At 36.5% G+C, this 72089-nt stretch overlaps 1 protein-coding gene and 1 long non-coding RNA gene across 2 annotated transcripts; one reads left to right on the top strand and one right to left on the bottom strand.

Moving 5' to 3' along the window:
• Positions 1-39622: 39622 nt before the first annotated feature.
• Positions 39623-40045, top strand: LOC131856791 (uncharacterized). Its single transcript, XM_059208716.1, has one exon. The coding sequence runs from the start codon at positions 39623-39625 to the stop codon at positions 40043-40045; it is 423 nt and encodes a 140-aa protein (XP_059064699.1).
• A 3414-nt stretch (positions 40046-43459) lies between these two features.
• On the bottom strand, positions 43460-47569 carry LOC131041882 (uncharacterized). Its single transcript, XR_009105087.2, has 3 exons — positions 45684-47569; positions 45132-45205; positions 43460-43624 (listed from the first exon to the last, which is right to left on the bottom strand). It is a non-coding gene; the product is annotated as an uncharacterized LOC131041882 (long non-coding RNA).
• Between the last annotated feature and the right edge of the window lie 24520 nt (positions 47570-72089).

Below are 72089 nucleotides of genomic sequence, written 5' to 3'. Positions count from 1 at the left end.
ATATATGTATGTATGCATATGGCTATGTGGAGGTTTTTTTTTGTTTGTTGATGTGTTTTTTAGTAGATTTAGGGAAAGCAAGAATATATATATATAGCTATGTGTATATAGTAAAGGGGGCATGAATATGTGGAAGTACATGTGGTGATGCATAGCGTTAAAGTGGAAAAAGGAAATGCATAGGTATGGAGAGATTCCACATATAGAGCACAGTGTATTGGTAATTGTGTATTCATTTCCATCGATGGGCGGATATGTTTTCTAAAAGGGGAAGGGAAGAACAACAATAAATGAATGCAGATCAGAAAAAGATGGGAAAATGTATAAATGTACAAGTTCACCAGAGGGTTTGTAGGAGTGGTTTCCAAGGCATGAGTAGAGTGAGGTGTTGAAGGCATAGGAGGATTGTGTTGTAGTAGGTAGAAGTGTTGTTTTTTGTTTGTTCGGTGAAACATAAAAAGCATGTTAGATCAATCAAGAGAAATTAATAAACATAACGCACTGTAGGAGCCAAAAAAAGAGTTTAAATAAAAACACCATAATTTCTTTTTGAGCTGAATCAATTCAGTTTGACAAAAAAGGTGGATGTATGTACGCAATAGATATAGGGTTAAGATTTACAAACAGGTAGAAGACAACAAGTGGATGAATACATTTGAAGAAGAAAACAACTATGAACATGCATAGATAGCAATGTAGATGCACATGAAGAAACATCAAATATACAGAGCTATATATATATGTACACAGATAGAGTGGGAAACATTTTCATGATGGGGAAATAGACAATAAATGAAAGTTAAAAAAATGAGCACAGGAAAATATATGAAGGAATAAGCTGACTGTAGTTTCTGTAGAAGCCGGTTGTGTGGGCTCAACTGATTGGGAGGCAGAAGCCATGGCTGAATTTGCACTGCAAGGCCGACGAATGGATTTCTTTTTATGTTTTGTCAAATAGAAAGTGTATGCAAGAACAGAAAGACAAATCAATAGGTACAATGCACTTGAAGGGAAAAGGAATCACTGCCAAAATAAAAGTTGAATGGTACAAGAATTAGCCTAATCAGTTTGGGCTGTCAACACAGATGGGCACATGGATGTAGAAGGAACGAGTTGCAAAAAGACAAACAAACAGGAGGGAAAGGCATACCGATACAAGCACAGTGTTTTTTTTTTTTGCATGGGTTTAGAATGCATAGATGTACTTATAGTAACATATATATATATATATATATATATATATATATATATATATATATATATATATATATATATATATATATATATATATATATATATATATATATATAGAACATATCCATGTATACATACATGGGCATTTGTTTGTTTGTTTGGTTGAAGAATTAGTGGACGTGTGGGTGCAAGCATGCAATGTGTTTGTTTGTTTACCAATGCGGACGATAACTACATAGCATGGACAATTGTGTTATAGGCCACAACTTTTGAAGTTCCTTCTACAGACATGTGGAACAAATTAAAAGGACAAGAGGCTATGAGATCTCGAGGGGCCAAAGCCCAAAGAAATGAAGCTAGGTGTTGAAAGGCGCAGTTGGAGATTGCATAGAACGGATCGAGGGAGAACAATTCACATAAAGGTGCAAAGAGGGCAACCAACAATGAGGAACCGCAAAACAATATAGACAACCAAAAGGTTGATAAGAATTGCATCTCTATAAACCCAACAAGTGGAAGGTGGAGATAGGCAAGTTTTTTCTTTTTTTTTGTGCAAACTTCAATAAAAAGCGCCAAAACATGGCAGGGGCACAGGCAATGAAGGAAACATAGCAGGAGGCAAGCATGGCATGATGGAGCGAACAAGGGAAGGTAGTTATAATGATTGGCTTGTTCTAGATTGGTACAGGGCAAACAAAGGGATCATACACTAGGAACTACAAGAGAGCGTCAACAAGTAGTAGCACAATATGAAAACACAGATAGCGAGAGAGGGCAGGTTGGAAAACACGGGTTTGAAATCGCAGCAACAGATTTGATATAGGCAGCAAGGGAAAGGCCAAAAGGATTGCAGGACATACACTTTAATGTGTTGGTTGTATGCAGATATAGGTACAAAGAGCTATATAACAATAAAAATAGAATAGTGCAAACTCAAGGAGTAAATGTCCATCAAGGTCAACATTTCTGCAATCACTATTTTAATAGCAAACATAAAATATATTGCAGAAAGGGCAAAAGATGAGAGGAAATAAATAGTGATAACTAGTGCAATGGATAGATAGATTGTGTGAAGCGGGCATTTGTGGGAATGTGCATATAAAGACATGTGGAAACTGTCTCCGTGTCTCTCTCTATATATAAATATATAGTTTGAACATGCAGAGCATACATGAATTACACACCTACTAAAGGGTTATATGCAAATATTTTTTTGCCTTTTGTATTGGGTAGATGTAGGCACAGGGAGAGACAAGTATATAACAAAATCAACACAACAGCCCAAACCGGAGGAGGAAATGGCCATCAAGATCAATATTTCGGCAACCATTATTTTTACAGCAAATTGAAAATATTGTTCACAAAGGGAAAAAGAAGATAGGAAACAAATAGTCATAACCAATGGAATGGATAGAGAGGGTGTGTGAAGCAGGGGCCTATGGAAATGTGCATATTAATACATGTACAAACTATATATATATATATATATATATATATATATATATATATATATATATATATATATATATATATATATATATATATATATATATATATATATATATATATATAGTTTGCACATGCACAGTATGCATGAATTTTATGTGGCTCGAAGGGAATAGAAAATATATTTCACAAAGGGCAAAAGGAGAGAGGAAACAAACAGTTATAACCACCGCAATAGATAGATAGATTACGTGAAGGAGGGACCTGTGGAAACATGCATATATATGCATGTACAAACTACACACACACACACACACACACACACACACACACACACACACACACACACACACACACATATATATATATATATATATATATATATATATATATATATACGGTTTGCACATGTACATCATGCATGAATTTCATGTGAGTTGAAGGGTCACAACAGTCCAAATTGGAGGAGCAAATGCTCATCAAGGTAAATATTTCTGTAACCATGATTGCAACAGCAAACAGAAAATATATGTCACAAAGGGCAAAAGGAAAGTGGAAGCAAACAATCACAACGAATCCAATGGTTTTGTGGAACAAGAAACCCAGTTGCAGGCAGAGTGTGATTTCCTGATAAAGAAAATTCTATCCGCAGCCCAATTTTTCAATTTTTTGTTTTAAACCCAGAATACAAAGACTGCACGCCAATTTTTCAATTTTTTGTTTTAAACCCAGAAGACAAAGATTGCACGAGGCACAACAATTCGAACAGAATTCTGAAAAGCAGATGGATATTATAGTAAAAAAAAACATTCGGGTCCACAAAAAATCCCCAAATGTCAGTCTATGAAGATTTAACTTTTCTATTATGCAAACACCGGAAATAATAAACATGCCATCAATGGTATTAATATCCTTTGCGTTCGCTGTATGTCAAGGCCACAAAAGTGGAATTCTTACACACACACACACACACACACACACACACACACACACACACTATATATATATATATATATATATATATATATATATATATATATATATATATATAGTCTGTACATGCACAGTTGACGCGAGTTGGAGGATTGGATTGAAATATCTGGTTGTTTCTAACATAAAATATTGTGAGAGATGCCTTCCAAGGCGGAGGATCAAGTTTGAGGGCTCTGTTTATGGAGAGTTGGAATTCATTCCAATGTTAGCGGATGCAGAGAATGCACCACATAGAAAGCATTGCCTATATTAAGACATCACCGAGGCACATCGATCTATATTGGATTGGCTGATATGCATGTTACAATAGGTGACTATAATACCGACACCACTAGTAGGATCGCCTGATATGCATGTTACAATGAGTGACTATAATACCGAGACCACCCCATTCTAGCAATCATATCAGGGCTCTATATGAGCATCCGATTTTCATAGTTCCATTCGATTTGTTGTACTATCATGATAGGGTTCCTCTCAACTAGGATTTGGCATTAAAGACATTTTAGATCCAACAGGTAAAACCTCTGAGTGGAAATGTCCATGTGAAATTGCATTTTCTTTGGTTCAAGTATATTTTGAAGCAAGAAGCGATTTGTGGAAAAATCCTGAAGGGGCAAAGCTTTTTTGTATTCCTTCTCCCTATTTTGCGAATTGGGTATCAACCTATGTACAGAAATCACAAAGAAGTTTTGAAAATAGAATCGAATATGTTGCAAAAGAAACACATAGCTAGATAAGATGCAACAAATTTACCTGTCGAAAGGCATTTTTTTTGCTCCCTGAATTGGAGAAGGAACAAAAGCAGACAATGCTTTTGTCAAACAAGAAGCTCAGTTGTAGGGCCAACGCCCAGTTGTAGGCAGAACATGAGCTTCTTACAAACAAAACCCTATCCGCAGGCAAAGAAAACCCTATCCGTAGGACAAATTTGCAATTTTTTGTTATAAACTGAGGATACAAAGTTTGCATGAGGCACAACAAACCGAATAGAACTATGAAAAGCAGATAGGAGCAAGAGAATTTACCCGTACGAAGGTTTTTTTTTTTGGCCAAATTTTCAAATTCTATTTTAAATTGAGAATACGAAGAGTGTATGGGGCACAACAAATGGTACAAAACCACGAAAACTAGATGCACATCACACAAAAACCTTGTAAGCTTGCTCTGATCACTGCATAACCTTCTCCCAACAAAAGCTCTGCTCAAAAGAACATTCGCTTCCACAAACAAATTACCAAATGTCAGCCAATGCACAATTAAGTTTTCTATTATGACAAACACCAAAAATACCAAAGACACCATTAATGCCATTAACACCCTCTGCGTCCGTCGTAAGCCAACACAACACAAGCGGTACATCCTCTGCGTCCGTTGTTTACCAACACAACACAAGCGCCATTAACGTCCTCTGCATCCGCCGTATACGAACACAACTTGTGTTGTTGACCAAAGAAAATGGCAATCGAAAAATGTCATCGATGAAAACGGCGGTTGGAAAATTTCATCGACGGGAATTTACTGGGATACTGACACTTTTTCGGTAAACAAAACCCCATACAAAAAGCCTATCGGCTTAATTAAAGTTCCAAGTTATCTTTTTTTTTTAATCTATTTGTTAAAGTGATTAAAATTTTGTCGCTGCATATAATAGGATTTCCAATACGAAAGACATTAACACCAATGTTTTCTTTAAAATGTAATATCTAATAAATTTCTTTTGAGCTATTGAACTGTATCGATCAAACAAAAGGACCACCATTTTTTTTTATTGGACCTACAAAAGGGCCACTTCGACATAACTAGCTAACTTTAGAGCAATCATATTATATTGCATGTATTTCCTATCAGTCAGGTGTGGGCGTCCCCACATGATGGACTTTTGAATTTGTCTTTACAAGTACAAATGAAGTATATTTTTCCAATGCCTATAATAAAATAAAATAAATAAACATTCTGGGATATTTCTGAACCATTTAACATTAAATATAGGAACGGCAACGTAGTACGAGGTTGGTCAATTTTGAAGAAATTTCATTATTTTAATTATCCAATCATTTTGGTGACTCTTTAATTGTTTTTGATATTAGAAGCAACCAAAAAACAAAGGGGTTGACCCATATCGACTCTTTAATTGTTATTGTTTTTCTTTTCTTTTCTTTTCTTTTGTCTTCCTGACTTGCGCTATGCCCAGGCATTCCCTCGCACTGCCGTGATTTTCAAAATTTAATAATCACACATTCTGCAATTACTTGTTTTGAATGAAATATTGATATAGATATTTTTTAAATTTTACAATTAATAGAAAAATAGTTTTGTTTTCTATAATGTTTATTATATGCACCATAATCAACTTATTAAAATTTAAAATTCTTATATGAGATAAGACCTTTTATTTATATTTAAATATAAAATGTTGTTCTATTTGTTTTAGGAAAAAAGCAAAACAAAAAAGTTACTTTATTTATAGTAATATAAAAGTTTACATATTTGTAGATGAAAAGGAGATCGCATGCAAGGCAGTGGGAGGGACACCTTCCTCAGATGCAAGCTAGTCTTGTTGAGGGCAAACAATTGTCATGTCTTCCTATCCTTGGCCTTGTGTACCTTGTCATATGTACCATCTCCAACCTTCACCAGCTTCTCATAAACAACATTTCTATCAAATATGCTCAGTTAAGAATGAAAACTCCTATGAATAATCCCTACAGAATATCCACAAAGCTCAAAACAACATATTGAGTGTGGAGTCATATTTAGATCCCTGCAAAAGATGAGATTAGTGCACAATAAAACTTTTATCTTTATCCAAATCTATTTTTCTTTTAAGTTCCATAAAACAATATGAGATGAGGTTTGATATTTGGATTTTCCCTTCAGCAAGTTGGTGACCAATGCTCGTCAATTCATCAACCACTGAGTTACCTTACCAATAGTAGTGATTAAGATGATAGTATTCCAAGTTACCCAAAATCATGAACACTTGTTTGAGTATGTTGTTAAGGGACCAATTTGAGGAATGAAAGTTCTTGCAGGCATTGATAGTGTTCAGAGAATCACCCTCAATCAATTTTTTTCTAAAACCTAAATTTTTAACCAGGCTCCACATTTTTTATCCATTTGGTGGGTTTGACATGGTGAAAACCTTTTGGGGGTTGTTGAATCCATGTATTTAGCCTGGAGTATTTGGGCCCACTTAGCTAAGGGCTTGTCATACATGTTCCATGCAAGCTTAGCACCTAAGGCTAAGTTTCTAGCTACTAGATTGTGCATTCTTGCTCCTCCAAAATATTTTCCTTCACACATCTTTTCCCATGATATCAAAGGAATTTTCCCTTTGCTTTTATGCTCTATGTTACTTTGCCACAAGCTTTTTCTAATGTTATAATCCAAGCTAACTTTAATTGAAAAGGACATGCATTATGTACTTAGGCAATGCAATGAGAACCAAAGTTAGCTTTCCAGCCAAGGTTAACCATCTACCTTTCCAAGAATTAACTCTATACCGAATTTATGTTAGAATTTTGGTCCAAAATTCAGATTTCATGGGGCAAGCAAAGAGAGGGATGCCTAGATATTGATTAGGTAGGCAATCTTGCTTGAAATGAAGAATTTTTACAATTCAAATAGCAAGAGATAGTGATGTATTCAGAAAAAAAATAAGAGAATTGTTTGAATTGATTTTTTAATCCAAAACAACATAATAATCAGACATAACTTTTTGAGGGTCGTGGCCTATGTGATCAAAGATTTGTAACCAGACAATAGGGTATCATCAGCAAAGAGCAAATGAGAAATATTTTTTGTGGAATTTGGAATATCTATACCAAGCCATTTGGAATGAGAATGATAGATTGATATGGTTTTTCTAAGAGATTCTTCCATTAAGATGAAAAGAAAAGGTGAGAGTGGATCTCCTTGTCTTACACCTTGTGAAGATTTGAAAATGAAATTAGGAAATCAGGAAAAGGCATCAAAGCATAAATTAAGCCTACCACAAAAGCCTAAATGCTATGAAACTATTCTTAATACAATCAATAGAGTTATGAAGACAAGACAATTAAAATAAACGCAAACCATCACAAATAAATGTCTCCTCCATGATTCTCCATAGTTCTTCTTTGTCCTCCAAATAGCTTGTTTTGTGGATCTCACCTATGAGTGCAATAAGCAAGAAAGTAAGATTGCAAGATGATTTTGATAGCGCGATGATACTAGAAAATATAGTTGATTATGATGAAAAATGCATCCAATTTATAAAAAAATTAGAGAGAGGACAACAATTAGCAAGAAATCAATATTAGAGGCAACTTGATTCAAAAATGGGAAAAATCAAATTTAGAAAGAAATGCCATGACACACTTTCTCATGCAAGAGGATAAGACTAGATATCAAATCTAGTGTTAGGATAAGATGCCATATCCAAACTAATGACGAATAAGGAAACAAGTTGGAAATTAATTTAGAAAATTAGGAAATTAGGTGGAAAATAGGAATTAGGAAATTAGGAAATTAGGTGGAAATAATGAATTAGGAAATTAGTAAATTAGAAATGATGAAAATAGGAAAATATTAGGTGGAATTAATTAATAAATATTCGTTCATTAATTAATTCACAAAGAAGAAGATTTAATTAGCCAATTAAATGAAATATTTAATTGTGACAAGGGGACCTAGGATAAAATAAATAAATTTATTTAACCTAGAGGAAAAATGACAAATAGGATTAAATGATTTAATCATAGAACCCTAGGAGATGAATTAGAAATGTAAGGATGATAATTAGGTCATGACAAAAGATAATTGATATAGGGTCGATTTGATCAATGATTTAATGATGAAAAATGGATAATTGATAAAGTGTTAATGTTGAATGATAAAATTGATAGACGCCGATTGATGAGGACCAATGACTAATTGATCCAAATTGACGAAAAATGATGATTGATTGATATCGATGACAAATCAATCAAAGATTTATAAAAGGTTGACTTGATGAAGGTTGAATGACCAAAGACCAATGACAAATCGGTCACAAATTGATAAGAGATCAATAAACTGATGATTGAGTGTGCGACATAGAAGAAATGTTAATAGAATGTGAAAACCCTAAAATAAGGTCATGCAGACATGTTAAAGTATGACACACAAGCGTTGACCATTTTTAGATGCCTATATTTTGCCCCTCTTTGAGACAATGCGATTATGAGCGCTGTTTCAAAGAATAATCCAGAAATATGCCCCAAACAATGACAACATATATGGATGCCCCTTCAAGGAATTGGCTGAAAATTCCAGAAAAGAGGCCAATTTATCGAAAATAATACCAGGACTAGACCAAGATGACTACAATGACTGACAAAAGAAATGTTAGTTAGAGAAAATTAGATGGAGAAGAGTTAGTGGTGAAGAAAAATCTTGCTTTCACAAATGCACAAAAAGTAGGGGAGAACCTTTATTTTGATATTGCAAAATGGATGTAGCGCATTATGGCATTAAAGGCCAAAGCGATAATGCAATCCCTTTGCGTAACACAGAGACATTGCAAACAAGGAATGAGTAAAAAATTGCCTAAGACAATACGTATTTAAAGGTCGAGGTATGTGTGGCGTTCATAAAGCGAGCGTACTTATCATAGACACCAAAGATATACGTGCCCCAAAAATTTATGAAACACTCCTCAAATAGAAAAGACAAAACAAAAACGATCATGAACCATGCCAACCACTCTAAATCACTTTGTGACATAGGAATATGATCAAAGATAAATCAATGAAAGATAAGACTCACAAATCCAAACAAGTCAAATAAACATTCTGATCTTCATTGCCAAAAGGTGATAATGTTGTGTTTAAAGGACAATGATGTTGTTCAGTTTCAAGGAATGCAATACCTCGTCTAAGACAGGACACAGTCTGGTTTTGAGTATACTACACCCTGCATAAGGCCCATGATAATGTTGACAAAGGACCAATAATGTTGATATTATTGATTGATACGACAAGTTTGATCAGTTTGAATGCTTGGTTGGTTGTGTAGACGTATAAATCTGACCACTTTCCTAAATAAATATTTAATATTTATTTAACCCCTTTCCTCCTATTAATTAAATTCTATTTAATTAATTTCTTCACATTCATAGATATTTAATTAAATAAATTACTTTATTTATTTAATTAAATTCACCTAAACCTTTTCTAGTCTTTAATTAAATAAATCACTTTATTTAATTAAATCTCCTTTCTCCCTTTTTTATTAAATTTACATTTAATTAAATTGATCCTTGCAAATAAATAAATCTAATTTATTTATTAAAATCCCCCACTTGTATTTATGCAAGTTGCATCTATTTTTGTTGAAATAAATCAATTTTATTTTAATTAAAATCCTTCTCCTCCATTTACTTGCATTTTCTTACATCTCCCACTTGCCTCCTAAGCATTTTTCTAGAACCCATCTAATCTTAATCAATTAGCCTTAATCCCTCTTATTCTATCATTTCCCAAAGTTTGAGGAGGTCACTTCTCAAAGTCTTCTAAATGCATTAAAGGCTTTATTTCTTCAACAAGCTAACTTGTTGAGTTCCCCCAAATTTGGAAGGACTCTTACAAATTTGTCCCCAAAGTCTTCCTAACCATTAATGGTTAACTCAACCTTGTTGCATGGTTAGAGACTTTCTCTCTATCTCAACCCTTAGCTAACCCAAGGGTCTCATCAAGCATTCATGGCTTTGACCTCGGTTATCCCTTTAACCCTTGCACAAGAGTTTACCCCTTGGGTAAAAAATTTGTCCATTAGATAACCCTAACCTAACCTTAACCCTTACCTCCTAGGATAACCTTCATGTCTTCTCAGGCATTTCATGCTTCTTGCATATCCTCTCAAGCAACCCTTTGTTGACAATAGTCACCATTTCATTGGTGATAATTGTAAACATGGATTGGTTAACATTAAATCATGACCCTTGTTAAGATTATTCAATCTTAACCATCCATTGCCCTATTTTCCCTATAAATAGAGCTCTCATTCCTCATTTTCTTATCAATCCAAGTTTCATGCATCTACATTATAGTCTAATTTACTAAGCATTTTAGAATCTCTTTGTTAGAATATCATCATAGCATTTAGAAGTATTTTTCATATCATAAGATATTCGTGCTAGGATAGTATATCATGCTAGGATAATTTTCTAATATTTTATCATATCATCATCTTCATACTAGCTTAATCATCATAGTTTTAAACATCATATATATCTTAGAATGCATTCATGCATCTACATTATAGTCTAATTTACTAAGCATTTTTAGAATCTCTTTGTTAGAATATCATCATAGCATTTAGAAGTATTTTTCATATCATAAGATATTCATGCTAGGATAGTATATCATGCTAGGATAATTTTCTAATATTTTATCATATCATCATCTTCATACTAGCTTAATCATCATAGTTTTAAACATCATATATATCTTAGAATGCATTCATGCATATAAATCAAATATCACTCATTTTTGGAGTTGTCATTCCTAAGTCATTTGCTCAATGATCTGAGAGAAAAACATTGACTTTAGGGATCCTGTGAGATAGAGAACATTGGGACACCCCTTGGGAAGTTGAACTAGTTCATTAGTTTATATACTTGCACCATGAGTCTCATTGGTGTGTGGGTCTTTTAGATTCGATTTATTCGTTTTCATCGCCACATTTTCCCGCATACATTTATGGCACCCACCATGGGGATCATCCCCAAAAGTAACATCATTTTTTTCTGCAAGAGAAGGATCGCTAATATGCTGGAATACCTTTTTAGTGCATCTGGAGTATACTTTAGCGCATCTATGGCAAATTGTAGTGCATTCATCACACTGTTTGGTGTGTAGGACCTATTTTTTAGTGCTTCTGAACTTCCTTTTAGCACATAACCTTCTCTTCTTCTTTTTTCGCATAGAAGTATCAACGTAACACATTTGGGCACCAGAGTAGCATGTATGAGTCATCTTTTAGCACTTTTATACCATTCTATAGCGCATTTGTGAAGAAGTTTAGCGCATAACTCTGACAGATAAAAACAAAGTTTGTAACAGAGTTAGAAAAATTAGGCTTGTGTAAAGCCCACCTAAAGTTTTGATTTTTCACTAACTTCCTTTTATTGCAGGTTACTAATCATTTCTTGCAAGTTGGAGGAGTTAGATTTAGGAATTTTGATTTCTTTCTAGCTTTTGAAGTTGGATTAAAAAGAACTCATTTCCCTTTGGTTAAAAAAAATCTCATTTTATTTTGGACTTAAAAAATCAAATTTTCTCTTGGGCTTAAAAAGAACGTCATTGCAAGGTAAAAAGAACAACAAATCAAACACATTTACTTTCTTACAAGATTAGGGAAAACACTTCATTTTGGGCTCTAAAAAGAACCACAAATTTTCATTTTCTTGCAAAGGTTTAAAAAATCAATTTTTTCCATTTATTTTGCAAAGCAATTTCCATTTCAAGTAAACGTGCTTTACTTTTTGTTGACCAGGATTTCAATTTCCTAGTTAGACAACATATTTCTTTGTGGGGTAAAAATAACACCATGCTTGTTGGAGCAACATCTCCAAATAGATCTTAGCTAATCATTGCCTTGAAAGTTAAAAAAAACATTGTTTGCCTTATCTCAAAAGTGGAAGGTATATGCTCTCCCCTTAATTGGGTGACCAAAAAACCAAACCACTCTTTCATGCTTTCTTTTACTTCAAGCACTTAAATCCTTTAGAAGGCCTACCCTCTCAAGTTGCCCTTAGGGCGCCATTAATGGCTAGTGAGAGGGGAATGACCTAAGTGGGAAACAAATTTATCACCAAGTGTTCCAACCCACTTCAAATGTGGAGGTTGATGAAAGTCCCCTTCAACGGTTTTGCTTAGTGATTAGTCTTCCCCCACTATCTTTAATATACGTAAAGTCTTTATTCTAAAGGTTGGGAAGCCTCCTAAGGGAGTTTATCACTGAAGACTGAACGAAACCCTGATTATGAACCTTAGCATTAGAAAATTTGTGCCGAGTCAGTTGCCAAACATTGGCAGTATCATAGTGCAAGGGTGGGGAAGAATCCACCCCCAAGATCACTCACCATATATCTCCCAAGATAACTACTCAATTGTGAAGAAATTCAGTTTGGGTTAATTTCTAGCAAAAGGCAAAAAAATGGGCGCCCCTTAGGGGGTGACAAGGCTGTTTGAGCTGACAGAGTATTGAGACTAGTGGGCTATGATATTATCAATGACCCTTGACTAAATATTCTGCTTGATCTATCTTTTTGTAATCCAAACCAATGAAAACATCAGGGATTTGAAAACATCCTCAAAGGAACATACACTATTTGTTTAACATAGACAAGTTGTTATCTCTTCTATTTGCTATGTTTTCAAATCATTATCAGAAAATCATCCATCAAGTCACAAAAGTTATGTTTCAACATCAGAGCAAAAACACCAAAAATAGAGAAATCAAGACAGTTAGCGCGTAGGGGCAACAACCTAGCGCATCTCAACCATCTAGTAGTGCATTTCAACCAACAAATAGCGCTCTTATCACTCACATTAGCGCATAATCATTATCTTACTAGTGAGAATTCAGATAACCCTTGTCAACATCATTGTAGCGCATACAAGCATCATCCTAGCGCGTTCAAAGTATATTATAGCACTTTCATACCAAACATTACTGCATTATAGGGACATATTAGCCCATACCTATCCAACAATTTTATTATCAAACAGACTGAAATAGCACTTTGAGAACATCCTTTAGCGCATCAGGTCTCTGTCTTAGCGCATGGTCAAAATTAGTGAAAAATAGAGAGCAAACCAGTCACTTTAGAAATTTTTTATCAACAGTTTTAGATACCCTTTTGGGTCCTTTGATAAATCCAGTAATGAAACTTCAAAAAGGAAACCATAAGTAAGAAAATTCCAAAGCCAATAAAGAAATCTTAGAAAGAGTTTTTCAAATCTTCAACTAGCTTGAGATCAGATTTCATCCAACAAAATTAAGGAGTATCAGAACAACGATCAGAGTTCCATCATCCAATGAATCCTATAAAAAACAATACCTAGTTAGGTCCTCAAGTTGTCAAATTAAGTTTCTACATCAGAAAACTTGACTCATATCATTTCACAGACTTTATCGTGGAGACAAATCAAACTAAACCTCTACTTGATAAAGTAAACTTGAGTTTTCAAACGAAGTATCCATATCCAACATCAACATCAATATCAACATTTGATCATTTGTGTATGACCAATCCTCATATTTTGAGAAGAAGAAGTCTTTATCAAAAGACTAAGTTGAAGAAGAGATGACCTAGTTCTAAGACACTTATCAAAAGGAATGAATTTCTCTATATCAACCATCAACTCTTTGCATCACATCGTGCATTCTTGCATCATATGTGGTTGTATATCCAAGGAAAAAAAAATGAATTTGACAAAGAACCTTTGAGAAGTAGGGCTTACATTCGGAAAGCGACATTCAACCAATGTCTTAATAGTGGAGGAAGGATTAACCCCTCTTTATTTCCGAAGTTCCTTATCACTTATAACGAAGCTCAGCCTAAGCCACCCACTCCATCAAGAGCCCCAATAGAAGAAGAAGAATTCACCATAGTAGAGATATATTAATGCCCGCTATCACTTGATCTCAGAAAAACAGGAAGAAGAAATCACAACCAGAATCAAATATGAGTCATAGACTATCCAATCCTTTGATGAATATACAAATATGGGAGAAACAAAGATCACCGATGAACTTCTCCAAGAATGTCACGAAAACACAGCTTTCCAAAAACTTATAGAAAGACTTATAGAAATAGATAAGCAAAAATATCTACTCACGCTAACTAGCAAAGGAGTCAATATTCCTGAGGATTTCGACACATAAAATTTAAGGAATATAGACGAATGAATTTCAAGAATAAGATCAATAAACTATGCTTATCAAGAACAATGAAGAGAAGCAGAGGCACATGATCAAGAAAACATATGCAACCAAGACCACACCAATGAACAAGACAACACTCATGAACAAGACCATGTCCACAATCGGGACAATCTTAATGAATGAGGGGAAGCTCCCCATCGAAGGACAAATTCACCCCTGGCTACTCTTACACAACAACTCCAAACACTTGAAAGACAAATGCAAGACATGCAACAAGGAACCACGGTACGATATTCCTTGGATGAAATCTGTCCTTATCCTTTTGATAGGAGATTGAACATGGTACCTTTTCCCCCAAATTCAGATATACCAAAGTATGACAAATACAATGGTAAGAGTGATCTTTGTGATCACGTTCGGGAATTTTGTACCATGAGCTTAGAGTTTTCTCACGATGACACATACTTAATAAGATTATTCCCAAGAAGTTTGGGAGGGCAAACAATGAAGTGGTTGTCTAAACTTACACCTCCCATCAGATCCTTTGATGAGTTGGTAAACAAATTCATAATACAATACTCCTATAACATCCAACACAAAATAAATATACATTAAAGAGAGTTAGTATATCTTATAATTGTTTTTTTGAATTCAAGGTACTATTCTATTTTAACATGTTACAAAATTTATACCTCAGGCGTCAAAGCTACAACTACAACAACTACAGGAGGAATATCAGATGGTGTATTAACACCTGTTGTTGCATCTTGAAATGCATATTGTTTTTATCAATTTAAATTGATCCATAAATGAAAATTCATTTACATTTACAAGTTTTAAGTGATTGATAAATAAAATGTTATCAATTCAAATCAACACAATTGTGTCTGTTTGTGACCACCAAACACCATATACATCAAATCATCAGTCAGTGCCACATCCTTTGTAGTGGTAGTCTGATATCTACTCCCGCAAATTGTGCATAGATGGGATGTGGAACCATCTGCATTGGCCTCGACGTCCATCCCAGAGCATATACCTGAATAATTGGGACACACATGTTGAATGGGCTTACCAAGGCCAAATGGATCAACTACTGCATCATTGTCCAATGCAAGAGGGAGTGATAATTATGTGCCATGTTGAATGATGACATCGATCAATGCAGTGGTTGCCTAAAGAGTATATAATTCCATCTACTCTTTCAAGGCTACTGGGATAGTGACATGGACCACAGGTTTTGGTGGTAGGGGGATGTGACTTTGGGGGTTTAATACCCTTCGAGCTCCAGGTTTATCTTGAGAAGAGCCACCACCTCTACCCTAGAACTCTCTCATATCAAAATAGCTTGCCTGCTCATTGAGGATAAACTCACAATTTAGTTTCTTCAAAAATATAATGGAACCTCAAAATTATTACAAGGTGGTTGGTCAAACACCATACACCACCTATACCAAAAAGAATTTTTCATTGCCAAATGGCTACACCAGTGTATAAGAAACCTCTTTGAATTAAGAGGTAAGGTCTCACCCATTTTGGGATCAATAAAAAGAGCACATATTTGTGTTTTAGTTATGTTTTTTTTTTCACTTCATTATATGACAACCCACTACCATAAAAAGAACGACATTGATCCCTATAGCTTCCCCATTTTGTAATTTGATTGGAAAAAATTCATTGGCACTACTAGCCAATGATTTTAGGGTTGTGGCAAGGGATGCATAGTGCTCATGCTTGGATGCCTTCAGTCTATTCACTAGTCTAGTTATTTTGGTAGTGTTTTGTGTTAACTGGTTTATCAAATCCTCATGTGTAGCTTGTGAATGGTCTACTAGAGGAGCTGGAGGGTTTGTATCTTGAGGGTTTGGTTGCGGGTTCTCATGTGGGCTTTTCCCTAAATTTTCAGGAGGCATGTCTTGTTGGGGGGTAGTATTTTCAGAATCTGATATGCATTCATAACAAAAAATTAAAAAAATAATAAAAAACAATGAATTTACATTGTAATTGCGAATATAATTTATCAAATGCATAAAATAGATGAAAAAGTTTGATCTCATACCTCTTTCCATTGTTGGTGTGTTTGATTTTGAGAACCCCATTCACGTATTTTGTTTTTGAAAACCCTCAAAGTGCTTTTCTTGCGGTCGCTAGTGAAAATGACCCGGTCGACCACAGTAAAAAAAATTAATTGACAATAAAATGCATACGAGGTTTGGAAAACTAAACCGCATACACATTTAGTATAAGAAAAACCTCATAAGAGGTTTTGCTTCATTTAGGCTTGGCAAAACGAGCCTAAACACGTATGGGGTTTTTAGAATTTGATATAACCGTGCACATTTTATGTTTTTCCAACTTTTTTGGGGGGGTGTGTCCACTTTTTTGCACACCATCTTGGTGCACACACCCTAGGGTTCAATTTGGAAGTTCATAGTCGAGGTTTGATATCATTTAATTTTAGAGTTAGAGTTGAAATTGATGTAGAGTTGGGGTAGAAATAATTTGGTCTACTATTGAATTAAGTTTAGGGTTAGGGTTCAATTTGGGTTTAGGTTTAGTGTTAAATTTAGGGTTTAATAAAATTTAGGGTTAGAGTTCACATTGGTTTGAAGTTAGCATTAATTTTATTTTGTTTTGGTATTAGGGTTAGGGTACAATTTTTTCTACAAGTACTGTAAGGGTTGGATTTTACTTAGGGTTAGTATTCTACAATTTGGTTTTGTGTTAGGCTTAATGTTTCATATGGCTTATGACTTGGATTCATTTTGGGTTAGGGTTAGGGTTCACTTTGATCTAGTGTTAAGATTAGGGTCTATTTCGGTTTAGGGTAAGGGTTGAATTTGGTATAATGCTAGAGTTCGATTTGTTTTACAATTCAATTATTTTATAGTTGGGATTTAATTTGTCTTAGTGTTAGTGTTTAATATGATTTAAGATATAACTTTCAATTTGGATTAGATTATGGTTAAATTTGGTTCTAACTTTGGGTTATAGTATAATTTGGTTTAGAGTTAAGGTTCAATTAGGATTACAATTAGTGTTCAATCTAGTTTATGTTTTTGATAATAAAAGTAGCCAAAAATGAGGGGGCTGACCCATAGGTACAATTAAGAGAACAGTGGCAGGGCCATTGTTCGCACATTAACAATAAAGTAGCAGCCTTTTACCTCTATCAAAAATGAAAACCATAATACGAGAGTTTATTAGCAAATAAAAAAACCCAGTCAGAGTATAGTTCATAAGCCACGCAGGGCTATAACCAGCAAAATATAAACATAAGCCAAAACTGGGCTTATCCAACCCGCAACTACACAACATAGACAAAAAACACCACCACATGCAGACTGTTAATTCTTTTTCCCTTGGCTCTCCTTAGGGAGCAACTTTCGAGCCTATTCCTTTGTGAGGAACTTGAACAGACCTTTGTAGTCGTCCTCCTCTTTGCCTTTCCCTTTGGCAGTGGTATCCTACAACAGGCACAAAGTCATCGCCGAGCATCTCATGACATTCAGCATGAACTTGGACACATCGTGCATCTTGGACTCTGTCGCCTCCAGTCTGCTGGTAATCACTAGTACAGTATCAGAGAGAGCCTCTATCTTTTTTTCAAGCTCAGTCAGGTTGGGCTCTTCTTCCTTCACGCTACTGGCCTCTTCAACAACTAGCATTTTTTCAATCCTAAAAGTTGGGGAAGGGAAATTGGCTGGCTCTGGATTCATAGAGGAGACGGAGCTTTCAGAAACCTGGGTGGAGCTCACAGAATGGGGGGTCTGTTTGTGCTGGTTCAAGGGTGCTTTATCATACAGAATGGAGTTGCCTGTGTCGTGCAAGGAAGAGGGGTCTCATAGGGGTTTCTCTGAGGGTTTGGTGGCCAATCTACTCGAGTGGCGGGGGGTGTTGGCTTCTTCGGTAATGTCCAAGTCTGAGTCAATCTCCTTGATTTTGACTCTTTTAGGAGTCCTCACCTCCTCTGAGGAATGATTCTTGGATTTCTTGTTGGAGGATCCAAATTCTGGGTACCGAGGGCTTGAGTCAATATTGGCCGGGGGTTGGGTCGAGGGGCTGACATTGTGCACAGAAATGGAATGGAGCAGGCAAAGGGTGAGGTGAAAGTTATATAGGCAGAGCATGAGGCCCTGATGCAGGATCAGAAACTCCTTCCCTTTCTTCTTAGCTTTAGCTATATCCTTAATGTCAGCATCCATCGAATGCAAAAGAAAGAACGGAATGGAAATAAGGTCTTTGTTCCTCAAATGGTTCAGGAACGGGAGATGGTAGTAGTAAAAAATGCCATACCTTCCCTCTAGAGTAAAATATTTCATCACAATGTAGCAGACTTTGTCCCACGGGTGGGGAAGCTCCTCCCTATTGAAACCTCCAGCCCTCTCGATAGGGTTCTCTCCATGGCAGAAAAATTGGTTGAGGTTGGTAGAATCCGCGATTCGGCTCTTCTTTTTCCATTTTCTGCCCTCCATTGATAGGCCTATCGCCTGAGCAATAACTTCTTCATTGATTTCGAAAGAGATTCCCCCATGGTCACCCTTCTATCCTCCCAGGAAGTCATGAATTGTTTGGAGAGCCTCTCATCGTTGCCCTTCATATTTTCCATGAATTTGTCAATACCACCTTCGGTGTACACAAACCAGGCAGTCGGCTTGGTTTTGAACTTGTCCACTTTGTTGGGTTCTAGTCTGAGCCTATCCCCCCCCCCATTCTTGAGTCCTCCAGATTCACAGTTTGAAAAACCAGAACACAAAGCCGAAGCGAATGTGAGACAGAATGGTTGAGAACGATGTGCCGGACTTGAAGTGAACGGTCATAATAATTAGAATGATTGTTACCCTTTACGATTCTGTAGATATCGATATCCAAAAATCTACTCAGAGCGTGTGAGCCTTTACTCGAGCCAATGTGAGTTGACAGATTCCCAATGCCGCCTTTGCCATCGCCAGTTGGCTCCGTCCAGGCAATAATTAGGGGGTAATCATTTTTTATGTCTGTACTTTCATCATGAATCCATCCCATGTGGTAGTGATGACTTAGCCTTCCCTTTGTACGTGGCCATCTAGGGTGGAAATTGGAGGGATCTCTGCACCAATTTAAAAAATACAAGAAGGTTTCCTTCCTCATTGAGTGGAGGGGGTTGTCCTTTCCTTGGAAAAGGCCTTTTCCTTTTCCAAGATTTCATTAATGGTGATTGGCAGCAGATTGGAGTCCCTCCAGCATCGTAAGCCATTCTGCAGTCTTCCTTCAGCTACCATGGAATCGGTGGCTCTGTTTCCTTCTCTGAATATGTGGCATATAGTGAAGTCCTCCATTTTGAACAAAAATTACCTGATGTCCCTCATAATAGGTTCCACTCTCCATCCTGTTGAAGTGTTTCCTTTGATAGAATCGATAATGATTTGAGAATCTCCTTCAATTTCGAGATGCTTTATTCCTATGGAGTTAGCCATTTTTAGACCCCAAAGGAGGGCCATTCCTTCAGCTTGAGTGACCGTATTATCCCTTAGGTTGCCAGCATAGGCTGCAACCATGTTCCCAAGATGATCCCTTATGACTCCACCACCAGCCTGACAGTTGCGTTGCGCAGAGCCATCAAAATTCAGTTTGAACCAGTGAAGTCTGGGGGTTGACCATCTAGTCATCCATCTCTTAATCTTGGTGGTGTTGTTGACATGGTCAAAGCTAGGGGGAGCTTCCAACAAACAATGATATTCTTGTCCACCTCATCAGGAGGATAGGGGGGGATTTTCCATTTTGTGACTTCTAAATTCTCTGTAATCATCTTAAAGCAGATGTGAGGCATAGAGTCCGGGGGGGTCTCAGTGTCTCTGAAAATTATGTTATTTCTTTCTTTCCATAAGGCCCAACAAATGTGCGGTGGGATTTGTTTCCAGAGTTGAATGATGAGGGGATGATGGGAGGGGGGGGTCCAATCGAAAGCAAAGTTTTTTATATTCTTCTGAAAGACCTAGCAAAGACCGCATTTCTGAAGAGTGATAGACCAAATGTGAGTTGCAAAGGGACAAAGTACAAAAAGGTGGTCAATAGATTCCTCATTAGCTTTGCACAAGTTGCATCTATTGGGGAGATGGAATCCCCTTTTTTTTAGATTATCAAGCGTAAGGGTTTTACCATGCATGAGGGCCCACCACAGAAAATTAATTTAGGGATTAGTTGAGGGTTCCAGATTTTCTTCCAACATTCCGCATCCATAGGGTGCTTGATGAGTTGATTGTAAGCAGATTTGACCAAGAAATAGCCCGATTGTGTCTCTTTCCAGATAAAAGTATCTTCAATCGGGGCCAGGGGGTTCTGGTTTTCTACATTCGTTCCAAGATAGAGTTCCAGAAAGTGGGGGTAACTTCCCTAATAGTGAGGGGGAGACCTAGGTAGGTCCCCAAGAGAGCTGCCACTTTGCATCCAAGGATGGAGAGAATTTTGAGTTGGAGGTCCTTTGGAGTGTTGAAGAAGTAGAGATTACTCTTCTCATAGTTGATGCATTGTCTCGACACCTTGGCGTAGTCCGCCAGAAGGATCTTCCATCCTTTAGCCTCCATGACAGAAGACCTACCAAAGAGGAAAGTGTTGTCAATGAATTATTGAATATTAGAGGGGGGGAGCGTGGAGGCAGCTTTGAATCCTTGGAGCCTACCATTGGTGACTAGGTGCGTCACATTTCTGCTTAAGACTTCAACAATCATGATAAATAGGTAAGGGGATAGGGGATCACCCTACCTGTTACCTTTCTTAGCTTTGAAGCATCCCCTAGGAGTCCCATTAATCAGAATAGAGAATTAAACCATGGTCACACATTCTTGAATCATATTCATTATTTTTTAGTTAAATCCCAGTTTTAGAAGCACTTTGAAAAGAAACTCCCAATTAACCTTGTCATAAGCTTTTGATATATCAAGTTTAAAGGCCATACCTAGTAGTTTGCTCCTATCCATGGAGTGGATTATCTCATGAGTTGCAATGGCAGCATCCAAAATTTGGCGTCCCGGGACGAAGTCTTTCTGAGACGGACTGATAAAGGTTTCCAGAAAGGGTTTAATCCTATTCACAAGGACCTTGGAGAGTATCTTATAGATGGTATTGTAGAGGCTTATGGGTCGATACTCCTTCAAGCAACTTGGTGTAGTGGTCTTGGGGATGAGGACAATGAAGGTGTTGTTGATCTTTTTCAGCAGTCTCCCTGTTTTGAAGAAGTCTTGAACAACTTTGGTGACATCATAACTGACAATGTCCCAAAAGTCCTGGAAGAATGCCGGGGGGAAACCATCCGGTCCCGGTGTCTTGTAGGCTCCCATAGCAAAGACAACCCTATGGACTTCATCAGTAGAGATGGGCGCCAAGAGTTGCCGGTTATCGTCCTTATTGATGGTCATTGGTAGCTTACTAACCAGGTAGTCCTAGAGCGGAGAAACCCTTCCACCTTCCGCATACAATCTGGTGAAAAAGTCCACTGCCTTCTGTCCAAGCAGAGAGTCCTCCGAGATCTCCTGGCCAGTGTCATCCTTAATGTTTTTGATGTATTTCCTCTTCTTGTGGATTGAAGCCAATCTGTGGAAGAAGGCAGAATTTATGTCCCCTTCTTTCAACCATTGGATCCTAGATCTTTGCTTCTAGTACACTTCTTCCCTAGAGAGGGTATCTTTCTAGCTCTTGCGGCTATTTTCCTCTTCCTTCAAGATGGGGTCCGGGGGGTTACCAATAGCTATAATATTTTGGAGTTGTTCTAGTCTAGCTCCCAAGTCCTTCTTTCTCTTGAAGATATCTCTGAAAGTGGTCTTATTCCACCCTTTGACTTCCCTGCTGATTAACTTTAATTTCTCCATAATTCTGAACATGGCAGTCCCTTGGATCAAGGTGGTCCACCAGCGTCGAACGAAATCCCTGAAGTCTAGGTGGGAGGCCCACATGATCTCATAGCAAAAGGGGGGGACCCTGGTAGGGTCTATCTTTCCAATGGAGAAGAAGGGGGTTGTGGTTAGACGCAGTCCTTGGGAGGGTTTTCAGGTAAGAGCTATTTCCCATGTCCCAATTGGTGGAAATCAGGAATCTATCTAGCCTGACTTGAATAAGATGTTTGCCTTTCCTATTATTCGACCAGGTGAAGGGGGCACCCTACAGATCAATATCCAAAAGGCTTGTAGCTTTAATGAAACTAGCTAGGTCGCCCATGTTGTCAGAGAAATCTTCTAATCCACCGCATTTTTTCAAACGGGTAGAGGGGGGAGTTGAAGTCTCCCGCAAGCAAAAACTTGTCCTTCTGGTTAGTCATAATGATTTTAGACATTTCCTCCCATAGGATCCGTCTTCCCGATCTTGAGTTGGGAGCATAGATATTGAACATCTGCCAGCATTGTTCCCCATAATGAAGGGAAACCGCTAGGAAATTTTGGGAGCTAGCGAGAAACTTGCCTTTCATTTTAGTGGGGTCCCAGAGGGTAGCAATACCCCCAGAAGCACCCAAGGCCTCAACATACAGGTAATCCGCTCCAGGCCAAAGTTTACCAGCAATCGTAGCAAAAGTTTGAAAGGGCATCTTTACTTCTTGAATGAGGCAAATGTCAATTTTCATCTAAAAAATGAGTTGTTTTATGGCAAACTACTTATGGGGGTTGTTCAGACCCCTTATGTTCCAAGAGAGGAACTTCATTTCTTGCTTTTGTTAAGTCCGTCCAAGGTCAGTTGTCTTCCCTTTGCAATGTCCCTTGCCATAACCTTGTGCCTCAGGACTCTTTCTGAGGGTCTTCCTACTCTGTTTTCGTTACCCCCCACATCTGCTTTCTTGGCCTTGACTTTCTTCTTTTGGGTTATCCATTCTTCATTATCCATCTGGGGGGGGGGGGGGGGGGGCGAGGGAGACACTTTCAGCGGAGTTACCAAGGAGTTTCCAGGGTGCTCATCTCTATCCCCTGATACCGAGGAGAGAGGGGTTGAAGAGGTGGGTAAGCTATTTTCAGTCAAAAGAGGCTTGGCCAAGGTCGAGTTGAGGGCTATCTCCTGCGGGATCTCCCCCTCTTCTAGGGGAACGTTTGAGTTTTTTACTGGGTCTGCTGGGGATTTTAAGATCTCAAGAATCTTGTCTGCGTTTGGGTAATCTTCAGAAATTTCATTCACAGTAGTCAGCTCAAGGGGAGCTGAGGATGATGGATCACTAGGGTTGATGGGTTCAGCCTAGATAGATTTATTTTTGAGCTTGGTTTCCACAACCATGGGGGCTTTACAATCAGTATATGAATGCCCCTGGTTATTGCATTTCTGACAATACAAGGTGGCATTTTCATACACAATAGCCTGGGACCATTTTCCCCATTTTGATTTTAGGGAGATAAAGTTTGGGAGAGCCTTGTTAATAGTGACATTGACACAAAAACAAGCATACACCAACCTGGATTTGTTGAGAGTGATCGAGTCCGTTGCAACAAAGCTGCCAAATGAGTTTCCAATCCAGCGGAAGATTTATTCATCCCAAAATTCTAGAGGGAGTTGAGAAAGCCTGACCCAGACTGGAGCCATGCGGTTTAGTTCTGCGGAGGGGTCAAAACCAGACTTCTATTTAGCCATGGTTAGGAAATGGTTTCCATAAGCCCAAGACCCCGACATAACATAGATCAGATCCTCGTCAGTGTTGAACTTGAATAGAAAGAGTCCCCCCGACATTGCTGAAACCTCCAGGCTTCCTTTAAGTTTCCAACGAGATTTTGCCCATTGCCTGACCATGTCAATAGATGGTCGAAAGGAGAAGAAATGACCAACTATTTCCAGGTGAAGGGAAGAGGCGATTTTGTCCATCAGGTTGTCCGAGAGTTTGATCTTTGTTCCGTCTTCTGTTTGGGAGAAGGTGGCCACAACATCTTCATGGATCGACTTTGTTGACCCAAGGAGGGCGTTCTTCCAACTATTCTTGGGATTCTCCTTCACAAGATCCACATCCTCCTATCCAACAGAAGTTTCCAGTCCGGGATGGGGTATATTCCTTTCATCCCCTTTCAGGCCAGTTTCAGTCAGACCTAGTGAAGTGGAAGGGGTGTGAAGGCTGGCATTTTCTTTTGTATGGTTCGCAGACCGTGGGGACCCCGCAGCCAGCTCAACAACATGCCCACCGACTGTAGAATCGGGTGTTGGGTCCAGCAGGGGAGGGGGGACCTCCCAGAGGGGGCGGTCATCCAAGGACACAGGTTCAAACGCGAAGCAGGCGGGAGAGTTGCAGACGGAAGGCGAGATTTCTTTTTTACTCCACTATTAAGTTTAATGTGGCTTAATATTAGGGTTTAATTTGATTCAATGTTCAATGGTAAGGTTGAAATTTGTTTAGAATTAGGGCTCAATTTGATTTACGTTTTAGGGTCAATGCCGTTTACAATTAAGTTTGAATTTGGCTTAGGCCTTAGGGTCCCATTTGGTATAATGTTACTTGGTTCAATTTGGTTTAGAGTTAGAGTTAGTGTTGAATTTGATATAGGGTTAAGGTTCAAATAAATTTTTTGTTAGGGTTCAATTTGATTTGATTAGGATTAAAATTAGATTTATTGTTGAGTTTGGTTTAGGTTGAGGGTTTAATTTGGTTTAGTGTTAGGGTATAATTTTATTTAGGGTTATGGTTCACTTTTGTTTTGTATTAGAGATAGGCTTTGATTTAATATATGATTTGGATTTAGTTTGGTTTATGGTTATGGCTCACTGTTAGGGTTATAAATAATTTTTTTTTTTAAATTCAATTTGGTTTATAGTTAACATTTATTTTTATTTAATTTTAGAGTTCAATATGGATTAAAAGCATGGTTTATTTTGGTTGTGTTATGCATAGAGTTCAATTTACTTTAAGGTTAGAGTTTAATTTGGTTTAAAGTTCATAATATGATTCAAATTAGTTTAGGGTTAGAGTTTAATTTGGTTAAGTTAAAAAATGTAAAAATTATTTAATTTAACTAATATAATAACTTTATTTAATAAATTAGATAAATTATTATTTTAATTTAATTAGTTTAACAACTTAATGCATTTAAGTTGATAAATTAATTAAATTTCTTTAAACACTTAAATAATTTAATTTAATTAATTTAGTAACTTAATTTAATTAATTCAACAAGTTAATTTAATAAATTGATTTAAGAATTTTCAATTTATCTAATATAATAACTTAATTTAATTAATTAGATAACTTAATTTTTAATTTAATTAGTTTAACAACTTAATGTATTTAAATTAATGTCTTCGAACATGTAGTGTCAGGGTTCAAACCCTTGGTGGACCATTGTGCTCGCAGGTCTTGTGTCACCACGCATTTAAAAATAAATAAAAAAATAATAGATTAATTAAATCACTTTAAACTCTTAAATAACTTAATTTAACAAATCAATTTAAACTAAAAATACAATTAATTTAATAGCCCTTACACTAATTTTCAATTTGTTACTAAATTTTTTGAAGTTAATCTTTATCATGTTGACCAGCAATCATGGCTCCCCAATTGAAAAGGTCCCAAAGTATGCCAAAATTATATTTAATTATTAATCAATCTTTTACAGTCAAAAGTGTAACTTTCACAAGTTATATTAATTGAAAAGAAAGGAAGGCAAAGCAGAAAAAAAATGATAGTCTGCAAAATTATTAAATGCTGAAAGAATAAAAGGATTTTGCTTGATATTGACAACAATCCTGGAAGCTTCCCTTGGTGTTATTATTGAAAGCAGTTATTTTGGGGATGTTTAGTAAAGGACACATCGTACATGATATGCCATCATTATGTGCGGGCCCACCGCTGACTAATTGAAAAACAAATGGAAACCGATAGGGACAAATTTTGATAAATTAAAAGTTCAAAGTTCTTTTTTAAAATGTCGGCCCTTTATCATGAAAAGTATACCTTTAAACAAGTTATATTAATTGAAATTTTTTACTGTATAAAATGTATTTTTATATAGAACATTTTTAATAGCAATTCTCGACTACATCTCCTTATTAATATTTTTTAATATAAAATATTATATTTATTTATTTAAAGAAAGCTTATTATTAAAATAATAATAAGATATCAATATTAACACGAGTAGACTATTTTAGTCACTTCTAACTTTTAATAACTTATATTTGAGTTGATGTGATTCTCCATCAACTTGACATGGATATTTTAGTGGATCATATTCTAAAAATTTAATAGAAAATAAGTAGTAAAATAGCATTTGGAGTGTAGATAAAGGTCTAAAATTAGACTACTTAATATATTATTGTATTTGGAGTTGTCTTTTAAAGTTGTTGGTAGAAATATGGTCTAAGAGTGTGAGTACCAAAATTTTTATGTATTTTTATTGAATTTTTTTAGCATTATATAATGGCCTTGGTTTTCTGGACTCGCATGGATATGTGAAATCAAACAAAACAACAAGCAAATGTTAGACAAATTTCATATCGGGTTCACCAATTGTTCTCATGCTTAAAATCATAATGTTGAAATAGGAAATAAGGACGAATCACCAAATCCTTAACTATCAAAGCAATTTCAAACATAAACCAATAGAAATTAACACAAGATAAGAATGAATTCAAATAAATGAAACTCCCTCATCCTGCATCGTGGCTTCCATTGTGCTTCTCTGAATTGTGCTTATAGGTGGCTCTCAGGTATTGCATTGGGATTCTTGCATAGATTAGACAATTGTTTGAAGACTGTGATTCTAGAATGAAATGAGCAAAGAGGTTGAATTTATAGGTTTTCAACACAGAAGGGGTGAGAATTTGAACTCAAGTGTTGATTGATAGATAACTGATTTAGATTGACCTGTTAACTCATTTTGATTGGCTTGTTAACTAGGTTGATTGAAGAGTGAAATTGATCAGTAGACTGAATTATTTAGCTAGTTGACTGAATTTATTGGGGAGATGACTGATTAGATGGATTAGAAAATTGAATTGATTGAGTAGTCAGAAAAATGTGATTGAGAGTTAAAAAGTATGATTGATGAGTTAACTGAATTAACTGATTAGTTAACTAATTTGATCAATCAGTTTTGATTTTAGCATGTGTTGTAGGATTTTGAAATTGAATTTGATTTTCATTTTCAATTTGGATTTGCATTTGGACTTTCGAATGCTGAAATGCACATGAAATTTAGTGAAATTCAGATTTGGGAAAATGTGCATTTGGAAGAAATGAAATTAAGTGAAATTCAGATTTGGGAGAAAATGAAATGAAATTAGATGGAATTATAATTTGGGGATTGGAAGAATTAAATTAATTAATTAAATAATTTAAACAAAATTATTTAATCTTAGGAAATTGAATTAATTAAATAATTTATATTTAATTAATATTTGAGATAGGGTTAATTGATTAAAATGATGAATTGATAGAAATTCGATAATTAGAAATGTTAGATGTTTTGATCAGAAGAAATAATTAGTTTAACCAAATAATTAAAAGATTACTTAATTTAATAGACGAATAATTAGTGTAGAATTAATGAGACATTTTTAGGTGTCTACAGACTGTTCTGCACAACAAAATCCTGACTCAGGACAACTTGGCTAAGTAGGGATTTCAGTTCCCTAATAGACGTATCCTTTGAAAAAATGAGGTTGAAAGCCCCTTCCATCTCTTCCTCCAATGTGTCTTTGCTAGAGATCTTTGTGGGATGGTCAGCTATAAGCTTAGTGTTAGCTAGACTCTGAATGAAAATATGATGCATTTGCTGAAAGAGTTTCAGAGCCCCTCTTCCAATGCTCTTGTTCAACAACTTTGGAGACAGATCCCCCCCCACTTCTATTGGAGCACTTGGAAGGGAAGTAATAAGAGGATATTCAAGGATAAGGAGGCCTCCTTGGAAACTGTCTTTGCTTGTTTCCTTAAGCTCATTTTGGAGAACATCTTGGTTACCTAGTTCTAATTGCCTCCTACACCCTCCTCAAAATGGGATTGGGAGATTGCTTATAGATGGAACCTTCCTTCTTCATTTTCTCACATTGATTTCTCTAATTGCCTCCTAAGGCAGAATATTGTTTGGTTCCCCCCTTCCTGGCGGCTACAAACTAAATTTTGATGGGGCTACCAGATAGGGTCTTGTAGCAGGGGGAGGTGTCATTAGAACCCATAGTGGGACCTTGGTTGCTACTTATGTTAGGAATTTGAATGGCCACTCTAGTAACCAAGTTGAAGGGATGACCTTGGCTTGGGGGATCAGGTTTTCTCTCTCCATGGGCATCATGTGTATGGACATAGAAGGGGACTCTAAGCTCATCATTGATGTTGTCAAAGGGCAGAACGAACTCATTTGGACCATTGAAAGCACCCTCAGGGACACTCTTGGGCTCATTTTTGGGCTTGACTCTTTGCGGATTATGCATGTGTTTAGGGAAGGGAATGGGGTTGTTGATGCTCTTGCTGCCCTGGGGTTAACTAATACTGATCTAAGATGTTGGAGGAGTCACACTTCTCTGCCGCCTCATGTCAACTTTCTTTTAACGAGAGAGGGAATTCAAACTCAAATTGATGATGAAGCTCTTGTTTAGCCTCATTACTACCGTCCTCCTCACCTCTGAGTATCCTAGGAGTTATTTTTTAAATTTGAATATGGGGAATATTCGAAGGACTACCGCTAGTTATGTGTTGATAGGGACTGACAACTCGGCCATGAAAGGTGAGGTGATTTTTTGGTCCACTTTTTGGGGTCACTATATAGTGATGTACTGGATGGGCGATGATATGATGTGTTTCAAGCCGAGTTGGATGGTTTTAAAAGCTTGCAGTGGGAAACTTGTGCCACGTGCCCCCAAGATCATTACTATGCATGGAATTTTTTATTTTAGGAATATTTTCTATGTGCCTAAAGTTATGTCTCAATTCATGACTTATGGCTCATACAAGTCCCCTATTTCCAAGGTTATCAATGGCAATCATTCCGCCTTTTTGTGCCTTAATTGTCACCTTAGGATAAAATTATCCGTCCCTTGCAATATTGACATTTTTTTTTCACTAAGGGCTGCATATGTGACATCCTTTGTGAGGTCTTGTTTATGATGTCTACTAAACAAGCTCTCTCTACTAAGGAAATGGGGGGTGATAGAGTGCACTATGAGCTTGACAAGCCTGATGATTTCAAGAATGACCCCCTCATTTGGAATTACTGTGTTGAGGGAGAAGAGGCTGAGTTTTTGGAGTCCCTTCGTGGCCACGATGAGCAACTTTTAGCCCAATTTGTTGCTTCTTGGTCTGGGCGGAGAGTCATGACGGGTGGTGTTTCTTTTGAAGTGTCAAAGGAATCCATTGCCCAAGTGATGGGTCTTTCTCTGGAAGGAAGGAAGGTGAAAGTATACTAGCCATGTTTCTAACAGTCAAGGGCTTCAACACTTCTTCGGAAGCAGAGGGGAACCGGTTAAGTTGCAGGGAGGGTTTGCCCGTGAAGAACTTAGGCACCCATGGAACCAAATTTGCTTACTGTTGATGAAGTACTTCACGTTGGAAGGTCACTTTAAGGTATTCTACTAATAACATCTTCCCTTGCTTAACCATTTTTTTAATAATGACTTGTTGTGTCTACCTTTTTTCCTCTTGCATTCTCTAGAAACCTTTGTGAAAGATACCCTTGATCCCAAGCATGAGGACAAGCCGCCTATCTTTCTTCACCAGGGTTTAATCTATAGGATTTATAATTTTCATCTAGCTCTCTACCCTCCTCATAGCCTTATGTTGGTCCACCCCCCTGCTATGACCTCTCTTTCGCTTTTGGCCTTTTCTTTTGGCTTGGCTATACCTAGGTTTTTCCAATTTTCGTAGGGGGTCCTTGCAGCCGCTCATTTTCTTGCCTCTGCATCTTCTCAATTCCCTCCCTTGGTGTCCATCACTAAGATAAACACTAACCAAGTGCCTTCTCCCTCAACCAACAAATCTCACACCCCCACTAAGGGTAAAGGGAAAGCCCCTATGAAATGGAAGAAAATTATCATTGAGGACAATTCTTCGTCTGAAGAATTTGAGGAGGAAAGCTCTTCTCCTCACACCGAAGGCAGAAGGAGGTCACATAGGTTAGTGTCGAAAATCTCCTCGGAGAAAAAGACAAAATCTAAAGATGTCTCTGATCCTTATGGGGGACCTTAAAGATTTGGGTATCTCTTGGCCCCTCAATGAGGTTGCTAGTGCTAAGTCATACATGGAAACTGCGAAGACTATCAACTTGATAGACCCAGATGAAGTGATTATAATGGCGGAACCAAATGATTTGGGGGCCCAAGGGACTAGGGCTCCTATTGCGGATTTGGCTAAGATGACTGAGATGGGAAAAGTGGACCCGATGATGGAGACTTTGAATAGGGAGGGTGATGAGAACAAGAATGTGGCCGACTTGGAGGACCTAGGAGCCTAGGGGGTTAGTGCTCCTATTGTGGATTTGGCTAAGACGGTTGAAATGGATAAAGTGGACCCGGTGGTGGAGACTGTCAATAGGGAGGGTGATGAGAAAAAGTTTGATATCCCCCATGAGATCCCTACTATGGAACAACTCAAAAATATCCATATTGATGTTATGGATATTCTACAGAGGATTGAAAGCCTGGGGTGGTTGCTGGATGTGAAGGCCATTCTTGAGGAGGTCAAGGTTCTGAATCATAAGGTGGAGGCTAGGGATTCCCAGATTGCCTATCTCAATAATTTTTGCTTGTAGGTCCTTCACACTTCGGCCCTCACTCTCTCCCTCTCAAGAGAGCATACTACAGACAATGATGTTGACATAGATGAAGCCAAGGAACTTTACAAGTAAATGTTTGATGATTGGAAAATCGTCATTGATAGGATTGGGGTTCGCAAGTCAACCCCTTAGGTTTTGTGTTGTTTTTTTGTGTTTTGGGATGCTTTCCCTTGTTCCCCATTGTTTTGTTCTTTTTGCTGTTTATAGTTCGGAAAGACTCTAGTTATGGTTTTTTGTTGTTATAGTGTTGTTTATAGTTTAAACTATTTAAAGGGTCAGTGCCCTGTTTTTCACTACTTTCTCAATCAAAAACATGTTGTTTTCATAGTGACTTCATAAAAGTGAATAAGTAACTTGTTTCCATAGTGATTTCATAAAATCTTATTGTAAAATGCATATGGCTAATGAGGATGAAGCTTTCTTTTATTAATTTATGTTGAAAACATGAATTTAGGAGTCAAAAGGAACTTCCAACCTTTAGGCTTGTGAGTAGAATTTTTTAAAATTCTAAAATTAAGACAATTTTTTTTTGTGAGATGGAGTTCATACACATTTTACATAGTATATACATGTTTTTATTTTTCATTTTTATTAAATTTAATCTATTGCATTCTTGTATGTGTGTCCAATTGATAAACCTATATCTTTAAACATTAAAATTTAATTAACTATCTAAAATATTTTTTTAATAACATAAATTCTTAATTAAGCATGCAATAGATTATGATAAAATTATGAAATCCAACCATGTACTACACTCATCATAATGTTTGAAAAGAACCAAAACATGACGATTGTATCTAAAAACAAGTTTGTAAGTTTTTATAGCAAAATCATAAGGTCTAATCATATAACATACTTGAAACGAAATCATGATAACAACCCTACTTAAAAACCAATTGTGATAAAATTATAAGATTCAATGATGTACCATTATTTAGAAAGACCAAAACATAATGATGACCAAGACTACCTATTATGTATTCAATTTTAAATTTATCTACTTTTATGATCATATTTGTTCTTTGTTGATATTATTGGCATGCCTCTTATTGTATGCTTTTGAATCTAGTACTTCTAGTTATGCTTTCTATCTTAATTTTTGTGACCCCACCTTTTCAGTGTATCCAACGTAGTGAGGCGTCCTACAACCGTAGCAAGGGGGAGGAGGGGAGTGGAGGCATCTATGTATACATTAAAGAAAATCGAAAACTGATTGGGGGGAGGAGGGGGAGGGAGGGGGTGGCATCTGTGTATGCATTAAAGAAAATCGAAAACTGATTGGGGAGGAGGGGGTGGCATCTGTGTATACATTAAAGAAAATCAAAAACTGATGGTGGATATGCATTGTAACTATTCCAAAGGGTGGTAAGGCGTTTCAGCTTCTGCGCTTATATCTGCATTTGTATTCTTGTATGCATGTTGGATGTTTGCAACTATTTTTGTTTTTTCTTGCTACAATCCTTGTGTTTGGATGGATGTCCATACCTCGTACCAGTACTTCTATTTTGTTGCAGACTGCACAAAGGGAAGAAGAAAAACAAAAGGATATGTTTAATGCCTAGATCAAGTATGGCATACAAGTTCTCGAGGTCAACCAAGGCAACCACCTCTCGAGTCTATTACTGCATTTGTTTATTTGGAATTTCAAAACTTTACCATTAGATTCAAATTTTAAATAAAAATTAAAAAATAAAATTTCAAAAGGTATTTGAATATGTTTAGGAATTGATAAGTTGTAGTTCATTTTAGTTCATTAAAAGCTGTCATTTTTTAATTTTTTATAGTGATAGTAAGTGGTATGAATGCAAATATTATTTCAATGAAGTTCACAATTTATATATTCAAATGAAATATTGCAAGAATAAGTATATTAAATATTTAGTTTCAATTAAATATCAAAAACTTTTCATTTCCATAGAGAATGATAAAACAAATAACTTTTATTTGTTTAGCATTATATTGTTGTCTACATAAAAATTTATTTTTGGTAATAATTTTTCTTTAAAAAAGTTAAGAGTAGTCACAACGATGAAAAAGAGAAGAAAAAAATCTTAATTTTAAATTTAGAAACATCAAAAAGAATTTCTATGTTTCTAAATCTTAAACATAAAAATATGATGTTTCTAATGTTTAGCAAAATATTTCACAAATAATGTTTAGAAAAAATATGTACCTAAATTGAAAAAAACAAAGTTACATACACACAAATATTTTAAATAAAATATTTATTATTAAAATGTACTGTCTAATTTATCATATAATATGATTTTTCTATTTATATCTTAGTTTCTCTTAGTTGAATTTGAATTCTTTTATCATATATTAACCCTAATTGAACTCCAATACTAACCCTAACTATAATTAGAACATTGCCATAACCTTAATTAAACCTTTACGCTAACATAACCATAACCCTAATTGAACCTTTATGCTAACATGACCCTAAACTCCATCATCAACTTAACCCTAACCCTAACTAAACTCTAGATTTTAATGCTAACTACAACTTAAACCCTAATCTAGCCATAATTGAACCCTAATCCCTCTAATTGAATGTCAACCCTAACCTAACCTTAAAATTAACTCTATCCATAGAATTAAACCCTACCTACAACTTGAACTTTAATCTAAACCTATAATTAAACCATAACTCTAATATGCATCCTAACACTAATTAAACCCTGATCATAATTGAATTATAGCCCAAACTCTAACCCTAATTGAGCTTCAATTCTAATTTAACCCTAAACCCTAAATCCATTTATAATTTAACCCTAAACTAATCTCTAACCCCAACCCTAAGCATGATGTAAACCTAATCCTAATAATATCCCTAACCCTTATCATAATCATAACCTAAACATAACCATGAACCCTAACCCTAATAGTAATCATCTATCATAACCCTAAATGTAACCGTAACCCTAAAATTTGTTATACTAATCATAACCCAAAACCTAACCTCATCCCTAACCCTAAACTAACCATAATTCTAAGCCTAACCCTAAATCCTAACTCTAAACCCTAACCCTAAATCCTAACCCTAACCCTAAACCTTACCATAACCCTAAACATGATGTAAACCTACCCATAACCATTTCTCTATTCATAATCATGTGCCCCAACCCTAACCATAATTGTAACCCTAACCCTAACCCTAACCTCAACCATAAATTAAAACCTAACCCTACCCCTAACCATAAGCCTAACCCTAACCATGATGTAAACACACACCATAATCCTAACCCTAACCCTAACCCTAACCCTAATCTTAACCTTAACCCTAACCATGATGTAAATACTAACCCTACCCACTATGTAAACCCTAACCAATACACTAAACTTTAACCCTGTCCTTAATCCTAATCCATACCCTAAACCCTAATTATAACCTTAATTCTAACCCTAAATTTGATTGTAACCCAAATTCTAAACATAACCCTAACACTAACCATGGTGCAAATTATAAGCCTACCCATAAACCTAACCCTAACCATTATCCTAACCCTAGCAATAATCTTAAGCATAACCCTAAGCCTAACCCAACCATGATGTAATTGTAAAGTCAAATAGGTGCCTTGATGCTAACTCTAACTATAATTAAACCCTAAATAAATTGTAATAGTAAGCCTAACCCTAAACCTAGCCTTAATAAAGATGTAAATCCTAACCCTAACAATAACCATAATTATTAACTTAAACCTAATCATAACCCAAACCCTAAAACTAACCCTATTTTGAACGATGATGTAAACCCTAACTATCATCCTAATCCTAATCCTAAACCCTATCCCGAACCATAACCCTAACCCTAACCATGATTTGAACCCTAAACCTAACCATAATCCTAGGCCCTAACCCTGTCCATAATCCTAATAGTAACCCTAATCATGGTGTAAATATTAACCATAACGCTAGCCCTAAACCTAACCCTAACCATGATGTAAACACTAACATTAATCCTAACACTAACCTTTAACCCTAACCCCAACTATGATGTAAACCATAACCTTAGCTATAATACTAACATTAACCCTAACCCTAACTAGAACCATGATGTAAACCATAACCTTTACCATATTCCTAACCACAACTCTAAACCATTACCCTTATCATAACCCTAACCCTAACCCTAACCTAACCTAATCATAACCCTAAAACCTAACCCTATAAATAGGGAATGGCTCTATAGCCCTTAGGATGCACCAATCATCTATTACAATGTATTAATAATATATGAAGGGTATTAATATCTTGGTTCATCCTAAGGGTTGGATAGTTGTTTCCCTAAAAATAACTCTAAACCTAACCCTAACCATGATGTACACTCTCACCCTATCCATAATTCTAACCATGATGTAAACCCTAATCCTAACCATGATGTCAATCCTAGCCCTAACCCTAACCATAATTATAACCCTAAACCTAACTACAACCCAAACCCTAAACCCTAACCCAAGTAATAACCCCAACCCCGATAATGTTGCAAACCCTAACCCTAACCATAACCATGATATAAATACTAACATTAATCTTAACACTAACCCTTAACCCTAACCCTAACCATGATGTAACCCTATCCTAGCAATAAACCTAACCCTAACTCCAAAACCAACCATGATGTAAACCATAACCCTAACCATAATCCTAACCATAACTCTAGACCTTAACCCTAACTTAACCATAAACCCTAACCCTAACAATAATCCTTAGCCCTAACTCTAAAACCCTATCCTAACCTTAACCCTAACCATAACTCAAAACCTATTCTTAATTCTAAGAGTAAATCCTATACATAATCCCAATCCTAACCTTAAACCCTAACCCAAACCAGAAGCCTAATCGTAACCTTAATCTTTAACCCTAACCCCAACCATAATCCTCACCCTAACCCTAAGCATGATGAAAATTATAACCCTAAGCCTAAACCTAACCCTAACCATGATGTTAATCATGACCCTAACCCTATGCCTAATCTTAACTCTAATCCTAATCTTAACCCTAACCCTATCCATTATCCTAACTATGACACTAACCATAATCCTAAACCTAACCTTAACCCCAACCATGATGTAAACAATAAACCTAACCATAACCCCAAACTATAACCCTAATCATAATCCTTACCCTAACCCTAATTATAATGCTAACCTAACCATAATCCTAAACCATAACCCTAACAATAATCCTACGCTAAACTTAACCCTAACCCAAATTGAGCTTGAATCCTAATCTATTCGTAACCTTAACCTAGCCCAAAACCTAATCCTAATTGAACTTCAATACTAATTTAACCCTAACCTTAATGTAATTGAACCATAACCCTAATTCAAACCCTAACTTTGATGTAAACCCTACACGTAAATTGTAACCCTGATACTATACCCTAGTTCCATAAACTTAACCTTATCACTAAACCCTAGCTCTAACCATAATCCTAACCATAATCATAAACCCTAACCCTAACCATAATCCTAAACCAAAACCAAACCCTAACCTTGATGCTAACCTTCACCATGATATACACCCTAACTATTATCATAACCATAACCTTAAACCCTAAACCTAATCATAACCCTAACCATGATGTAAACCTTAACCCTAACCATAATACTAACCTTAACTCTAATCTAAAACATGACCATAAACCAAATTTTAATCCTAACCATACCCCCAGTTATAATTCTAACGCTAACCCTAACTGTAATTATGCTTAAACATAATTGTAACCCTAACACTAAACCCTAACCCTAACCATAAATTTAACACTAATATTAAACCTTAACTGTAACCATAACACTAAACCTAACCATAATCCTAAACCAAAACCAATCCCTGATGTTTTTTTTTGCTTGATAATTGCTTTTGACTGGAGTTATGAACCAGTGAGACCACATTGTTGAGGGGCCTCATCCTCAGTTTTTACGGCGTTTTTACACCCTTATCTCTCCTTGGTGCCTTCCTCAACCTTATATCTCCAAGACCAATGGTGCAGAATTACGAACATGGTAGCCCAACAAGGACAACAAACCAGTAGAGGTGAAAGACCCACGAGGGCCTAATACAAAACCGTCAAGCATGAAAGACCCATGTGGGTCTGATAGAAGTCCACAAGCAGCACACGCCAATGAGAAACTAGATCCGCGAGTAGCACATGCCTATGAGGAACAACCTAGCAGGGGTCGAGCACGGTCAGTTAGTCCAAGCATCCACCAAGATCACCTATACGTCCTCCAAGATCAGCCGCCATCAATTTCTCCTACCAAGGTGGGATCAAACCGGTATATTAACATACTATTTTGGTCTAGGCGGGGACTTGAACTTGGATTGCACCACAAACAATGCAACCATTTCACTATTACACTAACAAGTGATCTCCCAATCCCTAATGTTGATGCTAACCCTGACACTAATATAAACTCTAACCATTATCACAACCCTAACCCTAATCATAACCCTAACCCAAACCATGATGTAAACCTTATCCCTGATGATAACACTAACCTTAAGGTCCTAACGTTAACCATAACCCTAAGACTTGCCAGTAAATAAATTTTAATATATCTTAGATTTTATTATTTTCTTTGATCTTACAACACATATATATTATTAAAAATAGTCTAAATAGATCTATAAAATTTCATATATCTCCATGTAATGATATAATAATATTATAATATAATTTTTTTTTCATTTAAAAGATACTATATAATTATATATTGATTTATTTTATGTTTCCCATGTTGCGTCGTGTGTCTACCACTAGCATATATACCTTAAATTTTAATTTAATCTATATAAAATACGCCGAGAGATATCCTTCTCGAGGCGCCTATTTTTAATCAATTTTATATCTTAAAGTCAAATAGGCACCTCAAAATGGACATCTCTCGATGTATTTAATAAAGATTAAATTAAAATTTAAGATATATATGCTAGTTTAATATAACATAAAATATGGGGCCCATTTTATAAATAATCTTAAAACAAGAGAAGAGAATCTACAAATTTGGTCCTCCACGTGATAGAAGCCTACTATTCTCTTCAATATTAAAAACATAAATAAAACTCATCAATATCATTAAATGATAAAAATTTGACACATAAGCAATCAAATCTTACTTATGTATACCTCTTTAATTTGTCTTGAGAAATACCTAAGAATGTTTCTTATATTAACTCAGTCACATCGGACATTTATGCGTGGGTCCCTATACATGCCTATAAATGATTGGTTGAAAATTAAATAATTTTATCAAATGATAAGCATAACTTGTTGAACCTCCATTGAACAAGGCCTTAATTGCCAAAGTGGGTTGGAACTTAGCTAAAGGGGAGGAACATTGGTGTAACATTATTAGGGCTAAGTACTTGGAAAGGGAGCAGTTATGTTTCAACTTGAATTTCATTGATCTAAATTATGGAACAACATACTCAAGCTTAGACCTATTATCAGAGAGGAACTGAAGTGGCATATTGGAAATGGAAGAAAGATCAGATTTTTGGAGGATACGTGGCTGGAAGATAAACATTTGGCTGAAACCCAATTCTGCCAATTAATGTACATCCTAAAGGACCAATTTGGTGATTATATTGCTAACTACATTGTGCCGAGAAAAGGAAAGTGGAAAAACATCTCTTTGATCTTCATTGATTGGCTTGACCTCTTGCCTAAAGCTCTGGAACTTTAGGCTCTCATGCACATGTCGCAGATACCTCTGTCTTTCCATGAGGATAGATTCATCTGGAAGGGGACTCAGTCTAGGGATTTCTCAGTCAAGTCTGCTTACAGACAAATTTTGAGATTCAATGGGGATATGGAATGCTGGAAAAAGATTTGGAACTCACAACTTATACCAAAGATTAATTTTGTTTGGTGGACTCTCATGCATGGAAAAGCATTGACTCAGGATAACGTAAGGAGAATGGGCTTCCAATTACCTAACAGGTGTATCCTCTGTAAATTTGAGGAGGAATCTATCAGGCCTCTTTTTATCCACTGCCCTGTTGTTAGACATTTGTGGACCATTATCCTTGAAAAATGTGGCCTCCAATGGGTTTTCCATGGTGACATACACTAGTTTGTGAATGGATGGTCATCACCTTCTCACCACCCCCTAGTTATACAGCCGTGGAAGCAGATCCCTCCTCATATATGCTGGAGTGTTTGGAAAGAAAGAAATAACAGAATCTTCAGAGATGCTGAAAACTCCTCAGACAATGTTTTTAATAGCTACTTCAAGATGATCATGGAAAATATCTCGGTGACTAGATGGAAAACCCCCTCCAACCCCCCTAACTCGGCTGACTGGAGGATTGCTGAACATTGGAAACTCCCCCCAAAGTTGTTCAACAACACTAAAAATATCAACAAAAAAATGACCAAATGGAAAGACCCAAGTCCCTCATGGCACAAATTAAACTTTGATGGGGCAGCCAACAATAATTGGCAAGTCAGAGGTGGTGTTGTAAGAGATCATCAGGGTGGTCTTATCGCCGCCTACGCTGGAAGCTTGAGGAACCATACTGTCAACGAAGCTGAGGGAATGGCCCTTTTATGGGGAATGAAGTTCGCCATTGCTATAGGTATCAGACAACTTGAAATTGAAGGTGATTCAAAAATAATTGTGGAGGCTATTAGTGGAAGAAGTGCAGCGGGTTGGAAAGTGGAAGCGATATTGAGGGATGTCAGAATGCTCTTAGCTGACCTTGACAGTTTCACTATCCTCCATATTTACAAAGAAGGTAATGTAGTTTTTGACTCCATGGCTATTGTCGGCATGCTGCAAGAAGGCTTATGAAATTGGAGGAATGTTGATCCGCTGCCAGTGACCACCAAGGAGATCCTTGAGAGAGAAAGATTAAGTGCTAAAAATGTTTTCTCCCCTTCTTTACCTCTTAATCATTTGTAATCTGATGAGGATTATAAATTATTAAATTTTGAATTTGAAGTCAGAGCCCGCCAATTGCGGGGTGGATATGCCATGTGGCGACATATGGCCTAGTCATCATTCCCAAAATAAATCAAGGGGGTTGGATAATAATTTTATTTCGTTGTAGAGTACCGATATCGAGAAAGCTAGTATTTTTTAATCATCCAGATGAATGACATTGGTGGCGATGAAGGCAACAACCTGTCTTGTCTAAGCAACATTGGGCGGATTGATGGTTCACACAAGTGGAATAGATCTTAGGCTTGGGAGATTTGTTTAAACACGACTTGCAATAATCATGATGATTATTGCATTGCCTTATTTGGGAATTTGTTGGGTTTGTTTTTCGACTCTTCTTTGGCTCTTGAGCGGCTCTATATTTCCATTTCCCTGCTTCTCACTACTATCATTAAGTTGGAGGAAGTGGATATGAGGGGGGGGGGGTGGACAGACTGAGACTTGAACCAGATAAAATGGATGATTTCAAAGCCAGGGCAATAGGTTGGTTTGTTTCCATGGAAGGAGGGATAGATAAGTTCATGGAGAGTATGAAAGGCAATTACGAGAGATCGTCTAAACAATTTGTGGCTTCCTAAGTAGATATAAGGGTCACTATGGGTGACATTTCATTTGAAGTGAATGAGGAGGTTATAGCTCAGGCGATGAGCCTTTCCATGGAGGGTCGAAAACAAAAAAAGAAGAGCCATATCTCGAACACCACTAGTCTGAATCAATTCTTCCACGATGGTGAGAAACTTGTGAAGCAGGCTGGTGGGTTAAATTGTGAGGAGCTTCTGCCACCGTGGGACGAGGTGTGCTACATCATTATGAAATATTTTACCCTCGAAGGACGGTATGGGGTTTTCTATTACTACCACCTCCCTTTTCTCAATCATCTTAGGAATAGGGATATTATTTCTATTATGTTTTTTCTACTGCATTCTATGGTTGCTAATGTGAAAGATGTTGCTGAAGCAAAGAAGAAAAATATGGATTATACTATTCTCCATCAAGGCCTTATCCTTTGCCTGTATAATTTTCACCTGGCTCTTTACATTCCCTGCATGATTACTATCCAAAATATGCTTGATAGCTAGTCCCTGCCCATGGCCGCTACTAATCCTAAAAAAAACTCTACTCTTTTGCTTGAACCTGGCTCCTCCAACAAGGAAAGCAAAAAATATACCTGCCACGTGGAGGACTCAAAACCCTTTGACCCCAATAAGGTGAAAATTCAGCAAATAGACTCTGATGTGGGGATCATTGATGAAGCTAACACTCCCTGTCGCTCTGTGAGACTAGCGTACCCCCTGAAAAAGATAAACCCTTAAAGGACCCCTCCTCATCCCACGACATGGGTGATTCAGAGAATGTGGGTGATAATACCAACCCGTCTGGCAAAGTGGCCCCGTCCCACTCCACCTTGGCCCCTCATCCTGAAAGCTCTACCCATGTCTCTAAAAGCCCTAACAACTATGTGAACCCAAGTATTCACCCCAAGTCCCAGGCCAATTCTTTGTCCCCTACCCTTAGGATAGTGGTTATTGTGGAGGAGACAAAGAATGGGCTAGGAGTCTCCTACCCAAGATTAGTCATGGCAAAAAGAATTAGGGATGTTTGCTACTTGTGGTTTTTTGAGTTTTTGGATGGCCTTGGTGGCCTCAGTGTAGTCTTTGTTGGTTAATCTCGGACTTGGCTATCTTGCCCATTTTACTGTTTACTATGACTCTGTTAAACTCAATATGGTTAGTATGTTTAAGGTTTTTGATATCAAAAACATATTGAGCCTCCATACACAAATTATTGAGATTGAGAAATTTGAAAAAAAGGCAAAAAGATTACAACGAGAATTCAATTAGTATACCTCTCATTGTGAAAAAAATGATATATTATTTATATAATCAATATTGGAGTTTTGTAGGATCTTACATATAGTTAACATTCTAATAATATATATGGTAGATATTATATGCACATTTATCACACATTCATTACATATAAAGAAAGAAACTAAACAAATAGGACCAAGGCAAACAATATTGGCTTTCTAACCATCTTAGATATTTTTCATAGTCATTATTAACACTTCGCCCTTCCTTTTAGTCTCCACAATTAGGATCTCATGGTCATCGCAACAATCTAAAAATGTTAAAACTGCATCTATTGACAAAAAAAACCTTTAAACTTAAAAAAATCAACACACAAGCCAAAATTTGTGTTATAATAAGATGAATACAAACCCTTAAAGCCTCATCCATCTCCATTGCTAACAATGCTAGAGAAAGGGGCCAAGCTACCATCCATGTTGTTCCAATTATCATTCATTAGATTTTGTTAATTAAAAGCCCACTCAAAATTAATCTATTGACCCAATAACCACCCATTTATATATCCAATAACTACCCATTTACATATCCAATAACATTTTGAATACTCAAAAAATAAAATAATAATTATAAAAAATTAACTCAAATAAAAAGACAACAAAAAAATCATCACCATTTAATCTTGCGCTCTTCTTTTAAAAAGAAAATTTATTAACCTCTGCAACAAATTCACTAACCTATAAAACTTGTATTTGTATTGTATGTTCAACCTATTAATTATATTTATTTATTGAAATCAAAATATAACATAATCTAGTATTTTAATTAGTTAATAAATACGGTCAGATATGCACTCCTTTCCCTACAGTACACTTTATTTTTCAAAGGGTGATCTGACTATCAATAGATTCTTGGAACGTTTGTCACATCTGTCAGAGGTCACATCATTCCCCAATCATTAAAATGACAAAAACAACACATACAAGACATATCCACAAGACTAAAAAGATTTGTCCGGTCCACCTAAAGGGAAAACGTTATACTCTTGTAAATGTGAAAAAAAGTGTTACTTTTTCTCGCCCTAAACAAATCTCCCGCGAATAACATGCCGTCCAGCACAAATACTAGTTTTTTATTGCATAATTAATAAAAATTGAAATTATCAAGCTGTTTCTTTCATCCATCTTGTATGTAAAAGCTTCTTCAAATTTTTCAATTTTTAATATTAAAAATAAAGGAAATTATACAGTACTAATAAAAGACGTTAGAGAAGAGAAATTAATAGTTGAACATCTTAATATCAAATTTCAGTCACACCATCAAATATGATGTCTCATCAGTATAATTTTTGTTGAGATTTTTAAAAAGATCTTTAATAAATTAAGATCAATAGTTATACATTAAATAATGTGTTATTAATGTGCTAGTGCAGCATTATATGATTAGTTATTTTTTAGATATAAAAATACATTTCATTCAAGTATAAGCATTCCTCATCAACACTAGCACAAATCATAAGAATTGGTACAATATTGATGATTAAATCTACAAATAATATAATAATTATTGAAACAAATTCAACTACTATATCTTTTGTATCCATATCCATCAGTGATTGATCCTGCACAATACACACGGAATTATAGTTTAGTGAGATTACAAAGTGACAAACAAACATATAGCATTGCTCAAATCTGGTTCAACCAGTTCTGTTAAAGATCATTATTAGACCAAAAAGAAAAAGGCTTATGGAGTCACCCTGTAAAAGATCATTATTAGACCAAAAAAAAAGACTCATGGGGTGGCCCTGGCCATCAGAAAACTAAATAATAGTTTTGGAAAAATAATTGGGCCTGGGCTTGAAGCTCATCAGAATGTAATGATTAATTTACAGTCGGCTTTCGAACCACAGGTAGAGCAGAGCTTGTTCCCCACTGAACTTACTCCATTCCTTATTCTAGCCCCTTTAGAATAGTAGGGCAGATCTCACCCTGCTTCCGGACCACATAGTTTGGGTATGAATTGAAGGATAGGCACCAACGGTTTAACAACTATAATAGCCAGTAGGTGCAGTGGTTGCTCTTGAAATAAGAGATTTCATGGAAACTGAAGAATCCTAAAACAATCAGAAACAGAAAAATTCATAAGAGAATCTCAAAACAATTGGAAACATGAATTCATAAGATAATCAAGAAGCATGAGTACTTATAGTCATCAAATATATGAGATAATCAAGAATTCATGTTTCCAAAGCAATTGGAAACATGAATTCATAAGATAATCAAGAAGCATGAGTACTTATAGTCATCAAATATATGAGATGACTACAGAGAAATATCACTAAACAGAAAGTGCCAGATGACATATATGCTCAGATCTACCATTAATTCAGAATCAGTTGGGTCTTAGTACATGAAAAGAATTTAGCCAGACATGTAGAAGGGTCTTAGTACACAAAAAGAATTTAAGTCCTATGGAGTGGCCCTGGGCATCAGAAACTAAAAATAAGAGTACCACACTATTAATTGGGCCTGGCATCTGAAGCTCATCAGAAAGGAATAACAGAGAACTCCTAAAACAATCAGAAATTCATAAGATAATCAAGAAACTTGAGGACTTCACTCTTTGATCATTAAACCAAACTGGATGACCTCAGAGAAAAATCATTAAACAGAAAGTATGAGTTTGCACAGGCCCTTACTGCACATTGGGTACATACAGAATCCAAGGTATATGGAATCCCCTGGCCCATCAAAAACTAAACATATTAGTATCATGTAATAACTAGGCATGGCCTTGAAGCTCACCATAAATTAATAATTAAGCCGAAACAGGGGACTATGTAAAAGATCATTCAATCTTAAACAGATGAATTATAAAATATCAGAAACAGGGATATTCATAAAGTAATCAAGAAACATGAGGACCTCATATTATAATCAACATACAGAAACAGAGATATGACTTATAGAAATAAAGTTAAACAGCAATAGAGAGGGGGATTCACAGGGTTAAGGTATCGGTTCAGAGGATGACAATTCTTTTTAGTATCTTTAAACTCCCCAGCTCTGATCACAAGGACCATTTAATAGGGGAAGAAAGAAAATATATAGGAATAAGTAGCTTACCATTCATCCTCAGTTCCTTTTCTTTATATTTACAGTCTCAATGATACGCAAATTCATAGCTTCCAGCCGATTTCCTGGATTATACATCAATAACGGAAGAAAAATAAGTTATATCATCATCTGATCAGGAAATTAAAGCCAGAAAAAATTCAAGGTTATCTGATCACTATATTTGAAAATCTGAAAGATACATTCATTAAAATAAAATCTTTTGAAGAAAAACTTAGATTTATCATGTGACCCAAAATATTAATGAAAAAAATTACAAATTTAAATTCAAAAACACTTGAATCATATAAAACCCAATTTTTTTCAAACTTCTGAAGAACCTCAAATTTTATTTATTAGAAGAAACCCATATGAAAATCATTTAAAAACAGCAAATTTCCATCTTCGTCCTTGCAGCTAAAAACCTCAAGTTATATCTACCAAAATGCAATCTCAAAAATCACTATTTAATCTACTGGGGACGAAAGACTAGGACATTAAATATTAAAGAGAATGAAAAGCCGAACAGAAGAGGAGAGAGAGTCATGAATGAAGTCTCTGTACTTATTTTTTGTGTATCACTCGTACTGGGATCATGCACGAATGTAACCCATCTATCTTCGCCCAAATTAACATCAGAAACCCCTGGCATTTCCTTCAGTGACTCGGCCTTTTCTTTCGCCTTTGAGAAGTTGTCAATGCGAGCAAGTCGGAAACGAGTTGTCTCTGACATTGCTTTAATAGAGAAAATTCAGCAAGCCTCTATCCGCAGACAATTTTTCACAGAGAAACCAGAGATTTCTCACGCAGAAGGTTTCTTTAGGGAATCACAGATTCTTACACAGAAGGCTTTTGGAAACCAAAGATTTTTCATAGGGAAGGTTTTTGGTAACAGATATTTCTCTCACAGAAGGCTTTTTGGAATGAAACCACAGATTCTGACACGGAAAGCTCAAAGATTTCTCACAGATTTTTCACATGGGTTTTTGGAAATCAGAGATTTCTCACAGAAGATCTTTTGAGAACCACATATTTCTCACACAGAAAGTCTTTTGGAACTTTCAGACGGAAGGCTTTTGGGAACCAGAGATTTCTCACACACATTTTTTATCAGAGATTTTTCACACAGAAGGCTATTTGAGAACCACAGATTCTTACACGAAGGCTTTTAGGAATCAGAGATTTCTCACAGATTTCTCACAAGTTTTTGGGAACCAGAGATTTCTCACAGATGTTTTTTGGAAACCACAGATTTTTACACAGAAGGCTTTTGAGAATAAGAGGTTTCTCACACAGAAGGTTTTTGGGAACCAGAGATTTCTCACATAAAAGGCCTTTTGAGAACCAGAAATTTTTCACAATAGATTTTCACACGAAAGGCTTTTGGAACCAGAGATTTCTCACAAAAGATTTTCACACGGAAGGCTTTTGGAACCAGAGATTTCTCAAACAGATTTTTGGGAACCAGAGATTTCTCACAGAACTTTTGAAAACCAGAGATTTCTCACACAGAGGGTCTTTTGGAAATCTTTTGAAAACCAGAGATTTCTCACACAGATGGCCTTTTGGAAACCACAGACTTTCACACAAAAGGCTTTTGGAAATCAGAGATTTCTCACACAGATTTCTCTCACAGAAGGTTTTTTTGGGAACCAAAGACTTCACACCCAGAAGCCCTTTTAGAAACCACAGATTCTCATATGGAAGGATTTTGGGAACCAAAGATTTCTCACACAGAAGATCTATTGGGAACCACAGATTCTCACAAGGAAGGCTTTTGGGAACCAAAGATTTCTCACAGATTTCTCACACAAAAGATTTCTCACACAGAAGATCTCTTGAGAATCAAAGATTTCTCAGAGAAAGCTTTAGGAAACCAGAGATTGCTATAGATTTTCCACACAGAGCTTCTGGAAACAGATTTTTTTACAGAGAAACCTTCTAGAAACCAGAGATTTTTCACAGAGAAAGCTTTTGGAAACCAGAGGAATAAGGAGAAAGATATAGAGAAAATTTACCCTAGACAATTCTAGTACAATTAATGCAAACCCAATTTTTGATCTTAAGAAACCAGAGGAATGAGGAGAGATAAATAGAGAAAATTTAGCAAGCCCCTGTTTACTAGAACAAATAATGCAAACCCAATTGTTGCTCTAACGAGACCAGAGGAAGGAGAGATAAATAGCTAAAAGCAGAGAAAGATAAAAGTAAAAAAAATTAGCAAGCCCCTAGCATTGTCCAAGAAGAAAGAAATATAATTTTTTCTTTTAAGCTCCTCCATAAGTCCTACCGCTACAATTTAAGTAGAGATGTATAAATTTTTTAGCGAGCTCCATTCCATAGAGCCTAACAGAGGAAACAATTTAACCCTCCTCCAGGGGACCCGCCATACATAGAACATGGGCAAGGAGTTCATTAATGTGAACATAAACAACAGAAGATCTAGTCTGAGAAGCTTAGAAGCAAACACCTGTGCGTTATTTATTAGTTAAGATCTTGCAGTGGGTCAAACAATCAACAATGCACAGGCATCCTGACCATCCGCTTTCCTTAAAATGCCCCGATTCCCAAACCATGATTAAAGCAACCTGCGGCATTTGAAGGCTTGCAGAGTTACCTTAGGGTTACTGTGAATGCAAAAAGATGTGTTTCATGGAATTTATTTGGTAGCTCAAGATAAAGCCGGCGTTTAGACGTGTACAATTGGACTGCTGTGAAACCTAAAGCGTTGTGTGAGAGATCTACGGCTTACATTTCGTTCTCTCAGTCACTTGCTTTGTAAGTAATTTACGTCAATTTCAGTGAAATTTAGATTTTTGTTTGTTTGTTTCCTTTTAATGTACTGTACAAGGATCGACTTGCATTTTGTCAGGATTTTAGAGTGACTTTCTATATTTATCTTTTTAATCATTTTGACTCTTTTTTATTATTATTTTTAAATAAAAAAGGTAATATATTTGTTTATGATTATTAAGTGTTTGGTTAAAAAAGGTTTCACTCACTTTATGAAATTATATTCACTATTATGATCAAGAATATCAAAATCTTATTTTCTAATAATTGATGTTGTTAGTCACTCTTGGTTTCCTTCTAGCTCTCAAGGTGAAGAATACATTACACAAGATGCGGATAAGCTACTCTACCAACCTACTAGTTGTTCCAATGGTTGGCTAGTTGAAGTTGCCCTTACTGTGATGCCCAAGTACTTGAAAGTTTTATTTGAGGGTGTTTTAGAATAGAAAACAATCGAATAATGTATTTAGTGTGCATTAAAAAACATCATTGAAAAGAAGAGGTGTGTAGGAGTAGCTAGCATTCCCATCTATCCCAACATTACCATATCTCCATTAAATCTAATCTTTAGTACCATCGAAACATGTTTTTCCACTTATCAGGAGAAAGGGGACATGGCATAAAAGTAACACAAGATAGAGGTAGGGTCATGTTAAGGGTTTTTACTACCTAGAATGCCCTACTATAACCACTGTCAAAATTCATTTTTCATTTGCATCAAAGTTTTCAAAAGGGTGATAAATCCCTTGAGGGTCTTATTACCCCCTTATTGTGTCCCTATTGAATTAGAGGTGGTATGAGCAATCATAGTTAAAATATATATTATTCTAATTTAATTAGCTAATATATATATTTTATTTTTTATTTAAATAATTCAATTTTATGTTGGATAAATCTTTTATACTTTTCATGTTTAATAGTCACGGTGAAATCAACCTCATATGTTGATAAAAAAATGTTCATGCATTAAAGCACTCATATTTATCTTTTGCATGGCTTCATACAATATGTTAAGCTATTTCAATGTGTCTATTTGTATCCTTCTCCGCATGCTTGAGGGTGAAGTAAGAGAAATTTATCATTGTATAGGAGATTAGTTGACTTTTTACAATTCTGAATTTTTTTTAGTGTGCCAATCTTTTAACTAAAAATGTCTTTCAAGGGAAAAATATTGCATATTATCTTTGCTTTCTATCATTTTATTTTTTGTTTCAAATTGTATATGCACCATGTTTGCACTACTTTTATTGCACAATTTATCAAACTTTATTTTCCCTACATCTTGGAAATGTTACATCTAATTATATTGATTTTTTTTTTTTTTTTTTATAATTTAATAGTTGGGTTGGGCTAGCACCCTTTGTATTGAAATCAAAAAGGAAGCTTACATATCTTCTTTTGCTTACATACTACATTTTGTGTCTGTCTTGCCATATATTTGCATACCTACTTACAGTTGCAATTACAGTATCACAAAATTGCAACCATATTTTAAAACTATGCTCATGCCTATCATTCTAACTATTCTTGTACTACTAAGGGTAGATTGACCCCACATTTTGTTCCTATACATCTATATCTATATGTATCATTCTGAAAAACAAAATGTCATAATAGAAACTACCAAAAACCTTCCTACATTAGTTCCTCCTCTAGCCATTAGGGGCCCTCTTCCATCATCGTCGCATCCTCTTTGGCCATTTTTTCGTTGCATTTTCTTGGCATGCATAGCACAAACAATCATCGAGCAGTCAGACCCATATTGCATATGAGCTAGGCTATTGCCTACATCCTCCAAATCTTTAGGGTCCTCTTCTAGCCATTCTTCTCCATAATTTGGTAGCACAAGCACCTCACTCTCCTCTTCACTGTCACTATTAAACCACATACCTTCCCTTTCTATGTAGATTTTGACCCATTCCTCCTCAGGGGGAGGAAGGATATTAGCTAGGTGTTGAAGGAATTCCAAATTCCTATCTATGACCCCCAGCCGCTCTTGTAGCTCATCTTTTTTTGCTGACACAATTATGGGAAACTTTGGGATTTCCTGTCCACAAGTTCGAGTTAGGTAATAGTGTTGTGGTATAGGCACGATGAGGTCATTGCCCACATTGTCAAGTACAATGCCAATTTCTCCAAAGAATGTGTGCTTGAACAACATTTGGCAGAGTTTCTTTGCCCTCAGCTTCAAAAATCCTCGGCTCAACGTGAAAGCAATGAACATCGTTATTATATTAGTGTTCACACAATATCTGTGGTAAGACCACACAAATTCCCATTTTAAGACCTCCTTGACAGAATGCAAGACAAGGGGGTGGCTTACTGAAAGCCCCAACAATAGGCGCTTGTCTGAGACTTCCTCTAGGAAGGACATCATTTGCTTTAATGACTCCAAGTTTATTAGTGTGTCCATCTGTCCCTTACTTGTCTACGAACTGCTTCCTAAAACAATGACTCATGCTTCACCATTTTGGGGTATTTGTAGTTGCTTTCCATCTGTCGTTGTATCTTAAAATCCTACGATATCGGTTCACACATTTTCAAGATTATTAATGGGATGATATGGCATACCTATTATATAATGTGAAATAAATATCCACTTTGTTTAATGATGACTTTTCCATGGCTAATGATCCAACTCAATTGATGTGTCATAAACTGTTGCCCTCTTCATTTGTGCCTTCTGTACATGCCTCTGTGTGCAGTACCTATACATTAAAACTGCTCTCATTTATGTACATGTCATTAGTCACTCCATTTTCAGTTGAAGGGAATATTTTGATCACCCTTGTACTTCACCCCTTGTTTTTACCTTGGATGGTAATAATGATACTGACATTCCTTTCATCCTCCAAATCTTTCCTTTTAATAGTTTCAAAATTGCCTTTATCCATTATCATGCCTAATCGTGCGATAGATTCATGTTTGTAGCGCCACCTGTAATCATACCCACTCTCATTTCCTAATCATCCTGTTGGAAACCAAGAACACTGAGAGGGGGGGTGAATCAGTGTTCTACTGGTATGATCAATTTTAACCTTATTAAAGCATGCATACACCAACTGGTATACCAGTACATATAGAATTTAAATAAGTAAAGCAACCAATAAGCCAATCACATAAATGAATACCATAACACACAGAGTTATACATGGAAAACCTCAAAGAGGAAAAACCACGGTGGGATTTGTGACCCACAATATCAATCCACTTGCCATATGAAGAGATATTACAAAATATAGGGGCCTGCACTTGCAGGAAGGCTTATAGCCTAGAGCACACTGCTCAATCACAAAAGGTGGCTTACAGCCTAGAGCACACTGCTCAATCACAAAAGGAGCCTCACCGACTACATATAAATCCAGACTACAATCCGGAGAAATGAATGAACTACTAAGATAGCATCTTTTATGCCTGAATACAGTTCTAGTTAAGCTCTATTTGTTCTGATCTGAAACCCTAAACCTTTTACCGGAATAACCCTTTACAAAAATATCCTCTCATACATAATCTCTCTCATATATTTCGCATCTGCTATCCATCCATATTCTCATCCGTATCATCATCATCATATATCAAAATGATCTAATCCAACTGACCTATATACCCTATACAATTTATCATGCCTTATGTCGGCTTACAAAGATAATTATAATGTCAATATACATGTCGGCTAGATAGCATAAATACACGAATATCAAAAACAATTGCCGATGCTGGATCCAAAAGATGTCGGCCTTCAATACCGATAACCTTATTCTAAACCATGTCGGCCTGCATTGTCGATAACCAAATAAATCCTTCCATCTTGTCGGTGTCGGTGATGGTGTCGGTGCCAATGAAGTGTCTATGAAGTGCCTGTCGGTACACAACTGAACCAAAACATGAAGCCGAAACAAGATACCATGTTGCCATCAATGACAACATACTTGAAAGTACCGGAAATAGATACAAGTCCATTTAGCATATGGGCAAATGACTCTTTCTCATTTAACTCCATTGGTGTGGGCTTACCAACCATATCTATACACTCCTTCTTATGTACACTAAGTGAATCCAACCGGGGACTCACCAAACCTCTAAGACTTCTGGCTCTTCTTATGATTTTGTCTTTTTCTTTCTTAAGAGCAGAAACTTGGGCTTCTAAAACCAAAATCTGACCTTCAATGGATGTAGTCAATGAATTCAATTCATCAAAAGAATTGGCTATACTTGCAATTTTCTCCTAAGATTCCTTAATCTTCTTATCCAAATTAAATGTAAGAACATATGTGTTACAATATACTCTATAAATATTTGTACACTGCTTTAAAGAATTATCTATCAATTTCAACTTATCATTGATTTTCTTCCTTTCAGACTCAATCATTTGATCAAATGTAGCTCTCTTTGCCTGTGTGAACCTCTCCAGTGCTTGCTGATTTGATATCTGCTGCAAGGATTGAAAATCCTTTGAAATGTGCTTAGTGATTGTCTTAAGCTTGTCAAATGGGCTCACTTCTCTGTCAAACTTGTTGGGATCAAAGAACACTGAGAGGGGGGGTGAATCAGTGTTCTGTCATAATAAACAATTTTTAACTTTCTAAACCATGCATGTATGTACCTGTAAACAAATAAGCATATAACAAGAAGCAAATAAACCATCCACATAAATGAACACCATAACACACAAAATTTATACGTGGAAAACATCAATGAGGAAAAACCACAGTGGGATTTGTGACCCACAATATCAGTTCACTGGCCATATGAAAAGATATTACATAAAACAGGGGCCTGCACTTGTAGGAAGGCACACTGCCTAGAGCATACTGCTCATCACTAAAGAGCCTCACTGACTACAAGCTTTCTACCAAAATAAATTACTAACAGTGAACTTAGGAATGCATCTTCTATGGGAAATAGAGTTCCAGTTGTGGTTCTCCTCTCTACCGGTTTGCAAACTTGAACTATTACCGGTATTACTTCTCCTCCAAGAATGCTTTCCAAGCTATTTGTAGATCATTGCATGATATAATGTTCGCATACATAAATGATCTCCATACATACATTTTGCATCATATAGTTTTTCTATATTCTCCTATATCCACACATATCATATGTCTCACTTACTTACAAAAATAACCTAGCAAACTGACTTATATACCTATTACACATGATATGCCTTATGTCGGCTTATAATGCATTTACAAAAGATATTCAATGTTGGTCTCGACAATAATTACAAAATGATTTACTAAATAAATCTTCCTTGATGTCGGCTTCCTTGAAGTATTGATGTCGGTGCTGATGTAGACCTGAATGCTTCCAATGCCGGTATCTATCGGTATATGCCTCCTAGTGCCGGTTTGTGACTTCCATCAGATCTTGTTGCCATCGATGACAACAAAATGAATCCAATGAGTGTCAATTGCCAACAATCTCCCCCTTTGGCATTGATGGCAACACTCATGTGAAAAATGGATTCCCTGTTAGTGTGCTCCGCTTGAGCAATACACTCCATATACTCCATCTAATAATATTTCCTTTGATATTTTTCACATATGTACATACTCCCCCTTTGACATTAATGCGAAAGACCAGTGAAAGAATAAAGAATGAAAAAATACTATTAGTGTCACTCGAGATTAGTCATCTTCAGGATTTCTGGGTATGCCTTTTGTAGCAACTGAAGATACGTGTCCCAGCCTGATTTGAAAGTATCAAATACCGATGCAAGTCCACTGAGTAAATGGGAAAGTGATTCCTTCTCTTGGGTATCTACTGATGTGGGTTTTGCTAGCACATTCACACATTCTTTCTTGTGAACACCCAATGAATCAAGTTTAGGGCTTACCAATCCTCTTAAATTTCTTGCTCTCCTTATTATTTTATCTTTCTCCTTCTCAAAAGAAAAAACTTGGTTCTCCAAGGACAAAATTTGTCCATCAATAGATGTAGTTAGTGCAGTCAGTCAAGCAAAAGAGTTAGCAATATTAGCCATTTTGTCATATAACTCCTTCAGTCTGCTATCTACATTAGTTGTAAGATTTCCCAAATTGCAACATACTTTGTAGATATTAGTACATTGTTTTAAACAAATTTAAATGGGAATAATCTTGTCTTCTATTTTCTTCTTCCCAATTTCTATAAGCTGATCAAAACCTACTCTTTTTGTTGTAGAGAAACTGTCCAAAGCTTGTCAATCTGCAATCTGTCTCAAAGATTGATAATTATTTGATATGTGCTTTGTTAAAGTCTTGAGCTTACCAGAAGGGCTTGCTCCATCCTCAATCTAACAGTTAGGCATTATTCTGTGTAGTACATAGATCGATTGATCAATCAGCCCTTTGTCTACAGTTCCTTCCTTTAGCAATTTCTGAGTGGCCATCATCATTAATTTTGTTGGACTTAACTCAGAGACTGATTTCTTCTTGACCTAAGAAGTGTCAATTGCCAAAATTCTTGTCGAGGAATCAATTTTACCTGCTGGTATGGACTCAGTTGATTTTACCTTGTCCATCTCAACCTCTATTGCACTGGTGGCTTTGCCACTTCGTGCAGTATCAGTTACTATCGGTGGAGTATCATCCACAATGTTTCCAGTGTTTTGTATATTGTCTTACTCAAAAATTGTATGTGTCGATATAGACTGTACACTCTCTTTAACTGTCAGTTGTGGTTGTGCCAAAACTGGAGTTGAACTGCCCAAAATACCCTTTCCTTTTGATTTGTCATGAATGGTGGGGGATGTTGCCTTTGCAAATTCTTCTTGAGATGTGAGAAAGTATGGGTTTTTCTGAAAGAATTTTGTCCATCCCTTACTTGTCTCATTTATCACCTCATTTACTCTTCTCATCATAAGGCTTATTTGCCAGTTTTTACTACTGAAAATTGCCCTATTAGCAGTATCTATACACCTTTGCATCTCTTCATTATTTACAGTACCACATTGTTCCAAAAGTGCAACTTCCTTGATTTCCCTATCCCTCTTGATAGCATCAAGTCTTCTAGGTTCAAGTTTATTATACAGGGATAAAGGTATCTCCTTCAAAATTTCAACTAAGGCTTTCTTATAGATGTCCATATATAACAAAATAGCCTCTTCTAATTCATTTTGCTTATTTTCTTCTAAATCTTCATAATACTTAGATATATTCTTCAACATTCCATCTTTTGTAACTTCATCAACAAGTTCAACATAGGTCATTGTGGTCTTACCAGTTTCAGTGTCATCACCCTTCTGCTTTTTGCTTGTGGTTGTCGGTGTGACTGGTTTCCTCTTCTACATAGGCTTCCTTACCGGTGGTGGAGGTGCAGTAGGCTGAGCTGCCTTTTTGACAAGTATCCTCCTAGGTTCTACCTTTTGTTGCTCTATCGGTGGTTTTACCATATTCTTCCTTTGCACCCTTCTGAAAGCGAGAGGCTCATTATCCTCAGGATTAGAGTCATAAGTGATAGGGGAAATGTGTACTTGTGGCTTCTTCACTTCTCCAGTACTAACCTCTACCGGTTTAACTGCCTGTTTATATTTAGAGCCCAGCTGAGTGTCTATCTTATGCAACACATCTTGTACATATGCAGACATCTTGTCTATTTTCTTCTCTCTTCTTTTCCTATTAAAACTTGGTTTTACTTCAAGAGCCTTCTCTCTTGTTGTACCAAAGTGATATGTCTTATCATCTAATGGGGCATCTAACAACATCTTTGCATAAAGCTCAAAAATGCTATCATCTACCTCATATCCAAGCTCAGTAATCTAGATTTGCCTGGGTTCAACTGCTTCCATGAGAGTTTCATTAGTTTTCACCATGAAACATATGTTAGTGGAATACTTCTCCACAATGTTCTTTGAAATTCTCTCCCTTTTCCTCATGTTTTCTTGAAAAGTCTTAAAATACCCCCAAAGTTTCTCATCTTTGTTGTTACCAAGACCAGTGATAGCTATCTTGATCTGCATACCGATCGGTATGTCATGAGCCTAATTCTTCTTTCCTAAACTGGGTAGCTCATTTAGGAAGTAAAGCATTAAACAAACAATCAAGTTTCCATATCCGAAGGTTCCTTTCTTGGTTCCTTTGATCTTAGTAAGGTTTAGCATTAATTCACTCCTCATCCATTCACATAAGTCATACTTCACATTATTCCTTAGCATCTGATATGTAGCATGAATGCATAAACTTGCAACAGAATTCAATCAGTTGGATTGACTTACCTTATATCCTATGATCATGCTTGCAAACTTTATGTATGTGTCGGTTATTGTGCTTATCCTCATTGATCTGTTATCAGGTGTAGAACCTGCAAGTTTTTGAACCTCTATGTTGGAAATTTTCTTACTAGGTTCTTGTCCGACCATGGGTAACCCGGTGACAGCTTGAATAGATTCCTTCATGATCATGTAGGGTCTGTCTAACCAAATGAATTTGTTGTGAATCCTGCTCAGAACGTACCTGATCACCTCATCCTTGAATTTCGGTATGTACAGAATACCAGTTAACTCTAGATCCTCAATTGCTTTGAATTCTAGTTTGATCATTCCGGTGTCTCCCAGTATCACTGACTGATACATGCTTTTGATGTCTTCAGTGCCCAAATCCTCAAGAGTGCAATGAATGTATGCCCTCACATCTTCAACATACATTACTCCATCAGGAACCCTAGAAAATGCTCTCGCAGAGTCTTCCTTCTTGGCAATTTTGGGAACCTCCTTAAAGACTGGCCTCAACCTATTCTTGAATTCGACAACGATGGGATTTGTAATAAAAGTAGGAGCAAAAGATCCAGATTCCATTTCAAAAAATACCTGAAAGTGAATACCAGAGAAAGATTTGAGTGCTTCAGATAATTGCTTGAAATCCTCTCTCAATGCTTTGCTCAATCTTAATTTGCCTTTACTTCACTCTGAATGCTTGAATTCTCGATGAGTGAAAATTAATTCACTTACCCTCTTTTATCAATGGATAAAAACCCCAACTTTCTGTAATTAATGCTTCACCAACAACCCTACAGATGTCGGTTTCTTAGGTATGTGTCGGGGTAACCTTCATCGATTATGAACACATTTCTCTAGATCTCCTTAGATCTCTTCCAGGGTAATATGCAAAATTTAGCAATGAATTTGCCAACCCCTAAGGCTTATGCCTCAGTTGCCGATGGAATTTCCTGCCGGTGGAGGAATACTCTATTCTACTGGTGGATTTGCCAGTATAGATCCATCTCCACTTTGTTCTTCATATTTTCTAACCCATCTCTTGGTGTGATCTTGTTGTATTTCATCTACCTTCTACTTTCCTTTCTCATTGTCTTTATCATTATTAGCCGGTTGAGTCTTGCTTCTATAATACTTAGCAATATAACCTATTTTGTCACATGCATAGCATGTAACATTGTTCTTCTGAATTGCTTTGACATATCCGGTATTATTATTTCTTGACCTACAATGATTAGCAAAATGTCCAAACTTTCCACATGCATGACATTTAACATTCATTCTACAATCTTCTCATCTATGACCATATTTCTTGCAGTTTGTGCATTGACCGGGAACAAAATTGTAGTTTTGATTTGCCTTATTTCTACATTGTTTAGCCATATGCCCAATTTTATTGCAAACAAAATATCTACCATTAAATTTATAAGCATTAGATTGCCTTACTGGTTTCCTCTATTTTGATGAGTTCTCCATATCGGTTGTCTGATCTTCATTAGCAGTACCGGAGCTTTCACCTTGTACAAATCCAAGTCCTCTAGAATCATCAATCTGTCTTTGTCTTTTTAGTAAGTCATCCAACTGTGCAACACTGATCCTAAACTTCTCTTTATACTCACTTGCAGTAGTCAAATAATCTCTCAGAGTAGTTACTTGCCTTTCAAGTTCTTGTTCATTATTTTGGGAGTGTGCCAAATTAGTTCTCAACAGATTATTCTCATGAGTCATTCTTCCACATTCATCAAACTTGTTCTTCAGAGATAAAACAAGATTATATTCCTTCTTCTTTTTGTCCTCAATATCTTTTGATAACCTCATGGTCAAATCTTGCATTTCATTCTTCATGAGCATGTTTGCTTGACTTGGTTTCTGACATTGTTCCTTAAGAGCATTCTTCTCCTCATCATCCAGTTGTTGCAAAAGTTCTTTTCTCTTGGCTTGAGCAGATGATAACCTTTCTTGCAGGATAAGAATGAATTCATTTACAGAATTCAATTCTTCTTGCAATTTCAAGTTCTTCATCCTTTCAGCATCATAATCCTCAAGAGCCATCTCAAGTTGCTTCTCCATAGCTAGGTTCAAAGATTTCGGTTTCAGGATCTTCCTCAAGATGTTAAAATCCTTCTGAGGTACCAGGCTCTGATACCAATTGTTGGGATCTGAGAACACTGAGAGGGGGGGGGGAGTGAATCAGTGTTCTACTGGAATGAACAATTTTTAACTTTCTAAACCATGCATGTATGTATCGGTAAACAAATAAGCATATAACAAGAAGCAAATAAACCATCCACATAAATGAACACCATAACACACATAAATTATAGGTGGAAAACCTCAATGAGGAAAAACCATGGTGGGATTTGTGACCCACAATATTAGTTCACTGGCCATATGAAAAGATATTACATAAAATAGGGGCCTGCACTTGGAGAAAGGCACACTGCCTAGAGCATACTGCTCATCACTAAAGAGCCTCACTGACTACAATCTTTCTACCAAAGTAAATTACTGAAAATGAACTTAAGAATGCATCTGCTATGCCAAATAGAGTTTTGGTTCTGGTTCTGCTCTGTACTGTTTCACAAACTTGAACTATTACCAGTATTACTTCTCCTCCAAGAATTCTTTCCAAGCTATCTGTAGATCATTGCATGATATAATGTTCGCATACAAAAATGATCTCCATACATATATTTCACATCTTACAGTTCTGCTATATTCTCCTATATCCACACATATCATATGTCTCGCTTACTTACAAAAATAACCTAGCAGACTGACTTATATACCTATTACACATGATATGCCTTATGTTGGTTTACAATGCATTTACAAAAGATATTCAATGTCGGCCTTGACAATAATTACAAAATGATTTACTAAATAAATCATCCTTGATGTCGGCTTCCTTGAAGTATTGATGCCGATGCAAGTGTCGGTGTAGACTTGAATGCTTCCAATGTTGGTATCTGCCGGTATATGCCTCCTAGTGTCAGTTTGTGACTTCCATCGGATCTTATTGCCATCAATGACAACAAAATGAATCCAATGAGTGTCAATTGCCAACAAAACTTTCACTCTAGGACTAGCCTATGCAAAACAGTGATAGACTGATCAATAATCCCTTTATCCATAGATCCTTCCTTTATCATTTTCTGTGCAGCCATCATCATGAGTTTAGTAGAGCTCATCTCGGTTATGCTTTTCTTTTCAACCTACGAGGTGTCAATTGACAACAATGATGGACTCACTATCGGTTCCCTATCAGATTCCCCTTTCTTCTCCTATGATGTTTTAACCTTTATAGCTTCCTCACTTGCACCGGTGGCTTCGCCACTTGGTATAGTCTCAGTAACTATTGGTTCCTCCCTAGGAACTATAACCTCATCCTGTACATTTGTATCTGGAGGACTGTTGTCCTCAACATTAGTATCCTATACATTATCAACCTTTTTACTCTCTATATTTGTCGGTATCTCAATATTTGCTTGTACATTTGTATCAACATCTTTGCAGAAGCATCTAAAATATGTGTATCGACTTCATAACCCATCTCCTCAATCCAGATCTTCCGGGGTTTGAACGCTTCCATGACTGTTTCATCTTTCTTCACCATGAAGCAAATGCGAGTTGAGTATTTCTCAACAATGTGCGTAGGAATCCTTTTTCTAGATTTAATAGCCTTCTGGAATGCCTTAAAACAACCCCATACTTTGTCATCTCTCTGACTACCTAATGTAGCAATAGACTATTTTAGTTTCCTCCCTACCAGGATATCAAATGGCCATTGTCTCTTCCCAAAACCGAGAGTCTCATTGATGAAAAATAGCATTAAACAGACAATTAGGTTACCATACCAGAAAGTCCCTTTCTTTTCTCCTTTAATCTTTCCTAGGTTTATCAATAGTTCATCCAACATCCAACCACATAGATCCAATTTCTCATTTTCTCTCATCATCTTATAAGCTGCAAAAATGCAGGAGCTAGAAACAGAATTCAGTCGATTTGATTGAGTTACCTTGTAACCGATGACCATGCTACCCAATCTAATGTCTATGTCGGTGATAGTACTAATTCTCGTAGATCACCTGTTTGAAGTTGCACCGATAATCTTGTTGACATGATCACTAGAAACCTTCTTATTGAGACGCTGCCCAACCTGTGGTAAACCAGTGATTGCCCTGATGGCCTCCTTTGTAATATTATAGGGTATATCTAACTAGATAAACTCTCCATGCACTCTGCTCAAAACATACCTAACGATTTCATCTTTAAATTCCAGAATGTCCAGAATGCCGGTAAACCCTAAATCCTCAATGTGCTTGTACTCGATCTTAATCTTTCTAGAATCTCTCATTAGCTCATTCATGTACATGTTCTTGATATCAGTCATTCTCATATCCTCAATGTGACAATGGATGTAAGCTCTTACATCTTTGACATATACGACTCCTTCTGGGACACGGGAAGTAGCTCAAACCGAATTGTCCGAGGTAGCAACATGTGGATATCGCTTGAAAGTCAGTCTGGGATGGTCCTTGACCTAACAACAGTCGGATTCACAACAAAGATAGGTATAGATGATGATCTCACTTCCATGATTAAAGATAAATACCTATGAATCACTGTCGGTGAGAAAAAAAAGCTAAAGACTTCATCCAATCGCTGGTGAAACCACTCAAGAAGATATCTGATCACACTGAATCGCCTTTAATCACTCTGAATTGCTCTTAATTACTCTGAATGCAAGGTGATCAGAAATGAAGTAGATTCAACCTTTTATCCTCCAAGAAAAACCCTTATATTTCATTGACATCAATGACTTCCGGTGAAAGATACCATATCTCGAACAAACATTTTCATGCCGGATAAGCATCTCCAATGTCTGGAACATATTCCAAAACCTCTTCCCAGGGCATATGCAACATCTTCATGAATTTTTTCCTACCCCTAAGGCATCTGCCTCAGTTATTGGATGAGCTTCCTACCAGTGCATGAGCAACTTCCTCTGCTGGATAAGTAACCGGTGCATTCCCATCTGCATATTGTTCTTCTGACTTCTCGACCCATCTCTAGGTATGATCTTTCCGGATTTCATTAACCTTTTCTTTCCCTTTCTCATTTGATCCTCCATTACCAACTAGTGGATTTCTGCTTCTACAAAATTTAGCAATATGTCCAACCTCATTACATGCATAACATGTAACATTGTTCTTTTGAATTGCTTTGCTAAAACCAATATAATTGCTTGACCTGTACTGATTAGCCACATGTCCAAATTTTCCACATGCATAACATTTTACATTCATTCTGCAATCTTCTATTTTATGACCATTCTTATTGCATTTAGAACATTGACCAGGAGTAAAATAATTGTTCTGATTTTCTCTATTTCTACATTGCCTAGCCATGTGACCAAATTTATTACAAAGAAAGCATCTACCATTAAATTTATAAGCATTGAACTACCTTACCGGTGCCTTATGGTTTTGATCTTCATTAGTAGTACCAGAACTCTGTCCTTGTTCAAATTCAAGTCCACTGAAAACTCCATTCTGCCTTTGTCTCTTCAATAACTCATCTAGTTGTGCTGAACTAATCTTGAATTTTTCTCTATACTCACTTGCAATAGTTAGATCATCTCTTAGAATTATCTTTTTTTTCTCAAGCTCTTGTTCATTACTCTGGTTTTGTACTAAATCTGTTCTCAACATATCATTCTCATGCACCAACCTACCACATTCTTCAAATTTGTTCTTCAGAGATACATCAAGATTTTCTTCCTTTTTCTTCCAGTCTTCAATCTCCTTAGACATTCTCATAGTTATTGCTTGCATTTCATTTCTCGTGACTATGTTCTCCTGACTCAGCTTCTGACACTATTCCTGAAGTGTATCTTTCTCTTCATCATCCTGATTTTGCAAAAGTTCCTTCCTCCTAGCTTGAACAGATTACAACCTCTCCTGTAGGACAAGAATGAATTCCTGAGCAGAATTCAGTTCATTCTGTAACTTCAAATTATTTATCCTTTCACCATCATAATCTTCAAGTGCCACCTCAAGTTGCTTTTCCAAACTCATATCCATGGATTTTGGATTCTGGATCTACCTCAAGCTTTTAAACTTCCTCTAAGGCACAAGGCTTTGATACCAATTATTGGAATCCAAGAACACTGAGAGGGGGGGGGGGGTGAATTAGTATTCTACCAGTATGATCAATTTTAACCTTATTAAAGCATTCATACACCAACAAATATATCAGTACATATAGAACTGAAAGAAGTAAAGCAACCAATAAGCCAATCACATAAATGAATACCATAACACATAGAGTTATACGTGGAAAACCTCAAAGAGGAAAAACCACGGTGGGATTTGTGACCCACAATATCAATCCACTGGCCATATGAAGAGATATTATAAAATATAGGGGCCTGCCCTTGCAGGAAGGCTTACAGCCTAGCGCACACTGCTCAATCACAAAAGGAGCCTCACTGACTACATATAAATCCAGACTACAATCTAGAGAAATGAATGAACTGCTAAGATAGCATCTTCTATGCCTGAATACAGTTCTGGTTAAGCTTTGTCTAAACCCTTTACCAGAATAACCCTTTACAAAAATATCCTCTCATACATAATCTCTCTCATATATTTTGCATCTGTTCTCCATCCGTATTCTCATCCTTATCATCATCATCATATATCAAAAATGATCTAATCCAACTGACCTATATACCCTATACAATTTATCATCCCTTATGTCGGCTTACAAAGTTAATTATAATGTCAATATACATGTCAGCTAGATAACATAAATACATGAATATCAAAAACAACTGTCGATATCGGATCCAAAATATGTCGGCCTTCAATACCAATAACCTTATTCTAAACCATGTCGGCCTGCATTTTCGGTAACCAAAGAAATCCTTCCATCCTGTCGGTGTCGGTGCCGATGTCTATGAAGTGTCTGCCGGTACACAACTGAACCAAAACATGAAGTCAAAACAAGATACCATGTTGCCATCAATGACAACATATTGAAACCAACCAATTGAGTGTCAATTGCCAACACATCCATGATGACACCCTTGCCTCATAGTGATTGCCCAGTCATCAGACTGAGACTAATCAACTTCGCCATGTAGACCCAATCAGCCAACAAACACCTTGCTAGCCATGTGTTTCTCCACACACACTGCCTTCATCCTTGTGTTCATTCTCCAGCCTTTATGTAAATCTCATTGATTTCATCCTTCCATGCTGCCTTTTTTGTTAGTTCATTCGCTAAACCATTCCCTTCATGATATATGGCTTACTTTGAATTCAGTTAGATTGTTTAGTAGGCTTGTAATAGGTTCCAACCACCTTTGAAGTGACCAATTTAGGGTCAAATTATTTCTCATGGCATTAATTACAATAAGCGAATCCCCTTCTAGTTGTATACGATCTACTCCTAGTCTCTTTCCTGGCTCTAGACCACTCAAGGCTGCTCTGACTTTAGCCATGTTATTCTTTGTTTCCCTAATAAATTCCACTATTTTACCGATGATTTCTCCATTTGTAGTGTGAGCCACACATGCAATCCCAGAAAGCCCAAGATTCCACTGTGAGGCACCATCAAAATTAATCTTGACCCATCTAGCATTAGGGGCTTGCCAAGTTGTGTTCTTCCATAGATTATCAGTTTGAGCCTTTGTTTATGATCCAACAAGAGAGGGCACCATTAATCCACTAAATTTTTTCAGAAGTTCATTGTCCCTATTCGTGAAGATACTACTCGTGATGCAATTGAGTCTTCAATTTTCGAGTCTAAGACCTCTCTAGGCATTGACTGGTCCTTGAATAGCCTCTAGTTTCTCTCTTTCCAAATCTCTCAATAGATAGTAGAGGGAAAACCTTGCCAAAGACCACTGAATACTCCTTTTGATGGTTGATGTGGCCATGAGCTGAACCAATCTCGTAGCCGTGGGGGAATAGGAGTTTGGAAATCAAGTTTTTAACATGAACAATTTCCACTAGAATTCCACAAATGGACAGGTAAGTAGCAGATGATTCACTATCTCCATATTGTTCTTGCAAAGGATGCACCTATTGGGGCCTCTAAAACCAATTTTTTTTAATCCGTCCTGGGTGAGGATTTTATTTTGTATAGCCAACCACGAGAAGACCCTAGCTTTGGGTAAAATATTCTTTACCCAAAGGAGTTTAGTTGGCCATAGACTATTATTTTCCACTGCTTCTTTGATTTTGTATCCAATATTTACCTTATATTCCACATCTGAGGAAGAACACCATTTGAGTTCATCTTCTGAATCTGACACTGGAATAACCCTTTCCCTTAGCATGTTAGCTAGGATGTTCTTTTGATCTTGAGGAGCATTGATACCATTAAATGATTTCCAGTTCCATCTATCAATGTCATTCACTCAAACCACATTTCCATAATTATAGACCTTCCTCCCCCAAACCCTCATTGTCTCTCTTGTGATTTCCTGCAAATTAGGCATGTTGCATAGTTTTGGATGGCCATCCCAAGAGTCTTCCTAGAAGGAAACCTTGTGCCCATTGTGGACTTCCCAAGTAGTATGTTTGGTGATAATTTCCCTACTATCACATATGAAGTTCCAAATAGAAGAACCTTCCGGAGGATCTCTTGTATTAATAATATTGATAGGGTCCTTAGAATCCAAATATTTCCTCCTTAGCATCCTAGACCATTTTTGATTGCCTTTGAACATCATCCAAACTAATTTAGCACCCATAGTTGTGTTCATTATATTTAGCTGTATGGTCCCTGCACCACCTGCATTCTGAGGTTTGCATCCTTTGTCCCAAGATAAAAAAATATTTTTTTGAATATCATGTGGCCCACTCTAGAAGAATCTATGCATGATTTGGTTCAGGCTTTCCTCAATTAAGGATGTGAGCTTTATACAAGACATTGAGAATACCAAAATAGTAGATAACACTGCCTTGACCATGAATTGCCTCCCAATCGATGTAAGCCACTTCCCTTTTGATAGTTCCATTTTGTGCTTGAAACTTTCTAAGAGCTTGTCCCAGTAGCATCTTTTGTTGGCTCTTGCAAACAAGGGAATGACAAGGAATCTCCCAGGGAAGTTGGCCACTCTTAAACCCAAGATGTGTGCTAATCACTCTAGAGGATTGGTTGTACAGTGAGGAAAACAACCTCAGATTTCCTCGAGTTAAAGGATTGTCCTAATGCCTTACTATAGTCATCCAAGAGTGACTTTATACCCTTGTCCTCTACCCTTGTAGCTAATCCAAATAATCTTGTGTTGTCAACAAACTATTGATGTGTTACTGGCTTAACTCTTGGGGTGACCTCAATCTTTGACCATCTTCCTTCCTCCTTGGCTCTTGATATACTTCTCCCCAGAACCTCAACCATGGTTATGAGCAAAAATGGTAAGAGAGGGTCACCTTGTCTTATTCCTCTTGAAGCTTGGAAGAAACTTTGGGCAACTCCATTGACTAGAATTGAAAATGTAGGTGTATCAATGCAACCTCTAACCCAATTTACCCATTTATTGTCAAACCCAAACCTAATTAACACATCCAAAATGAATTGCCTATTTACCAGTTTGTAGGCTTTTAATATGTCTAGTTTAATTACCATACTAGGAATTCTCAGTTTCCTTGTTGTTTGAATGGCTTCATGAGAGATAATAATACCTTTTACGATAGATCTCCCTGGGGCAAATCCACTCTGTTCTTCTGAGATCACTTTGTCAATTACCATTTTGAGTTTGTTAGCTATTGTTTTGGTATGATCTTGTAGAAAGTGTTGCATAGTAAAATTGGTTGGAACTCACTCATACTCCTTAGTTATTTTTTTTTAGGGACCAAGGCAATAAAAGTGTGATTGACAGCCCCTAGTATTGTAGATTTTCTCCTTGATTCCTTTGTTTCCCTTAATAGATCATATTTTATAATGTCCCAGTATGTGTGGTAAAATATTGTTGGGAATCCATCTAGCCCAAGGGCTTTGTCAAGGCCCATATGGAAAGTCAAAATTTTGATTTCTTCCATGTTGACTGGTTTGAATAACTCCATGTTCTCTACTTTCATGATTAATTTAGGGACTCTTCCTAGAAATTCAAGTCTTTCAAGTCCCTAGTTCTGAATTTCTCGATTCATGATATTCTAAAAATATTTGACTGCTTCCTGGTTTATCTACTCCCCTGTTTGAGAAATGGTTCTGTCTTCCTTTTCTAGTTCAACAATCTTGTTTTTGTTTCTGTTAACAATCGTTGTGTTGTGAAAAAACTTGGTGTTCCTAACTCACTCATTAAGCCAAACCTCCCTAGATTTTTGTCTCCAAAAGCATACCTCCCTTGCCATAATATCTACTTTCTCAACCTTGAGAGCTTTCTCTTTTAGGAATTCCTCTTCTCTCATGCCTCTCTCAATTACAATTTCATTCAGAGTTCTCAGTTTATTCTCAACCCAAGCACTTTCCTCAAAAATATTCTTGAAATGCACCTTATTACATTCCTTTAATTTTCTCTTGACACGTGACAACCTTTTGTGGAAAGATAACATTTTGGAATGATTTCCAATCTAGATTTTATTCCACCATTGGGCCACCAAATCATACAGTGTGGGATCCCTTGTCTACGTCTTCTCAAATCTGAAAGTAGAGTCGTCGCTATAGTTGTCTAGTGCTATTGTTAATTGTATAGGGAAGTGATTAGACCCACTAAAGGGAAATATTGAGGCTTCAACCATTTTTTCCATCTCAGTCCAATTCCCGAATAAGAATAAGTGGTCCAGTTTCTTTGCAATATAGGTGAAACCTTGTCTCCTATTGGTCCAAGTGTATTTCTCATTTTTCATGGGGGTTTATCTTGGTTCATTTACATCCACAAATTCCTGGAAATCTTGTTGAACCCTTGTCAAATATCTTAACCCCCTTGTTTCTCTAAGTTGTTGAGTGTTGCGTTGAAGTCTCCACCTATCACAATCATATCCTCCCCATGTTGTTTGAGCTCCTGTGTAATCACCCCCCAAAGATCCCTTTTTGCAATTGTAGAGATGGGCCCATATACATTTATTACTTTCCATGTAGTATTGTGTTGAAATAATCTATATTCTATCAACATCTAGTGTGGATGTGCTAAAATTAGGAAACATGTAGCCTTTAATGGATTCCACAACACTCCAATCCCACTCGATGTCCTCTCTAATTCCACAAATAACCCATCCCACTATCTTCAATATCTCATTTTGTTTTCCTGGTCCTCTTTGCTCCATTTTGTTTCTTGTATAATAACTAGATCAACCTGACTGGTGTCAATTTGATGCCTGAAAAGATGCCATTTTCTAGGGGCATTTAAGCCCCTAGTATTCCAACTTATGATCCTCATGGCTCCTTGGGAAGGGGCAATTCCTTCCCATTTCTAAGAGTGGTTTGGCTCAGTTTGGTTTTCCCTTTGTCACTTCCTGCTATTGTGAGTTTATCTTTGTTGGTTTTATGCCCTCTTTTCTTGGTAGATCTGAGCTTGGGAGTCTTGAGTCTCGATTGAATTTGTCCAAAATACCTGCCTAGTATTCTTCATCATCTAGATCTGAATCTGAATTGGCATTGACTTTCTCTACATTTTCCTTATCATTTTCCTTGTCATTGTCAAGTCTTATTTATTCTAAAATGGTTTCATGGACAATTTCAATACTAACTTCCATGCTAGTGTTCATCAGATGCTAATCCTCTAGGGAATTGACCTGAGCCATTTTTTATTCATCCAATAGATGGGCATGTTCCCAGTTTTGAATGTCTCCTCTGTTGACTTCTGGTGAATCCTTTGGAGCCTCCTTTTGTGTTTGTTTGTTCTCTTTTGGGAATAGCTCTCGACTTGCACAAGACTCTTCCCCAACAGAGTCTTTAGCCCCTTCTACAGGCCAGATTGAGTCAATTAATTCCTTCTCCATTTCTATTAGGGAACCACCAATAGGGATAACCTTCTCCTTCACCATTTCTAGGGAGAGAGTCTAAACATACTTGTTGAGCCCTACCATTGTTACTAAAGAAACACAAGTGCCCTTACCATGATCCACCAATTTACACATGGGGCATAAATCCAACTGGTCTTCTCTGACAATTTTTTGTTTCCAACTACCCACATCTATCACCAATTTAATATCAGATGAGAGATCTTGATTGACTAGAATGGTAACACATATTCTAAAGTATGATCCCCACACTTGATCTTCCATAATATTGTCCAGATACATGAATCTGCCCAATTTTCTCCTAATGCTTTTTAAAAATTCCTCTCCTTAGTAGTCTGAAGGTAGATTATAAAGGTGGAACCAAGTGGAGCTTTCTTTCACTGAATATGCCCATGGATGAAAATTAGGGTTTCACTCAATGAGATGCATTTGTGATCCATCTAGAAATGAGGCCCCTTCCCTTGAGCCTTTAGTTTCTCCTCATGAGAAATGAAAGTGACCAAATAGAAGCTATTCAATAAAGATCTTATGATTGCTTTATTTCCCCATTGCTGATAACACCAATTTTTTACTTCATCCTTATTTTTTGGAAATCTGCATCCTCATTTTATGAATAACCCTACGTCTGCCAAAAAATTCCTTTTTTGCCTGACAATTTCTTCATCTAAATGAACTAGAAACTTAAATTCATGGAGGGACTTACAGGTTGCAATCTCATTTTGTTGTGATGGACTTGCATCAACTACCAAGATTCCTTTTCCTTTTGAGCTTTAATTGGATCAAACATCTCTCCCTTGCATTACCTCCTCTAAGGGCTTAGATCTCCAATTATTTGAAACATCTGTATTTGGGATCGTAGTTTTCTTAAACCACCCATTCTTTCCATTTTGAAAGCCCTTCTTCTTCAATATATCTATCTTTGTATTTTCCTTCCATCTTCTGGAGGCAGATAATGCCCCTGTTCCTTCCAATTAACTCTTGGCTTGATGCATGGGGGTTCTCTTCTCCATTTCCATCTTTGTTGCCTTTTACCAATGTTTGTTGATGACAACCATCCTCAACTATTATATGAAAATTAGGGTTGCAACTCGCATGGTGGGAAGCAAAGAACTTGTCCACCCATTGACCGTGTTCAAAAACCCATTGGAATCTATAGCATCCATATCCTTGCAGAGGTGCATCTTGATGTCCATACTTTCTTTGGTCAGCTTTCAATCTAAGGTTCCATATTCCTACCATCCATCATTGATTTTATCCCTAAACATCTCCATGGGGGTTTCACAATCCATTTCCTCCACCCATTTTGTCACATGTTGCCTTTTGCTTCACATATCTTTCCTGGACTAGTGTTTGCCATGTTGCTCTGGAAGTTGCTCCTGCCCTCGACTCCCATACAATCCCTCACTCCTCGCCATTTTTCTAAGATTTTTTACAAATATATTTTTATTGAAATTATTTTATTTTATTTTATAAGAAAAATATTCCTTTTAGTACAATTAAATATTTTCAATTGATGTAACAAGCTTCTACTACTGAGCTTAGGCAAAAAAAATAATTGAACCATAATAACAAAATGGAAAGACAAACAAGGAGAAGCCTAGAAAAATATCATATCCCTTTCCTTTGGAGTGAGGTTATGGATAAGCTATTCACAAGAAGTTCATTACGAACTTCCTGTAGTACCCTACCACGCCTATAAAGCTTCTTACTTCTTGCTAGTTTCTAGGGGTTGGATATTCTAAAATAGCTTTTATCTTGGTTGGATCCATGGTTATATCCTTAGCAAAGATGATATGCCCTAGATATTGTACCTATTTCTAAAAGAAAGTGCATTTGGACAACTTTTTGTACAATTTGTGCTCTCGTAGGTATTGTAGGACTATTTGTTAGTGTTGTAGGTGGTCTTCCCTATTCCTAGAGTATATCAAAATATATTTTAAGAAAAATAGTATAACTTTGTTGAGACAATCATGGATCACACTATTCATCAAGTTCATGAATGTGACTAGGGCATTAGTAAGCCCAAAAGGTAACATAGTGAACTTGTAGTGTCCATAGTGAGTTCTAAAGGCCATTTTGTGAATATCCTCATCTTTAAGCCTTAGTTGATGATACCTTGGCTATGGATCTATTTTGGAAAATACTATGGCTCCACACATTTGATCGAATAGATTATCAATGTGTGGCAAAGGAAACTTGTTTCTAATTGTTACTTTATTCAACATCTTGTAGTCAATACATAAGAAAAGGTTACTATCCTTCTTCTTGACAAATATTACTAGTGCCCCCCATGGTGACACATTGGGTCTAATCAACCCCTTATTTAACAATTCTTGTACCACTTTCAACTCCATGAGTTCAACAATTGTCATTTTGTAAGGAGCTTTTAATATAGGCACTACTCCTCACACTAACTCTATAGAGAAATCAAATACCCTCTTAGTTGGTAATCTAGGTAACTCTTTGGGAAACACATCCTAATATTTCCAAAGATAGGATATCTATCTTCAAAATATTCCTCTTGTTTTCATTTCTCCTTAGATTCTACTCCACTATGATAACTTGTCTCGCAAATCATCATATCATCATGGAATCTAACCTCATTGGATTCGTTTAATTCTTCTACTTTAACTACAAACATTTGGCAACCTTTCTTTTGATCTTTCTTTAATTGGATAGCAAAGAGTTATCATAGTTTAACCTTATATTGTGTGCCTTGCAGGTACACCTTATTCCCTAGCTCATCTAAGCACTCGGCTATGTTATCATAATAGTCAACCCTAGCTTAGTGCTTCCATAATCAATTCATTCTTAGAATGATATCATACGATCCTAAGGGTGCTATGTAAAGGTTAAATTTTTTTGTGAATCTTGGAAGCTCAACCCTAGCCTCAAATAGAGACTACTCTACCTGAGCTCTTGACTAGTTAGCATATTCTATAGTCCATGAATTAGCTATGAAATCAACTCTTTTAGAAAATTTACTTAATATTCTAGGAGAAATGAATTTTTGTGTAGCTCTAGTATCAATAAGCATTGTTATGGGGTTCTTTGTTATTTGTGAGGATCCAGTTATTACTGAGAGGGGGGGGGGGGGGTGAAACAGTAATAACAATAAACTTGAAATCTTCAATCAACTTGCAAATACTTATCAAAAACTATTCATAACCAGTACCGGTATCCAATCAAACAGTCACTTAAATCAGATTTACCAAAACATTACTGGTAGCAACTTAAGTGTTCATCATAAAGCAAAGACATCAAATGAATAACTCATCAAACCATCCACAACATGAACACAGGGATTTTTTCATGTGGAAACCCAAATGGGAAAAACCACGGTGGGAATTGGTACCCACAAATAATGCACTCTTTCAGAATGCACCCTATTAGGAGCCTAGCCTAGTTAGGAGCTTTACAACAATGCTCAGTTAAGAGCAGACCCTATTAGGAGTCACTTGGTCAAGGGATTTATAACTTAGCCCTGTTAGGAGTAACCTCACTGGATTATTTAAAACCAAATTAATGAGCCACCTGGTTAAGGGATTTATACATTCAGGCCTATTAGGAGATACCCAGTTAAGAGATTTAGACTATAGCAACTGTTAGGAAACAATAGGTAAATGATTTGGATCTCAGCACTCTCTGCTTACTTGTTCAGATCCTTTTCAGCTCACAATCCTCTTCTCACATGTAGACACTTCTTCCTTGGTTCGACACACACTCTTCTCTGATCACCGACATAATAAACCTTCTAAAACTTGACCTAAATAACCTTTACAATTAGGTCAGTTACAAAACCTTAGCTTATAATGAATTTACATCATAGATCATATCAGATCATTACAATTCATTACATTCGATCATATATATCATTACAACATATTCCAAGATATTTATAACCGTTGAATTGTATTACTAAATATTTCAAGTTTACTATTATTGATTCACCCCCCTCTCAGTAATAACCAGATCCTCACAAATAACAATTAGTATCAGAGTAATAGG

Source organism: Cryptomeria japonica, chromosome 7 (assembly GCF_030272615.1).
Source record: "Cryptomeria japonica chromosome 7, Sugi_1.0, whole genome shotgun sequence".
Taxonomy (NCBI): domain Eukaryota; kingdom Viridiplantae; phylum Streptophyta; class Pinopsida; order Cupressales; family Cupressaceae; genus Cryptomeria; species Cryptomeria japonica.
Note: the sequence above shows the minus strand (reverse complement) of the source record. Positions and strands in the feature narration are given on the sequence as shown.

Excerpts from the sequence above, each read along its gene's own strand:
- LOC131856791 (XM_059208716.1), top strand. The coding sequence starts at position 39,623 with ATGACCAAATGGAAAGACCCAAGTCCCTCATGGCACAAATTAAACTTT.